This window comes from Pristiophorus japonicus, chromosome 6 (assembly GCF_044704955.1).
Source record: "Pristiophorus japonicus isolate sPriJap1 chromosome 6, sPriJap1.hap1, whole genome shotgun sequence".
Classification (NCBI taxonomy): Eukaryota; Metazoa; Chordata; class Chondrichthyes; family Pristiophoridae; genus Pristiophorus; species Pristiophorus japonicus.
The window spans coordinates 208,601,730-208,673,818 of record NC_091982.1 but is presented as its reverse complement, the minus strand read 5'-3'; the positions used below and the strand labels follow the sequence as shown (position 1 = coordinate 208,673,818).

The 72,089-nt window shown below is 43.9% G+C and overlaps 1 protein-coding gene across 1 annotated transcript; it reads left to right on the top strand.

Moving 5' to 3' along the window:
* Positions 1-34,905: 34,905 nt before the first annotated feature.
* On the top strand, positions 34,906-51,314 carry otol1b (otolin 1b; the record flags this gene model as incomplete). Its single annotated transcript, XM_070882330.1, has 5 exons — positions 34,906-35,260; positions 38,419-38,508; positions 38,720-38,791; positions 43,987-44,864; positions 51,306-51,314. Coding segments are annotated over exons 1-5 (1,404 nt in total), but the record flags the coding sequence as incomplete, so codon positions are not given.
* Positions 51,315-72,089: the final 20,775 nt, after the last annotated feature.

The following is a 72,089-nucleotide window of genomic DNA, read 5'->3' as shown; positions in this document are numbered from 1 at the left end:
GTCATTCAGAAGTAGATTGTAGAATGGTTGTCAATTTGGTTGCTGACAACCTTTCGTTTCGTGGGCCTCGTGCTCGGTCAGTTCTTGATGAGTTCTGGTAGTTTCCTTCACTATTCCATTTCTTCACTGTAGAGGAAGCAGGCTGCTTGTGTCTGTGTCTGTGTTCCCGTCTGTGTCCTTCTTCGAGTCTGTGTTCTACTAGTTTTTCCTTGTAAAACTGGGGGATAGATATATCCCAAAAAAAGGCCCCGTTATCTCCCATCAAATCTCTTGGGCTCTGTTTAAACTGTTCTGTCCATTGATTTTCAAATGTCTCCTTTGTCAGCAGTAACTCGATTAGGGTGTGAGAATGTGTTATCACTGGTTTTGCATTGTTTTAGGATTGTCCAGTTTTTCTGACCATGATTTCCATTGTGCTTGATTGGGTAATTCGATTATCTCTTAGGGGGTGAATAGCCTGGGATTCTTAATTCACGAACTTGCTTCAGAGGTTGGCCCCACCTCCTGTATTTGGTAACTCTTTTTCGCAGCCAAAATGTTGTAGAATCTTAAAATTGATATGCTCCTTCCCATAGATGTTTAGGGGATCTCAAGCTTCTGTAATTTAGGTCCATTTTGAATTCCCTTTCCTATGAGTCCAAACACTGGGGTAGGGGGGCGGGGGGGGGGGGTGGGGGTGGTCTCCATGAATGCATCCTCTTTTATCCCTCACAGGCTTCGTCTGCCCCTTTAAACTCATTTTAAAAGCCCAGAAAGGGATTTTTCTCCCCTGCAGGGGAAAGGTACCTGGAATCTTTGCGAGATATTGGTAAATTCGACACAGAGACTGATACAACACTTAACCAGCAGATGTAATCATGATTATTATGATTATTATCATTCTTTACCTGAAGACATACACCATGACTGTAGGCTTTGAGTAAAACATTCCCGGTAAAAGTGCAAGACCTCACATCTGCTGATAGCTACTCATCAATGTTACAAATCAAATTATATAAATACATAAGTACATGTAAATCAATATAATATTTACTCTTGCGGATCCCACAAGGTCGTTCCATCGTTTGTGGCATTGTTTGCCCTCACGCACCTCGTTGGTCTCTGACGAGACCGCCTCTGCTATCTCGGTCCATATCCTCTGGTATGCCTTTGGGGTGGGCTTCCTACACCTTCCCTGTGTCAAATCACCCCAGCGTGACTCGACCTCCTGCAGGAGGGAGGCATTTGCCTCATCTGAGAACTTCCTGGCCCTATTTGCGGCCTTTGATGTGCTCCTCTTCCAGCTCACTGCTCTCTCCAATGTCAGTCTCCACAGCGTGCTGTGATGCCTCCTCCTCTTCCTCCATTATAGGCCAAATTCGGTCAAATTAGTGGCTGGTAACAGCTAATTTTTGTTTACCTACTTGCTGTGAAGCTCTAAAGTCTCCCTCCTTCCTCCCAAAGCAGCCACACCATACCCAGGCACGCCTTCAGTCCCTCTGAGCTCCCTCTCTCTCTGTCTCCTCTTCTGCACATGTCATGGTGATCCTTGACCTCCAGAATCACAGGAATTGGGTGTTGCCATGCTGTTGCTAATGACGGCCACACTTTATGGCAGAAGGTCAAAAAAATTTAGAGCTAACGCCCATTTCATATCACTTACCGTAACGCCCATTTTCAAAAATGTAAACTAGGTGTTTTGAGAATGGGCGAGAAGCCGGCGATCTGAAAATCCTTTTTTATTGCCCAGGCCGGAAATAACGCCCATTTTTTGGCACTAAGCACAAAAGTGGAGGCTCTAGCCCTAGAAGTTTGGGTGGTGCACACTGATCCATTAATTTCTACTATCAGGATGTGAATTTAATCAGACTGATCGGATGAAAGTATCATCATCATCATCATCATAGGCCATCGTTGAAGTGAGGATGATTTGCTTCCACGCCAAAAAGGGATGAGTTCACAGGTGTTTCTATGAAGGATTTAATATTCCAGATCCTGAATTACAGCCTGAAGGGTGAAAGATGCCGTGCGTGGATTTTTTTTAACGTATGGTGGCCGTTGCACACCAGCCACCACACAGGCTTGACAGAACTAGGTCTTGGTCCAGTGGCAAGTATTACCCAAGACTAACTGGAGACCAGCTCTGCTGCACAGACCGAGCACGCACACATATCGCAGTGTGGGCTGGCCCGTGCTGCCCCTGGGCCCTCGCCTCTTCTGGGCTGCAGATTCATGCCTTTCCTGGGACCTGGTCAATTACCTCTTGCTGTGCCTGCCAGCACTGCAATCAGCGACCAGGCTTTGTAGCCATCACCCTCCTGCAGCAGCATGTGCGGTTTCCTGCAGTGGTATGCTGCCGCACGTTGTTCCCTCCAATGGCCCCAGCCTGCTGATGGTCTGAAAGTATGACTGTCAGCTGTAACTGCATTGTGTAAAATTACTAGTGGGTCTGAGTGCACATCACAACATTGCCCATTGGAACAATGTGGTAATCTCATCCAGAGTAAATGGTGTGAAAAAAATATACTGATGAAGTTAAGTTTACTTTTATGAGGTATATTGTTGAAGGGGAGCATCTTAGCTCCTAATCTTTGATTCCTGTGTCTGACTTGAGAGTGCCTGATGCTGACAGTGGTTAGCCAAAATGGTAAAGTGTTTCATTCCCCAGCATTGTTTTCAACTCAATGAGCACAGAAAATATAATACTTAAATAATGTTCTTAAATTCTATGTTTATCCCATCTAACCATGTTTTGTTACCTTGTAGAAATGCTCTATATTTTTATAGCAATTCTGCCAGTGCTGGCTTGGAGAATACATGCCCAGAATGGAACCACCCCTGCAAACATTGATTCCAACACAACTTTTACACCAATGGAACTAGGCGATTTTGAATCTGATGGAACCGAGTCTCCAGACCTAACAACACCTGCTTCCCCAGATCCTGAGACTACTTCATCTGATTTATTTACAACTACTGATACTGGATTTCAAGAGAATGAAGCAAGCATCCGAATTACCATACCACCATCACCACAAGTTACTATCCTTGCAAATAATGAAAATACTGAAGCTGAAATAACTGCTTTTATGGAGTTAGATATGAATGGTAATGCTATGAATCCTCATGAAAGAACTGTTTTTTGTGCCTAGATTAAGAAACACAGGCCAGTTCTTTCTATGATAGAGGCCACATATGTCATTGAGAATTCCAACATACTGGTATCAAAAATTACTACTCACTGAATTACTATGCTCTCTCTGAATCCTATTCCTAATGCATTTAAACCCATTCCTGTACCAGTAAAATTACAAGGCTAATAACCCAACACTGAATTAGTACTTCTGCAATATTGCAGGACTGGTTGAGCCTACGGGCCGAAGGGCAGTAAAAGGGAACCAGTTCTCTTATGTTACAACTTCTCTGAGACCACTGTAAACAAATTCATCCTCAAGACAAAACCATTGTTGCTCTATTACAGTAACTCATCAATCTCCTCTGATGTTGTACACACCAATTCAGGATCAAGTGCAGTATTCAGGTCAAGCATGGTTAGAATAACTACATCCAGGCAGGAAGGGGGAGGAGGCAGATGGAAGGATAGTGGAGTGGAGGGGATAGGAGAGGGGAGACAGGGAGAGTGAGAGGATGATGGAGGGTGGGAAAAGAGATTGGTAAAAAAGTAAAGGAGATGTTACAGGAGGGATAATGAGTGTTAAGGAATGGATAGGTAGCAAGTGTACCTGGGAGGATTTTCTTCTCAGTGGCAGAGGGTGCATTGGGAAGGGTCCAATTTTTCACACTAGATGGAGGGCTGGGGGGGGGGGGGGGGAGGAGGGGAAGGGGAAGTGGATGGGAAGAGGTAATATGAAGAGAAAAATATATTTCGGGGTGGAAATTGGTCATGGCCCATTTTCAGGTCCATAACTGATGGTGCACACACCTCGATCGGGAGGTTCAAGGCTGGGCTTAAATTAGGCTTCGGGCCTCATTTCAATAATTTAGGGAGTTTTCAGTGCCTGTCGAGCGTCCAAAGGCAGCTTACCTATTTGAAGCAGATGAATTTTGGGCCACTTGCCTCACTGACAGCAGCCTCAGGCAAGTCCTGGAGCCAGACCTGGACGGTGGGGCAGGGGATAAGACAATGGCTGTTGTCATTTGTTGGATGTGATTTGTTGGATGTGATTAATCGTCAACCACATGACTGGTCCGTTGTAACCATGCAAAATAATAATAAAGGCAAGGTGAATCCTGCATACATACATACATTCAATCATTCATTCATGCATTCAGACTTATTCTGCATCCCAAAAAATGAATGCAGTAGGGTCCAACTTCTACGGTTAATTAAACTTCTATATTATTAATTTATATTGAATAATAAAAACTCCAGTTTACTGTTTGATTATTGGCCGAGTTTTATCATTTCATGTAAAAATTCTGTTTGTGATGTTTTTATTCGAATTGACTTGCACTGTGATAAGTTAAATATGAGCATCTATCTCATGACTGCCTGTTTTGTATTTTACTGTAGGGAGTCAAGTAAATCTGTAATTTGTAACTCTATTGTAAAGATCTTGATATTTCAATATATTCATCAAAAGACTGGATTAAAAAAAAGTTTGCTATGTATATTGTTCTCAGGTTTGTCTGACATTATCAATGAAAATGATATTCTTGAGGCACCTAAACGGAAACAAGGACCAAAAGAAGATAGAGGATGTGCTGAAATAGGGCCTCCGGGTCTAAAAGACAATCCTGGTAACTGTTGTCCTTTGCGCTCAAAGGGAAAAAAGTGGGATTAAAGGAGGCGACAAAAATTCTGGAAGGAGACACAAATCATTTTCTGAAGGAAGACATTTCCGAGGTAAGCGTGGAACAGAAGATAACATTGGGCTTACTAGTTCTCCTGGAGAAATGGGTTCCCAGGGAGAAGGAGGAGAAAAAGGCTCTTCCGCAGAAAGATCAGACCTCCTACATCACCAGATCCAGAAGGGCCCCAGGAGTCTAGAGGAAAATCAAGTACTGAAGGAATAAATGGAACTGCTGGTCAACAAGGAGCTCAGGGTGAGACAAATGGAAGTGCAATTGTGACGGCTCAAGCATTTTCAGTTGGACTAATGGACCAGATCGAACTTTCACCGATTGGAACTCCTGTTCAATTTCGAAGGATTTTCTTCAATGAAGGACAATTGTACAATACAAGTTCGGGAAAATTTATTGCTGAGATCAGTGGCATCTACTCATTTACATACAATGTGTTAGTCTCGGTTAGATCGCTGAGAGTTGGCTTTTTTGTGAATGGTGTCAATATTCTTAATAATTTTGCTGTTCGGTTCAATGGAAACATTCATCAGGCTTCTGCATCTTTGATCTTGCGTCTCACAACCAGGGATGAAATCTGGCTTGGATTTGCTAACGGTGATGGAAGGAGACAACTGACACTCAGCAGTACGTCTACCTTTTCAGGATTTCTACTGCCCCTTTGATTAGTTCAGCACCCAATTAATATGTTTCTTAAAATATACATATTATAATGCAATTTGTAGTGAAGTATTATGTAATTTTTTAATTGGTCACTTTTGAACATTTCTTAAATGTCAAAACTGTCAAAACTATAATTTAGTTCATATACATTGAAATTTACAATGTCGTTCTTTCCATTTGTCCTGAAGAAACCACCATGAATATCATCAGAATAAAAATATCAGATTTGCATTGCATTTGAGATAAGGAATGATGCATATTTGTTTAGAGAAAAATAATCCGATTCTTCTTTATCTATCACACAGTTTGTCCGAGTCAATAATATTTCAAATGTGATTAATCTATTGAATCTTTGGATCAGTTACAATAATGAAAAAAAAATATTCTGCCCCATAATGATATAATCATGAAAACAAAACCTATATTTTAATTTATTTTACTAGGGTTTATTATGGTTGTAAATCAGTGAAAACACTGACTGCTCAAGCATTTTCAGTTGGACTAATGGATCATGTTAAAATTTCACTGATTGGCATTCCAATTCAATGCCAAAGGATTTTCTTCATTGAAGAGCAGTTGTATAATACAAGTTCAGGAGCATTATACCTGAGATTAGTGGCATCTACCCATTTACATTCAATAGATGTTCTGAAATTAGCCTTCAAGAGAACAGCTTTAGTTTTGCTACATTCAGCAAACACAAAAACATTGCACATTGTAGGTTTAATTAAGAAAATATCAATAAATATGATTAGGAACTATAAAAGATATCAATTGCTATAAACACATCATAAATGAGGTATTAGTAGCATTGCTCCCCCATAAATTTGCTCAGGGACATTTTTAGATAATTGGGCTCATCACGATCATAGGCAGTCCCTCAAATTCAAGGAAGATTTGCTTGCATTCTAAAAGTGAGTTCTCAGGTGACTGTACAGTCCAATGCGGGAATTATAGTCTCTGTCACAGGTGGGGCAGACAGTGGTTGAAGGAAAGGGTGGGTGGGGAGCCTAGTGTGCTGCATGCTCCTTCCGCTGCCTGCGCTTGATTTCCACATGCTCTTGGTGGCGAGTCTCGAGGTGCTCAACGCCCTCCCGGATGCTCTTCCTCCATCGAGGGCGGTCTTGGGCAAGAGATTCCCAGGTGCCAATGGAGATGTTGCACGTTATCAAGGAGGCTTTGAGGGTGTCCTTAAAATGTTTCCTCTGCCCACCTGGGGCTCACTTTCCATGTCAGAGCTCCGAGAACACTCTCTTCCTCAGGCGACCGAAGGCTGCGCTGGCACACTGGACATCGTCATCGATGTCTGCCCTTGCTGATAGTAGGCTCCCGAGGTATGCAAAATGGTCCACGTTGTCCAAGACCCTGCCATGGATTTTGATGTAGTGCTGTGTGATGGGGTCAGGTTGGTGGAGGACCATTGTCTTATGGATGTTTAGTGTAAGGCCCATGCTTTCGTACGCCTCGGTGATGGCTTGCAGTTCGGCATCTGTGTGTGTGCAGACGCAAGCATTGTCCACGTACTGTAGTTCGATGACAGAGGACGGGATGACCTTGGATCTAGCCTGGAGGTGGCGAAGGTTCACCAGCTTCCCATTGGTTCTATAGTTTAGTTGCACTCCAGCGGGGAGCTTGTTGAGAGTGAGGTGAAGCATTGCAGCCAGGAAGATCGAGAAAAGCGTTGGTGCAATGACGCAGCCCTGTTTGACCCCGGTCCGGATATGGATTGGGTCTGTGTTGGATCCGGTGGTCTGGATCACAGCTTGCATGTCATCGTGGAGCAGGAGGAGGATGGTGGCAAACCTTTGGGGGCAGCCAAAACGGAGAAGGACGCACCCATAGTCCCTCACGGTTGACAGTGTCAAAAGCCTTTGTGAGGTCAAAGAAGACCATGTACAAGGGTTGGTGCTGTTCCCTGCATTTCTCTTGTAGTTGTCGCATGGTGAAGATCGTGTCTGTTGTACCCCTTAGTGGACGGAATCCGCATTGTGACTCTGGGAGGAGCTCTTCAGACACAGGGAGAATCCTACAATTGGGCTCAACCATTGATACCATTGACTGTCACTGGCTTATCCAAATGCCCAGGGTTTGAGTGGGCTCAGGACTTAAATTTGGTTAAAATTAAAATCACAAGTCAAATTTTCAAATGTTCACTTGCTTTCAGTTAACATTTTAGTTCCAACTAAATAGTTAAAGATTCTGGAACTTTCATTTTGAATTGGTGTGGATGTGTAATGACTGTTGGTTGCGTTTGTTGGATGTGATTAATCGCTGCCAAACATGTTACTGATGAGTCGGTTGTGACCATGCAAAATAACCATAAAGCCAGGGGGAATCCTACATACATTAATTCAGTCATTCATTCATGCATACAGGCCCATTCTGCACCCCCAAAAATAGCCACAGCAGGATCCAATTTCTATCCTTTAAACTTTTATGTTATAATTTATATCCCTAATAAAATTTACTCCAATTTACTATTAGACAATGAAAAAATTAGACAAGAAAAAATACCATCTGTGTCCATTTTTCATTCTGCTTACCTGCAGCATTTCAGCAGTGGCTCAGTGGTAGCACTCTAGCCTTGGATTCATCAGATTGGGGGTGCAAGTCCCATTTGAGCAGATAATCTAGGCTGACACTTTTGTGCAGTGCTGAGGAAGTGCTGCACTGTCGGCGGTGCCGTCTTTTGGATGAGATGAGATGAGAGTCCTTCGCTGCGATTACGCCACCCATGGTGAGTCCGGAGCAGTCGTAGTAGACAGCGGCCTCAAAACCCGCTCTTGTCTTCATCCCACCTCCTCCAAGTGATTTTGCCCTGATTGGGCTTGTCAAGCCCACCCTGCGAGGTTCCTGGCCAATTAAAAGGATGCCGGTCTGATGTGGTCATCTGATGACATGTCATCAGCCGGTTTCCTTAAAGGGGCCGTGTCCATGTTCATTTTGATAGTTGTGCTGTCAGTGTTCTACAGCATTGAGGTGCTGCAAACTCTGACAAGCCCTGTACAAAGCTGCATGGCTGCACCCAAGCTCTCCCATCATTCCCTCCAGATGCATATGAAGGGCATCACAGCATGCAGGGAGGTTCTCTTCCCTTCCAATGGGCAGAAGAAACCTCCCCAGGAGATCAATGCAGCCTGGTTGCACATTGCAAAGGAGGGCACAAGCCGGAATGTCGTCAGGAGGAACAGACTGCAGTGGCGCAAACATTTCAATGATCTCAGTGGAGCACAAAACATTACTGCAAAGCCATACTCAACCTCATCCTCCTGTACCACTCATCACATCCCCATCACTCTGCTTTCCCTACCCTACTCTTGCATCTCCATACTCAAACCAACTTACCTTACACCTCCACCCATCCCTCGCTATTTACATTGTCACTTCCCCATCTCACTAGCCACACTTCACACTTACCCTCATCCTTGTCCAATCATTCAAACTAACAACACACAAGGGTAGACACTTGGGTGCTTCAGTGAATGTTCATGTTAAGGTTACTGTTAATGTGGTGTAAAGCATTGAAATCTTCGTTTTCGCCACTTTGTCCGCTTTGACAGATTTGTGTGCACCTTTGAAAATATCTTAGTAAGTTGCAGTGAATGATGCGACATAACGCTCCTCCCTCCCCCTGCCCCCCCTCCCCCCCACACACACAATGGTGATGACTGTGAAGGGAATGGCTTGGATATTGTCGGGATGCTTTATGGTGCTGGTGTGGGTGGTGCCAACTTGGCGTATCATGTGGCAGCCAGGGTGTACAATGTTAAGTGAAGTAAATCTGGACATGGTGAGGCCATTGCCAGTGCCCCAGGCAGCAATATGGCCGGGTGATGATGCCGTGTGTCCAGTGCAGCATCAGTTGATTGCGGAGAAGGTTAATGTTGTTGTTGGTACTGCTAGTGTACCTGGTGATGAGGGTGTTGGAGCTGATCGTGTTGGGAATCTGAGGACCAAGGTGAGATTTTTTTCAAGGGCACCGATGTTGATGGAATAGATGGTAGGTGAGGTTAAGATGACAGAAGCAATGTGGAGAGGTTGTTTCAAGAGCTGACACTAGATAGAGAGTTTGCATAAAGGTCAATCTATCTTCGAAGTGCAGTAAACAACTGCTTCTAACCTTGGAAAGTGAATCCCTATGAAATGGGAGCTTTCATAGACCACTTGCAGCCGTCAGGTTAGTGAATCATTCGATGCTGACTCAACATCCGACCTACTCACCTGACGTGATAACCGCGCACCGGGAAACTTGTTAAAAATCTAGTAAAATGGTAAGTAAAAGGTAAAATATTGTTTAACTACTTTTTAACAAGCTTTTAACTATCTAAATTTGCTGACCCACTGCTTGGTGTTGAGTCTGTTCAGGAATGACAGACCTGACACTTGGGAAACTGACAAGGAGATGCGTTTACAGCGGGATACCGACGCGCTGTCAATCTTTTTGATTTTGATAGTGGACCTGCCTCCAAATCCGCACTCTGAGCACCGGAAAAATTTTGGCCCATGTCTGCCTTCTCAGGTGGACATAAATGATTCAACAACAGTATTCAAAGAAGAACATGTTATTTCCCCTAGTGTCCTTAACAATAGTTATCTCTTAACTAACACCTAAAATGGTCTGCTCATTTATTTCATTGCTCTTTGTGAGAGCTCGCTGTGTGCAAATTGGCTGCATGTTAACATTACAACAGTGACTACATTTCAAAAGTGCTTTATTGGTTTTAGGTGATGAACGTGGCTATATAAATGCAAGTCTTTCTTTTATACCCAAAACACTATTAGGTAGTACTCTCATGGGAAATGCAATGTTAAGTGACAACATGACCTGTAACAATTATCTATCATGTAATGCTAGATTATCATTTCCCCACAAATCATTCAGTGCTCCCATATCCTGTCATCATTTGCTTCCTATGGCTGTCAGCAGAAAGGCGGACAACGCTTGCGTCTGTGCACATTAAGTGGCTGAACTCCAGGATATAGTCAATGTATTCACTGAAGCATATGAAAGCATGGGCCTTACACTTAACATCCGTAAGACTAAGGTCCTCCACCAGCCTGTCACCGCCGCACAGCACTGCCCTTCAATCATTAAGATCCACGGTGCGGCCCTGGACAACATGGACTATTTCCCATATCTCGGGAGCCTCTTATCAACAAAGGCAGACATTGATGCGGAGATTCAGCATTGCCTCCAGTGTGCCAGTGCAGCCTTCGGCCATCTGAGGAAAAGAGTATTTGAAGACCACACCCTCAAATCTACCACCAAACTCATGGTCTACAGGGCTGTAGTAATACCCACCCTCCTGTATGGATTTGAGGCATGGACGATGTATAGAAGGCACCTCAAGTCACTGGAGATATATCACCAACGATGTCTCTGCAAGATCCTGCAAATCACCTGGGAGGACAGGCGCACCAACATCAGTGTCCTTGACCAGGCTAAAATCCCCAGTATTGAAGCACTGACCACACTCAATCAGCTTCGCTGGGCAGGCCACATAGTTCGCATGCCAGATACGAGATTCCATAAGCAAATGCTTTATGCGGAGCTCCTTCATGGTAAATGAGCCAAGGAGGTCAGTGGAAACATTATAAGGACACCCTCAAAGCCTCCCTGGTGAAGTGCGACATCACCACTGACATCTGGGAGACCCTGGCCGCAGACCGCCTGAGGTGGAGAAAGTACATCTGGGAGGGCATTGAGCTCTTCGAGTCTCAACACAAAGAGCATGAAGAGGCCAAGCGCAGGCAGCGGAAGGAGCACACGGCAAACCAGCCGCACCACCCCTTCCCTCGATGAATGTCTGTCCCACCTGTAACAAGGTCTGTGGCTCTCATATCGGAGTGTTCAGCCATCAAAGAATTCACTTTGGGAATGGAAGTCCTCCTCGATTCCGAGGGACTGCCTATGATGATGAGGCCTGTAAATAATGCACATTGATGAATGTGTGAATGAAAAATGGAACCAGCACCCCTATGTCTTAAACACTTTTCTCCCCTGACTCAGACATCAGCCAGTAATCTGCAAGCTGCTTTTCCTGCCTGTTCCATTTTGTGAATGAAGAGTTTTGTGCAGGCAATCTTGTGCCCTTTGTCAATGTGTCATTTTCTCTGTGTTCTTTAAGTTAATTGTAAGGAAGTTTCCATTGCTGACAATAAATGTCTCGAGGAGGATACATGGAGCACACTTATTTCTCAACTTTGTAAGTTGCAGATTGTAGAATGGTGTGGTAGCATATCAGCAATGCATCATCTAATACAGAGTTTGGTGCATCACTTAGCTTCCCAACAAACTGGTCAAATGACTGGTCACCTGAAATTCTCTATATAGTGAGTTCAGTCTTGGAAGAATCGACCTTTCACAGATTTTCATTGAAAAAAAGCTTCGCAGCAGGTCAGCTGTTTGCTCTGTCAATAGGAAATGGTAATTGACTCGAGTATTGGCCTAAAAGTGGAGATAAAATGTATTGTGCAATCATTTTAAAAAATATTGTGTATTACACACCTTAATTCTTGTCCCCATTCTTGGCTAGAAGGAGAAAGCAACAGTAAAATGTTATAAGTTAATATCTACATGGAACCATCGCTTTTTAAGTGTTCAGTCCATCATACTTCAAATTATATGTTGAAAAGCAATAATTTCATGTTGGTTTCTTCTGAGTTAGAGCTAGCAATTTACAAACACCTTCTAATCTGCAAACTTCCAGCATCTATAGCAGTAAAACTGATTGAGCTCAAGGTGGCCTACATTTAAGCTTTGGGGCAGAAAAGGACAGGCCTATTAAACACAGCTACACTTTAACAGCAGAGTTCTCATTGTGCAGTACATGGTATATTCGTCACATTATGAAACGATGTATTTTGAGCATTGCAGTTCTAATGATACGAAAATGATTGGAATCCAGATAATCCCCTATTTCTCCCATTACCCTATTCAGATTAGATCCGAGATAGCCCTTGACTATGTTGACTCGTCAACATCCGAGTGAGGAAGTAATCTTGCATTATATCTGACAACGTGCCTCATAAGTTTTTCTCTCTGCTGTTTCCCGTCAGTACCTCGGTAATTAACATCTCATGGATCTGTAAAGACACTTCCTTGTCTGTCCTCTCCTGTTCAAATCTATCAACAACCCCAAATTACCTTTCTTCCAGTTGCTATCCATGTCCTCAATCCCGGATGCCATGCTTCCTTGCCCTCTTCGCTTATTATCATGTAGGCTCAGTATTCTGGCATTTTAATGCCTTGGTGTAATCAACTCATTCTGAAAGCTTGTTTAAAATAGCATAAAAAAGGTAGGTTTTATCCTCTTCTTTTTCGGCCAATAGTTTGCCCCCCCCCCCCCACCACAAGCCCCCGAACATTTAACAATACCTGTGCTTCATTTCTAATTTCAGAGGAGTGCATCCTATACATCTCTCTCTTCGTTACATTACTGCTATCTACCGCATCAACGTTGACTAATTATTATTAGTGTCCACTTTAAAGGCAGTTTTCATGTTTATTGCAACTAAATTGACACTGGCAGGTCTATTTTTACAAAAGAGTCTTAACAGTTTTTTGTCGAGAGAAAAGGCATCAACTCATACCATTTTTTCTGCCTGGGTTGAATCCAGAGGTAAGCACGTTCGCCAATGGAAGAGTTGTGCACTCTGATCTGAACTCCCAAAGCGGTGTTATTCAGAATAAAATTAGCGTTCTCTTATTTATAAAGCTTAACAATAATAATGAAAAACTTCCAACACAATAAGTAATTGTCAAAACCTTGATGATTGTGTGCAGCTTTTTAAATTAACCGTTATAAGACACACCCTCTTAAAATATTTCTTGTAATAAATAGAATATTTAGATAATTCGGGTTCTATTTAAAAAGAAGCCTTTTTGAAGTATTGTACTCTAGCTCATCGCTGTTACGTTGACATTTTTGCATATGCATGCAGCTGATCTTCGAATCTCCATTATTCCACATCTTAAAGAAAACATGACGTTAATAGCCCAGTGAAAAGTAAATATTGCGCAAACCATTACATACAAGGCCACGTGTCGGCCTTTGGAAAACTGCCATAATGCACAAGATTAATTAGACTTTAAAGACGAAATTTGTTATTAAGAAATTATATGCATCCAAAATATTTCAGGGTAAACTCACTGACGCAGAACATCTCGTTTACAGTGAGTCTGCAGTGAGTAAACAGTGGGGCACTGTCTGAGCTAAATGCCACACTTCAGCATTAACAATACAAATGCTATTAAAATGTAATTACATTGAACTTATTCCATTTATGCTCCAAGTAGATGTTAAAACAATAACAGACACATTTATACACACACCGGTTCTAGATGGTTTTGTTGCGTGTGCACTATTTGAAACCGAATCTGATACTTCATGTGCTGCAATGTGTTTCACTAGCATTTAATTAAGAAAACCTACGGTGCTATCAAAAAATCAATGCAGAACAAACAACGCGAGATAAATCCAACAGATTCATCTACTGCGGCTTTTGAACTTCCATTGATTTTGCATTTTCAAAGGAAGTTTTCATGATTCCATATTGCATTAAAGATGCCTCTTTAGGAGTTAGATTTTAATATCAATATTAACTCTTCACAATATTCTTAAAGACAAATTTGCAATCGCAGAGTAAACGTGTGAGATCGGCCTGAATGAGTTAACGATTTTGTCCGTGTTAAAGTGACTGGAATCTTTTCATTACAGTCGTCAACCCAGCCCGCAACTTTCAATCATATCACAAAATAACCTACTCGTTTAGTTTTTTCATGGGTGTCTGAAATCGTAATTTCGCAAAAACCCTGGGCAATTTTGTAATTTGCTTTGATCCTACAAAATGTAACTTTTGAAATCGATATTTGAAAAGTCAAACATTGGGAAGATGTTGGTAGAGTGTGATAAACAGAACGAAGAGATTTTGATTACATGGTATGTTTCTCAAATAATGTATTGTACATTAATCGCCCGAAGCTTGCATCAGAAGTACTGGTAACAGTTAGATGGCGGTGTTATGCAGTCAGAAATATAATTTAAAAGTGCACCTGAACACTTTGGTTGAGCATTTTTTTTAGATTTTTAGTAATTTTCATGCCTACAAATATATACCTTAAAATGAAATCTAGCGTGTGTTTTTCAAACTAAATTATATAGGAAGTAATGAAACCGTTCAATCAGATTTTTGTTAAAACCTCATTCATACGGCACAATAAACACTCATTGAATTGCAAAAATACGTCAGTGGAAAATAAGGCTAGTTTCTGCCGAATCATTGGAGTTTGTATAGGGAGAAAGTTCAGAAGAAATCAGCCAATCGCCTGCGCCCACAAATACTTCACAGATTGCCATTGGTTCTGGGCTAAAAGTAACAGTAAATAAATCAGTTAATAGAAGACATGTATTTCATTTGGTCGAATTGTCCTGGATGATTGGAATAAATGGTAAAGAAAACGTTACAGCAGGTATGCCAGTAAGTGTATTGGTGCGAGCTTTAGTACTTTTGCCACCAATGGTAGATTTAGCACTGGAAGACCAATCTTAGCATGCATTCTTTCAAAATTGATATACTCTAGCTTTTAAAGTATATTCTTTAGCGATGTAATAGCAAGAACCTTTGGTTTCCAGACAGTGCAGACATTCAAAAATCAACGTAATTATAAATTACGTAATTTACTTTTAACATTATCACTGGGAGGAGTTTATGTAAAATATAATCCTAAATCTTAAAAAAAATTTACGCATTTTGCGCAGATACAATGTTGAGGTATAATATTGCCATTCTAGTTTTCCGTCGGTACTTTTGAATATGGGAAACGAGTTATAACTCCAGAGCCAAATAGAGAAGTGTCGATATTATCGATCACACCATTGACAGGGTTGTAAAGCTTCCTGTAATGTTATTTTCCTTTTACTCTTTGCTATAGTTTTCCTGCGTCGTTCAGTTAATCTGTGGGCATTTCAAAAATATAAAACAGCGGTAATGATCACAAATCTAGGACTTTTACCAAATGTGAAAGTTTCCACTTGTTTTCTTATGAACATGGTTGTAGTATTATAGTTAACATTAATAAACCTCAGGTTTTTAACAATTGAACAACGTTAAACTGTACTCGGAAGTGATAAGAATCACTAAACTCTATTGTTGTGCATAAAAGAGGCATCAGACGTTCTGTTTCAGTGACTTTACAGAACCAACAGAGCAGAGTTACAACATACTTGGGTTACATTTGTAACAAAGACTTGAGTTATTGGGTAACTGTTGGTTTTTGGTTACCCTGATGGATGGAAAAATAACCCTTTGTCATTAAAATATTGCATTAGCATGGATATACAGTACCCAAGTGCTCAAAACAACAGTGACTCTGTTTATGCCTTCTAAATGCAATTTATACAAGTGGAACCGAGAACTGTTCAGTGATACTCCAGTTAGATTATTGTTTTCAAATACCCCTAAAAGTACTCTATTGCAAGAACCATGACCAAAACCCAATGATCAAAGGAAAATGGCAAAGATTTAGTTTCCCCATTTTCACTTGTGAATAGGAAGACCAATGAAAGTTAATGGTCATGACTTGCTTTTTGAAATGGTTGACTATATTGTTACTCTGTGCTTTTTCTGTACTGTTCTCACATAAAACTGACACCATTGTTAATGATCTAAATTATAATTTGAATGAAGCAACCATCAGCAAATAATGTTGACCAAGTTTAAATCTGTAAAACCTTAACTCATTGCAGTTAATCTTCTTCTTTGTTTTCTAAAGATGATTCCAGTAACTTTACTTCAGGTAATGGAGTTGGACCAGGATGCTACAGTTACACTACACATACTAATTTGCCTTTCAGTATGCATGGGTTACCCAGACTAGATTAGCACGCCCTAATCTGTATTGTCACTCAGATTTTTTGAACTCTTAAGCAATTCCAAAGCCTGTGCCAGGCCTGAGGATGTGCACATACAATGGAAATTAGTATGATGACATACACACACTTGTGGGCGTTGCATTCATACATTTAAAATAATTGGCGGGAGGTTTAGAAGAGATATATGGGGACATTTCTTCACCCATAAGGTCGGGGGGGAGGGGGGGGGGTCTGGAATTCACTGCCTGAAAGGGTGGTAGAGGCAGAAACCCTCACTGCATTAAAAAAATATTTGGATGTGCACTTAAAATGCTGTAATCTACAGGGCTACGGACCAAGAGCTAGAAAGTGGGATTAGGCTGAATAGCTCTTGGTCGGCTGGTGTGGACACAATGGGCCGAAATGGCCTCCTTCCATGCTGTAAATTTCTATGATGCTGTGATCATACCAAGAGCATGCATTGAAAGCAGAAGTGGAACTTCTGGTGAACATAGGCTTTAGATACCAAAGAAGATACAATATATTTCTGAGTTGTAGTCATTTGCAGCATTTATCCAATGTCCTGCTGTATACCCAAACTCCATGGAGCATAGTTCCATTGCTACCTGTAAATCTGTATTCTATAGGCCACCTACTAGTGGGAAAAATATGGAGAAGAAAATTTGCAGAGAAATTACGGAGAGATGCAAGAACTATAGAGTAGTGATAATGGTGGACTTCAACTACCCTAATATAGCCTGGAATAGTAATAGTGTAAAGGGCAGAGAGGGGGAAGAATTTCTGAAGTGTGTTCAAGAGAACTTTCTTGATCAGTATGTTTCCAGCCCAATGAGGTAGGAGGCATTGCTGGATCCGGTTCTGGAGAATGAGGTAGGTCAAGTGGAGCAAGTGTCAGTAGGTGAACATTTAGGGAACAGCAACTAAAGTCAGAGCTTCCTGGATGATGAAAGTGATAGAGTGTAAGATGAAGCAGAAAAAGAGCGCATATGATAGATGTCAGGCCGATATGAATACATATGAGAATCAGGTAAAAGGAAAGGGAGCAATCTAGAGTAAAAGTACTTAATTGGAGGAAGGAAAATTTCAGAAAGATAACAGATCTGGCCCGGGTAAATTGGAATCAAAGATTGGCAGGCAAAACTGCAGTGGAACAATGGGCTGCCTTTAAGAGGAAATAGTTTGAGTACAGTTGAGGTACTTTCCCACTAGGGGGAAAGGTAGGGCAACTAAAGTCAGAGCTCGCTGGATGATGAAGAAGATAGAAAGTAAGATGAAGCAGAGAAAGTGTACGTATGACAGATGTCAGGCCGAGAATACATCTGAGAATCAGGCTAAATATAGAAAGTTCAGAGGAGAAGTGAAAAAGAAAATAAGAGGGGCAAAGAGAGGGTTTGAGAATAGAATGGCAGTAAACATAAAAGGTAATCCAAAAGTCCGCTGTAGGCATATTAATAGTAAATGGGTAGTGAGAGGAGGGTCGCAGCTGATTAGGGATCAAAAAGGAGACCCTCGCATGGAGGCAGAGGATTTGGATGAGGAGCTAAATGAGATCTTTGCATCTGTCTTCACCAAGGAAGAAGATGCTGCCATAGACATAGTGAAGGAGGAGGTAGAGGAGATACTGGATGGGATCAAAATTGATAAAGCGGAGGTACTAGAAAGGCTGGCAGTATTAAAATAGATAATTCACAAGGACCAGATGGGTTGCATCCTAGGACACATAAAGAAGAAGAAGGAAGAAATCACAGCCATAATCTTCCAATCCTTCTTAGGTAGGTGATGCCAGAGGACTGGAGAATTGTAAATGTTACACCCTTGTTCAAAAAAGGGTGTAAAGATAAATCCAGCAACTACAGGCCAGTCAGTTTAACTTCGGCAGTGGGGAAGCTTTTAGAAACAATAATTAGGGACAAAATTAATGGTCATTGTGTGGATTAATTAAGGATAGCCAGCATGGATTTGTTAAAGGCAATTCATGTTTAACCAACTTGGTTGAATTTTTTGATAAAGTAACAGAGAGGGTTGATGAGGGCAATGTAGTTGACGTTGTGTACATGGTTATCAAAAGGCGTTCGACCAAGTGTCACATAATAGGCTTGCCAGCAAAGTTGAAGCTCATGGAATAAAAGGGACAGTTGCAGCATGGATATAAAATTGGCTGAGTGAGAAGAAACAGAGAGTAGAGGTGAAAGGTTGTTTTTCAGACCGGAGGAAGATATACAGTGGTGTTACTCAGGGGTCGTTCTCGAACCACTGCTTTTCTTGATACATATTAATGACTTAGATGTGGGTGTACAGGGCACAATTTCAAAATTTGCAAATGACACAAAACTTGAGTGAACAGTGAGGAGGATAGTGATAGACTTCTAGAGAACATAGACAGGCTGGTAGAATGGGCTGACACTTGGCATAGAAACATAGAAACATAGAAGATAGGTGCAGGAGTAGGCCATTCGGCCCTTCGAGCCTGTACCACCATTCAATAAGATCATGGCTGATCATTCCTTCAGTGCCGCTTTCCTGCTTTCTCTCCGTACCCCTTGATCCTCTTAGCCGTAAGGGCCATATCAAACTCCCACTTGAATTTATCCAATGAACTGGCATCAACAACTCGCTGCGGCAGGGAATTCCACAGGTTAACAACTCTCTGATTGAAGAGGTTTCTCCTCATCTCAGTCCTAAATTGCCTACCCCTTATCCTAAGACTGTGTCCCCTGGTTCTGGACTTCCCCAACATTAGGAACATTCTACCCGCATCTAACCTGTCACGTCTCGTCAGAATCTTATATGTTTCTATGAGATACCGCCTCATCCTTCTAAACTTCAATACATAAAGGCCCAGTTGATCCAGTCTCTCCTCATATGTCAGTCCGGCCATCCCTGGAATCAGTCTGGTGAACCTTCGCTGCATTCCCTCAATAGCAAGAACGCCCTTCCTCAGATTAGGAGACCAAAACTGAATACAATATTCCAGGTGAGGCCTCACCAAAGCCATGTACAACTGTAGTAAGACCTCCCTGCTCCTATACTCAAATCCCCTAGCTATGAAGGCCAACATACCATTTGCCTTCTTCACCGCGTGCTGTACCTGCATGCTTACTTTCAATGACTGATGAACCATGACACCCAGGTCTCGTTGCACCTCCCCTTTTCCGAATCTGCCGCCATTCTGATAATATTCTGCCTTAGTGCTTTTGCCCCCAAAGTGGATAACCTCACATTTATCCATATTATACTGCATCTGCCGTGCATTTGCCCACTCAACTAACCTGTCCAAGTCACCCTGCAGCCTCCTAGCATCCCCCTCACAGCTCACACCGCCACCCAGTTTAGTGTCATCTGCAAACTTGGAGATATTACACTCAATTCCTTCATCCAAATCATTGATGTATATTGTAAAGAGCTGGGGTTCCAGCACTGAGGCCTGCAGCATTCCACTAGTCACTGCCTGCCATTCTGAAAAGGACCTATTTATCCCGACTGTCTACTTCCTGTCTGCCAACCAGTTCTCTATCCACGTCAGTACATTACCCCCAATACCATGTGCTTTGATTTTGCACACCCATCTCTTGTGTGGGACCTTGTCAAAAGCCTTTTGAAAGTCCAAATACACCGCATCCACTGGTTCTCCCTTGTCCACTCTACTAGTTACATCCTCAAAAGATTCCAGAAGATTTGTCAAGCATGATTTCCCCTTCATAAATCCATGTTGACTTGGACCGATCCTGTCACTGCTTTCCAAATGCGCTGCTATTTCACCATTAATAATTGATTCCAACATTTTCCCCACTACCGATGTCAGGCTAACCGGTCTATCATTACCCGCTTTCTCTCTCCCTCCCTATTTAAAAAGTGGTGTTACATTAGCTACCCTCCAGTCCATAGGAACTGATCCAGAGTCGATAGATTGTTGGAAAATGATCACCAATGCATCCACTATTTCTAGGGCCACTTCCTTAAGTACTCTGGGATGCAGACTATCAGACCCCTTGGATGTATCGGACTTCAGTCCCATCAATTTCGCGAATACAATTTCCCGCCTAATAAGGATATCCTTCAGTTCCTCCTTCTCACTAGACCCTCGGTCCCCTAGTACTTCTGGAAGGTTATTTGTGTCTTCTTTCGTGAAGACAGAACCAAAGTATTTGTTCAATTGGTCTGCCATTTCTTTGTTCCCCATTATAAATTCACTCGAATCTGACTGCAAGGGACCTATGTTTGTCTTCACTAATCTTTTTCTCTTCACATATCTATAGAAGCTTTTGCAGTCAGTTTTTATGTTCCCTGTAAGCTTCTTCTCGTACTCTATTTTCCCCCTCTTAATTAAACCCTTTGCCCTCCTCTGCTGAATTATAAATTTCTCCCAGTCCTCCAGTTTGTTGCTTTTTCTGGCCAATTTATATGCCTCTCCTTGGATTTAACACTATCCTTAATTTCCCTTGTTAGCCACGGTTGAGCCACCTTCCCCGTTTTATTTTTACTCCAGACAGGGATGTACAATTGTTGAAGTTCATCCATGTGATCTTTAAATGTTTGCCATTGCCTATCCACCATCAACCCTTTAAGTATAATTCGCCAGTCTATTCGAGCCAATTCACGCCTCAAACCATCGAAGTTACCTTTCCTTAATTTCAGGATCCTAGTTTCTGAATTAACTGTGTCACTCTCCATCTTAATAATGAATTCTACCATGTTATGGTCACTCTTCCCCAAGGGGCCTCGCACAACAAGATTGCTAATTAGTCCTTTCTCATTACACATCACCCAGTCTAAGATGGTCAGCTCCCTCGTTGGTTCCTCGACATACTGGTCTAGAAAACCATCCCTAATACACTCCAGGAAATCCTCCTCCACCACATTGCTACCAGTTTGGTTAGCCCAATCAATATGTAGATTAAAGTCACCCATGATAACTGCTGTACCTTTATTGCATGCATCCCTAATTTCTTGTTTGATGCTGTTCCCAACCTTAGTACTACTATTTGGTGGTCTGTACACAACTCTCACTAATGGTTTCTGCCCCTTGGTATTCCGTAGCTCCACCCATACCGATTCCACATCATCCAAGCTAATGTCCTTTCTTACTATTGCATTAATTTCCTCTTTAACCAGCAATGCCACCCTGCCTCCTTTTCCTTTCTGTCTATCCTTCCTGAATGTTGAATACCCCTGGATGTTGAGTCCCCAGCCTTGGTCACCCTGGAGCCATGTCTCCGTGATGCCAATTACATCATACCCGTTAACTGTTTTCTGCACAGTTAATTCATCCACCTTATTCTGAATACTCCTTGCATTGAGGCACGGAGCCTTCAGGCTTGTCTTTCTAACACTCTTTGCACCTTTAGAATTTTGGTGTAATGTGTCCCTTTTTGCTTTTTGCCTTAGGTTTCTCTGCCCTCCACTTTTACTTTTCTTCTTTCTATCTTTTGCTTCTGCCCCCTTCTACTTCCCTCTGTCTCCCTGCATAGGTTCCCATCCCCCTGCTGTAGTAGTTTAACTCCTCCCAAACAGCACTAGCAAACACTCCCCCCAGGACATTGGTTCTGGTCCTGCCCAGGTGCAGACCGTCCGGTTTGTACTGGTCCCACCTCCCCCCGAAACCAGTTCCAATGTCCCAGGAATTTGAATCCCTCCCTGCTGCACCACTGCTCAAGCCACGTATTCATCTGAGCTATTCCTGCGATTCCTACTCTGACCTACACGTGGCACTGGTAGCAATCCTGAGATTACTGCATTTGAGGTCCTACTTTTTAATTTAGCTCCTAGCTCCCTAAATTCGTCTTGTAGGACCTCATCCCATTTTTTACCTATATCATTGGTACCTATATGCACCACGACAACTGGCTGTTCACCCTACCTTTTCAGAATGCCCTGCACCCGCTCCGAGATATCCTTGACCCTTGCACCAGGGAGGCAACATACCGTCCTGGAGTCTCAGTTGCAGCCGTAGAAACGTCTTATCTATTCCCCGTACAATTGAATCCCCTATCACTATAGCTCTCCCACTCTTTTTCCTGCCCTCCTGTGCAGCAGAGCCACCCACGGTGCCATGAATTTGGCTGCTGCTGCCCTCCCCTGATGAGTCATCCCCCTCAACAGTACCCAAAGCGTGTATCTGTTTTGCAGGGGGATGACCGCAGGGGACCCCTGCACTACCTTCCTTGCACTGCTCTTCCTGTTAGTTATCCATTCCCTATCTGGCTGTGTATCCTTTGCCTGCGGTAAAACCAACTCACTAAACGTGCTATTCATGTCATTCTAAGCATCGTGGATACTCCAGAGTGAATCCACCCGCAGCTCCATTGCTGCAATGTGGTACGTCAGGATCTGCAGGCAGATGCACTTCCTGCACATGTAGTCATCAGGGACACTGGAAGAGTCCCTGACTTCCCACATAGTACAGGAGGAGCATAACACGTGTACGAGCTGTCCTGCCATGACTTAACCCTTAGATAAACTTAAATTGGTAACAACAATGCTAAGTGTTACTTACTGATAAAAGACAAAGAAAAACTACTCACCAATCACCAGCCAATCACTTACCCCCTTGGCTGTGACGTCACCTTTCGATTTCTTTCTACTTCTTTTTTACCCTCTCACCCTGCTGCAGCTGCACCAGCTGTGCCTTTATAGGCCTCCGCCGATCCCCGGACTCCCCGCTGCTCGCACTCCTGCCTCTGACGACTGCTGTGCCTTTATAGGCCTCCGCCGATCCCCGGACTCCCCGCTGCTCGCACTCTCGCCTCCAATGACTGCTGTGTCTTTATAGGCCTCCGCCAATCCCTGGACTCCCCGCTGCTCGCACTCCCGCCTCCGATGACTGCTGTGTCTTTATAGGCCTCCGCCGATCCCTGGACTCCCCGCTGCTCGCACTCTCGCCTCCGATGACTGCTGTGCCTCTATAGGACTCCGCCTATCTCCGGACTCCCCGCTGCTCGCTGCTGGCAAAAGAAATTCAATGCAGAAAAGTGCAAGTGACACATTTTGGTTGAAAGAATGAAGAGAGGAAATATAAACTAGAGGGTACAATCCTAAGGGGTGCATGAACAGAGAGGTATATGTGCACAAATCGTTGAAGTTGGCAGGGCAAGCTGAGAAAGCAGTTAAAAAAGCTTACGGGATCCTGGGCTTCTCGATTAGAGGTATAGAGTACAAATGTGTGGAAATTATAATGAACCTGTTTAAAACACTGGTTCGGCCTCAACTGGAGTATTGTGTCCAATTCTGGACACCACACTTTAGGAAGGATGTGAAGGCCTGAGAGAGAGTGCAGCAAAGATTTATGGGAATGATTCCAGGGATAAGGGACTTCAGTTACATGGATAGACTGGAGAAACTGGGGTTGTTCTCCTTAGAACAGAGAAGAGTGAGAGGAGATTTGATAGATGTTTTCAAAATCGTGAGGCGTCTAGACAGAGTAGATAGAGAGAAACTGTTCCTATTGGCAGAAGGGTTGAGAACCAGAGGATACAGATTTAAGGTGATTGGCAAAAGAACCAAATGTGACATGAAGAAAAACATTTTTATGCAGCAAGTGTTTAGGATCTTGAATACAGTGCCTGAAAGGATGGTGGAGGCAGACTCAATCGTGGCTTTCAAAAGGGAGTTGGATAAGTTATCTGAAGGAAAACAATTTGCAGGGCTACGGGGAAAGGGCGGGGGAGTGTAAGTGGGATGGGGAGCTGAGGTGCTCTTGCAGAGATCTGGCACGGGCTTGACGGGCCAAATGGCCTCCTTCCATGCTGTAACCATCTATGATTCTATGAATATGTATTCTGAAAGATGGGTATGAAGTTTTCAATTTCTGCTACGGATTCAGATTGCTTTTGCAGTGTCATTACAGCCTACTAATCACAGCAGAAAGGTACCTATTTGATTCTACTTTCATTAATAGTTCTTTGTGAAAAACAAGACTGCTTCCACAATTTCAAAATAATAGTTAAATCACAGATAGGAATACATGTGAAGAAAATTTCTTGCTCCCCAATAACTGGTCAATGGACAATTAGACATATATAGAAATCTGATGTACTAATGTTGCTGTAGTTGGTAACACTTTTGCAACTTGAATCAGAAGGTTGTGGGTTGAATTCCCATCCCAGGACTCAAGCACATAATTGGGGATGTCATTTCAGTGCAATAAAAAGGGTGCCCTGTCAGAAGTGGGATTCTGCAGATGAAGCTTTCATTTAAGATTGTGTCTCTCTGATCCAGTGGTTCAGGTGGACATTAAATATCCCATTCTACTATTCAGAAGAAGCACAGGGAATTCTTCTGGTGTTCTGACCAACGCTTTCCCTCAACCAACACCACCAATGTTAGATTGACAAATCATTCATCTCATTACTGTTTGTGAAACCTCATGAGTGCTTTTTCACAATATAGTAATTGCAAAATGTACTTAATTTTATGTGAAGCACTTTAAAATATTTTTTCTCACTTTCTTGCATATTATCTTGTTCCATTTTCAAACATTGCTTATTAGGAATATGTACAAATCATTCTAAACTATTTTTCAAAGAACTCCGAACCTTGTTTCAAGATTGTTGTAGCTCACTAAGGCTGCAGTTATCCTGTAACCTTTGCATCAATGCAAAGTGGTTCTGGGTCTGCATTAATGCGAATGTCAAAGTATAACTCTGAAGCCACGTTCCACCCCGACTCTGGATGGCATCAAAGTCAAGCAGTATGAGAACCCGCTCCACTGGACCTCGTGGGCACCTTATAAACTTAATTTTTTTAATGACACAAGTGGATCTTTTGTGGCATTATTCTTGGTAAGTCAGATGATATGGTGTTTTGTGTTACACAACGTCATTCACAATGTATCATCCTGCTATTAAGGGACAGCTGTGAATGCCTGGCTTGTTCCTTACAGGCCACAAAGTTAAATTGCTGATCTTGAGGTCAATTAAATGTTATTGCCATTGCTGAGGGACGAGGCAGGTGCTCTTAAGTTTCCATGCTTTATATCAGAAGAATTTAGCATGAAGTGACTGCGTTTCTTTTTTAACAATTTTATTTTGACATTTTGAAATGTGTTGGAATCAAACCTTTATAGGCAGATACACTTTCCCGCACTCTCCTAGCATTAACAAAAAGCCAGCAGATAGCAGAACAATGTACAAGTATGCCCGCATGGAGTTCTCTCCTGGCAAGCAAAGTGCAATTTTGATCTTAATCTGCTTTGCACTGTATGGATTAAGTCATGGCAGGAGAGCCCAGACCCGTGTCATGCTGCTCCTGTGCTATGTGGGAAGTCAAGGATGCTGGAGCATCCGCGATGCTGAGGATGTCATGAATAGCACGTTTAGTGAGTTGGTCACACCGCAGGTAAAGGTTACTCAGAAAGATAGAGAATGGGTGACCATCAGGCAGAGCAATGGAAGGAAGATAGTGCAGGGGTCCCTGCGGTCATCCCCCTCCAAAACAGATACAGCGCCTTAGGTGCTGTTGGGGGGGATGACTCATCAGGGGAGGGCAGCAGCAGCCAAGTTTGTGCCACCATGGGTGGCTCTGCAGCACAGGAGGGCAGGAACAAGAGTGGGAGAGCGATAGTGGTAGGGGATTCTATTGTAAGGGGAATAGATAGACGTTTCTGTGGCCGCAATTGATACTCCAGGATGATATGTAGCCTCCCTGGTGCAAGGCTCAATGATGTCTCAGAGCGGTTGCAGGAATTTTGGAGCGGGAGGGTCAACAGCCAGTTGCCGTGGTGCATATAGGTACCAACGATATAGGTAAAAAATGGAATGAGGTCCTACAAGCTGAAATTAGGGAGCTAGGAGTTAAATTAAAAAGCAGGATCTCAAAGGTAGTAATCTTAGGATTGCTACCAGTGCCACATGTTAGTCAGCGTAGAAATAGCAGGATAGCTAAGATGAATAAGTGGCTTGAAGAGTGGTGCAGAAGGGGGGGATTCAAATTCCTGGGACATTGGAACTGTCATGTATCTCACATTGCTGTATATAACTGTATCTTACCATGCTATACATGGCTGTAACTGGATATGACCTGTAACGATAAGCATACCTTACCACCAGGGGTGCACTTGCAGGAGACACTCCATACCTGTCCCACTGAGGTATATAAAGGGAGGTCTCAGGCAAGTGCAGCACTGGAGAGCTGGAATTAAAGGTGCAGGTCCTGAGTGACCTTGAATTCAGCATGTGTCTCATGTAAGTCAGTACATTAGAGTCAGGACTTAACAGTGGCGACGAGTTATGGGATCACAGAATCCACAGAATGGCTACCAACAGCTCAGATGAGAAATACCATGCTGGAGACAATTAGGATGATTTTATAGAAAGGCTCCAGCAAAGCTTTGTGACCAAAGACTGGCTGGGCGACAATAAGGCAGACAAGAGAAGAGCCCGTCTCTTGACCAGCTGTGGCTCGAAAACATACGCTTTAATGAAAGACCTGCTGGCACCAGAGAAACCAGCAAGCAAGTCATTTGAGGAGTTGAGCACACTGGTGAGAGACCACCTGAAGCCAGCGAGCAGCCTACACATGGCCAGACACAGGTTCTATAACTACAGACGCTGTGTAGGTCAAAGCATACCCGACTTCGTGACGGAACTTTGGAGGCTGGCTAGTTCATGTGAGTTCCCTGATGAACTAAGGAGAGAAGTACTGAGAGACTTTTTTATTGAAGGAATAGGCCACGCAGGCATATACCAAAAGCTTATAGAGACTAAGAACTTGACTCTAGAGGCAGCAGCACTGGTCGCACAGACGTTCTTGGCAGGCGAAGAAGAAACGAGGCTGATCTATACTTCGGGTACGACAACCAACGAGGCATCAAAACAAGGGGTTCACATTGTGAAACAAACCGCTACCCCCACACACAGACAAAGGCAGGAGAGCAGGCCTTCAACAACAGACAGTGGTGCCAGAAGCCATCAAAATCAAGGGCCACATGAACGGCCGATCACACCTCATCAACCCACAATGCGAGCAATCAACAACAGATTGAGAGAAGCTCAAAGGAGATCAGCCAGACGCAACTCATCCTTCAGAAACAATGGAAATGGTCTGTGTTGGAGATGTGGGGGAAGGCACTCAACCAGGGTGTGTTGATTTCAGCATGCCGTTTGCAGAAACTGCAACTACACAGGGCATCTGGCTCGCATGTGCAGAAAAACAGCAGCTCGTCTGGTATATGAATCGGAAGGGTCGGAAAGCGGACCAGAAGACGGTTGGAACAGTGCAAGGGACGCCGAGGTACAGCGGGTTAACACGATCAATGTCCACTGTTCTTACACTAAGACGCCTCCAATTATGATGAGGGTTCTACTCAATGGGATATCCGTCAACATGGAACTGGACACGGGGGCCAGTCAATCCCTTATGGGCGTTCAACAATTTGAACAGCTGTGGCCGCACAAAAGCAACAGACCAAAACTCACAAAGATCGACACCGAACTAAGGACCTATACTAATGAAATCGTCCCAGTCCTTGGCAACGTCATGCTCTCAGTCACACACAAAGGGATGGTGCACCGACTTTCCCTGTGGATTGTCCCCGGGGATCTCCCAGCCCTGTTGGGGAGAAGCTGGCTAGTAGAACTTAATTGGAAATGGGATGATGTTCATGCCATATCGTCAGAGGAACGGACCTCCTGCTCAACAGTTCTCAGCCATTTTGAACATCTCTTTCAGCCAGATGTGGGCACCTTCAAAGGGGCTAAAGTTAGAATCTACATCACACAGAATGCCAGACTGGTCCATCACAAGGCTAGAGCTGTGCCTTATGTGATGAGGGAAAAGATTGAAAACGAACTGGAGGCTTCTGCGGGAAGACATCATTTCTTCCATTGAATTCAGCGACTGGGAAAGCCCCATCATCCCCGTCATGAAGCCTGATGGATCCGTGCGAATCTGTGGGGATTACAAGTCTACCATAAACAGAGTCTCCCTACAGGACCAATACCCGCTGCCCAGAGCGGAGGACCTATTTGCCACGTTGGCTGGAGGAAAACTTTTCTCGAAACTTGACCTCACATCTGCGTATATGACGCAAGAACTGACCGAAGAGTCTAAGCTACTCACCATCATCAACACACATCGAGGCCTTTTTGTGTACAATCAATGTCCATTCGGCATCAGGTCGGCAGCTGCTATATTCCAACGCAACATGGAGAGTCTGCTCAAGTCCATCCTGGGGACGGTTGTGTTTCAAGATGACATACTCATCACGGGCAGGGACACCGACTCTCATCTCCGCAATCTTGAGGAAGTACTAAGTCGATTGGATCTGGTAGGCCTAAGAGTTAAGAAATCCAAGTGTCTGTTTCTCGCGCCTGAGGTTGAATTTTTGGGCAGAAGGATTGCCACTGATGGAATCTGCCCAACCGAATCTGAAACCAAAGCGATTCGCCTGGCACCCAGGCCCCGGAATGTCTCGGAACTGCGCGCCTTTCTCGGGCTACTCAATTACTTTGGGAACTTTATGCAGAACTTGAGCACGCTGCTGGAGCCTCTCCATATGCTGCTCAGAAAGTGGTGTGATTGGTTTTGGGGGGACGCCCAAGAACGCGCCTTCAATAAGGCACGCAACCTTCTATGTTCCAAGAGTGTTTTAGCCTTTTTTGACCCAGGTAAAAAGTTAGTCCTTATGTGTGATGTGTCAGCGTACGGGGTCGGGTGTGTTTTACAGCACGTCAATGATGCGGGTAAATTTCAGACCGTTACTTATGCCTCCAGGTCACTTTCGCGGGCGGAGCGCGGGTACGGTATGGTTGAGAAGGAGGCGTTCGTGTGCGTGTACGGTGTCAAAAAGATGCACCAATACCTTTTCGGGGCCAAGTTTGCATTAGAAACTGACCACAAACCCCTCAGGTCCCTACTCTCCGAGTGCAAGGCAATCAACACCTACGCCTCGGCGCGCATTCAGCGGTGGGCACTCATGTTGGCGGCTTACGACTACACAATAAGGCACAGACCAGGCACAGACAACTGTGCCGACATGCTTAGCAGGCTACCCCTGGCGACCACAGAAGGGTCCGACGAACAGGACTGTGAGATGGTCATGCCAATCAATGCCTTTGAATCCACAGGTTCGCCCATGACGGCTCGCCAAATCATAACCTGGACGACCAGCGACCCCACGTTATCTCTAGTTAAAAGATGCGTTTTAACCGGTGACTGGGCAAAGGCTCGCGATGCTTGCCCCGAGGAAGTCAAACCCTTCCATAGGCGCATGCATGAACTCTCACTACAGGTAGACTGCCTGATGTGGGGCAGCCGAGTAGTTATGCCCTTACGAGGCAGGGAGGCGTTTGTCCGGGAGCTCCATCGCAAGCACCCGGGGATCATCCATTTGAAGGCCATAGCCAGATCTCATGTCTGGTGGCCTGGCATTGACGCGGACTTGGAGCTCTGCATCCATCGGTGCACCATTTGTGCCCAACTCAGTAATGCCCCCAAGGAGGCCACCCTAAGCCCCTGGCCCTGGCCCACCAAACCGTGGTCGCGGGTGCATGTAGACTATGCGGGCCCATTCATGCGCAAAATGTTCCTCGTAGTCGTTGATGCATTTTCAAAATGGATCGAGTGCACCATTTTAAACTCGAACACCACCTCCAACACTGTGGAGAGCCTTAGAACCATGTTTACAACGCACGGCATTCCTGACATATTGGTCAGTGATAATGGTCCGTGCTTCACCAGCGCAGAATTTCACGATTTTATAGTTGACCACGGTATTAATCACGTTAAGACGGCACCTTTCAAGCCGGCCTCCAATAGCCAGGTGGAGCGAGCAGTGCAGATCATTAAACAAGGCATGCTCAGAATCCAAGGTCCCATGCTGCAGAGCCGCCTGTCGCGACTGCTGCTGGCATACAGATCTCGTCTGCATTCATTTCCCCCACGCAATTATTGATGAAATGAACCTTAAAGACCAGGCTCTCGTTAATCCTCCCAGACATGCATGAAATTGTTGAGGCTAAGCGTCAAAAGCTAACTGAGTACCATGACCGAAATTCGAGGGGGAGATGGAATGAGATAGGGGACAAAGTGTTTGTGCTAAACTATGGCCGGGGTCCCAAATGGCTTGCAGGGACAGTAACAGACAAAGAGGGAAACAGCCTACTGGTTGTACAAATGGACAATGGCCAAACCTGCTGGAGGCATGTAGACCAAGTAAAAAGTAGATTCACTGATAACACTGAAGAACCAGAGGCAGACTACAATGTGGAACTCACACCACACTTGGTGGACAGACAGGTGGAACAACCTGAGGAATGGGCAGTCTCAACAGACAGCCCAGGCGATATACCAGCAATCACACCGAACGAAAAACAGGCACCAAGGCAAACAACTGAACCACAACTAAGACGCTCCACGCGAGAGCGCAGACCACCTGAGCGACTGAATCTATAAAGGCAATAAGACTTTGTGGGAGGGTGATGTCATGGATCTCACATTACTGTATATAACCGTATCTTACCATGCTATACATGACTGTAACTGGATATGACCTGTAACAATAAGCATACCTTACCACCAGGGGTGCACTTGCAGGAGACATTCCACACCTGTCCCACTGAGGTATATAAAGGGATGTCTCAGGCAAATGCAGCAGTGGAGAGCTGGAATTAAAGGTGCAGGTCCTGAGTGACCTTGACTTCAGCATGTGTCTCGTGTAAGTCAGTACATTAGAGTTAGGACTGAACAAGAACCGGTTCTGGGGGAGGTGGGACCAGTACAAACCAGTCTGCACCTGGGCAGGACCGGAACCAATGTCCTTGGGGGAGTGTTTGCTCTTGCTGTTGGGGAGGAGTTAAACTAATATGGCAGGGGAATGGGAACCTATGCAGGGAGACAGAGGAAAGTAAAATGGGGGCAGAAGCAAAAGATAGAAAGAAGAAAAGTAAAAGTGGTGGGCAGAGAGACCCAGGGCAAAAATCAAAAAGGGCCACATTACAGCAAAATTCTAAAGGGACTAAGTGTGTTAAAAAGACAAGCCTGAAGGCTCTGTGCCTCAATGCGAGGAGCATTCGTAATAAGGTGGATGAATTAACTGCGCAGGCAGCTATTAACGAATATGATATAATTGGGATCACGGAGACCAACGCTGACCAAGGCTGGGAACTCAACATCCAGGGATATTCAACATTCAGGAAGCATAGACTGAAAGGAAAAGGAGGTGGGGTAGTGTTGCTGGTTACAGAGGAAATTAAGCAATAGTAAGGCAGGACATTAGCTTGGATGATGTGGAATCTGTATGGGTAGAGCTGTGGAAGACCAAAGGGCAGAAAATGCTAGTGGGAGTTGTGTACAGACCACCAAACAGTAGTAATGAGGTTGGGGACAGCATCAAACAAGAAATTAGTGATGCGTGAATAAAGGTACAGCAGTTATCATGGCTGACTTTAATCTACATAAAGATTGGGCTAACCAAACTGGTAGTAATACGGTGGAGGAGTATTTCCTGGAGTGTATTCGAGATGGTTTTCTAGACCAATATGTTGAGGAACCAACTAGATGGCAGGCCATCCTAGACTGAGTGATGTGTAATGAGAAAGGACAAATTAGCAATCTTGTTGTGCGAGGTCCTTTGGGGAAGAGTGACCATAATATGGTAGAATTCTTTATTCGATGGAGAGTGACACAGTTAATTCAGAGACTCGGGTCCTGAGCTTAAGGAAAGGTAACTTCGATGGTATGAGACATGAATTGGCTAGAATAGACTGGCGAATGATACTTAAAGGGTTGACGGTGGATAGGCAAACATTTAAAGATCACATGGATGAACTTCAACAATTGTACATTCCTTTCTGGAGTAAAAATAAAACGGGGACGGTGGCTCAACCATGGCTAACAAGGGAAATTAAGGATAGTATTAAATCCAAGGAAGAGGCATATGAATTGGTCAGAAAACGCAGCAAAGCTGAGGACTGGGAGAAATTTAGAATTCAGCAGAGGAGGACAAAGAGTTTAATTAGGAGGGGGGAAATAGAGTACGAGAGGAAGCTTGCTGGGAACATAAAAACTGATTGCAAAAGCTTCTATAGATATGTGAAGAGAAAAAGATTAGTGAAGACAAATGTAGGTTCCTTGCAGTCAGAATCAGGTGAATTTATAATAGGGAACAAAGAAATGGCAGACCAATTGAACAAATACTTTGGTTCTGGCTTCATGAAGGAAGACACAAATAACCTTCCAGAAATACTAGGGGACTGAGGGTCTAGTGAGAAGGAGGGAAATGAAGGAAATCCTTATTAGTCAGGAAATTGTGTTAGGGAAATTGATGGGATTGAAAGCCGATAAATCCCTGGGGCCTGATAGTCTGCATCCCAGCGTTCTTAAGGAAGTGGCCCTAGAAATAGTGGATGCATTGATGATCATTTTCCAACAGTCTTTCGACTCTGGATCAGTTCCTATGGACTGGAGGGTAGCTAATGTAACACCACTTTTTTAAAAAGGAGGGAGAGAGAAAATGGGTAATTATAAATCGGTTAACCTGACATCAGTAGTGGGAAAAATGTTGGAATCAATTATTAAAGATGAAATAGCAGCGCATTTGGAAAGCAGTGACAGGATCGGTCGAAATCGGCATGGATTTATGAGAGGGAAATCATGCTTGACAAATCTTTTGAGGATGTAACAAGTAGAGTGGACAAGGGAGAACCAGTGGATGTGGTGTATTTGGACTTTCAAAAGCCTTTTGACAAGGTCCCACACCAGAGATTGGTGAGCAAAATTATAGCACATGGTATTGCGGGTAATATATTGACATGGATAGAGAACTGATTGGCAGACAGGAAGCAGAGAGTCGGGATAAACGGGTCCTTTTCAGAATGGCAGGCAGTGACTAATGGGGTGCTGCAGGGCTCAGTGCTGGGACCCCAGCTAGTTACAATATACATCAATGATTTAGATGAAGGAATTGAGTGTAATATCTCCAAGTTTGCAGATGACACTAAGCTGGGTGGCGGTGTGAGCTGTGAGGAGGATGCTAAGAGGCTGCAGCATGACTTGGACAGGTTAGGTGAGTGGGGTAAATGCATGGCAGATGCAGTATAATGTGGATAAATGTGAGGTTATCCACTTTGATGGCAAAAACATGAAGGCAGAATATTATCTGAATGGCGGCAGATTAGGAAAAGGCGAGGTGCAACGAGATCTGGGTGTCATAGTACATCAGTCATTGAAAGTTGGCATACAGGTACAGTAGGCGGTGAAGAAGGCAAATGGCATGTTGGCCTTCATAGCTAGGAGATTTGAGTATAGGAGCAGGGAGGTCTTACTGCAGTTGTACAGGGCTTAGTGAGGCCTCACCTGGAATATTGTGTTCAATTTTGGTCTCCTAATCTGAGGAAGGACGTTCTTGCTATTGAGGGAGTGCAGCGAAGGTTCACCAGACTGCTTCCCGGGATGGCAGGACTGACATATGAGGAGAGACTGGATCGACTGGGCTTCACTGGAGTTTAGAAGAATGATAGGGGATCTCATAGAAACATATAAAATTCTGACGGGACTGGACAGGTTAAATGCAGGAAGAATGTTCCCGATGTTGGGGAGGTCCAGAACCGGGGTCACAATCTAAGGATAAGGGGTAAGCCATTTTGGGCCGATACGAGGAGAAACGTCTTCACTCAGAATGTTGTTAATCTGTAGAATTCTCTACCGCAGAGAGTTGTTGATGCCAGTTGATTAGATATATTCAAGAGAGAGTTAGATATGGCCCTTGCGGCTAAAGGGATCAGCAGGTATGGAGAGAAAGCAGGAAATGGGTACTGAGGCGAATGATCAGCCATGATCTTATTGAATGGGTGGTGCAGGCTCGAAGGGCTGAATGGCCTACTCCTGCACCTATTTTCTATGTTTCTATGTATAGCTCTAAGTTTCAGATTGGTAATGCAGTATAGCTGTAACTTAAATTTATTGCATCTTATCGAGATCTTGAGATAACATGATATAATATAGTATGGTGGTTGATTGTATCAGATTATTTTATATAAAATATGAAATTTGTTTATATATATAGAAAATAGAACTTCTGGGTAGATTTTAGAATTTTTAAAAACAAACTTAACAGGATCCAGGACTTGCACACATGGTTAAAGTGGTCTTCATCACTCTTGTAATTTGGAAAAATATGGTCATTTTTCTCTAAACAAATTTATTTTGGTGGCACAACTGCACTTTTGTCCATCGTTCAATTATGGCCACTTTTAAACATGGCTCCCAATGAATGCTTTCTTTGTGCATTCTGATTATGAATAGGCTCACATGGTTCTGGACTATGATCACATCGACATATCTGTACTGAGCACCATCAAATTTGTGACCGAAACTCTGAACCTGGCATCAGTCACAGAAAGGTGATGGATGCGTTGCAGAACTCCACAGGTGGTATTACGATGATACTGAACTTTTGAACATCACAGTTGCATATTCTGTAGATATTTAACCTTTTTATGTTCAAAGTTCTTCTAACAATGCAAACAAATGTGGAATATAATATGATGCCTGACATGGAACTTGTATTTCTTTTAGTCTCTTGTTTCCATGTACTGTTAAAATATTGACTCAATCCTTTTCAGCTGCAAGGATGTTTAGCCTTCCATGGCACACAAAGCTCCTTCTATTGTTCCTCTTCATAGCACAAATAGCAGCAAAAACTACGCCATCGCCAAAAGCTGAGTTTAAGAAAGACAAGGTTTTTACAGGAGCTTTATTTCCAACCTCGACGGAACCTCCAGACGAACTTGATACTGATAATTCATCTGAAAGTTCCACGTTGAAGTCAACATCTCTACGTTTATTTGATACCTTCCCAACTGTGCCTCCCTTTGAAGATAATGGAAATTTTACTATTGATTCAGAAGAGTTCCTTTTTAACTGTTGTGACTGCTGCCCCCCAGTACCAGGACAAAAGGGTGAACAGGGAGAGCCGGGCGAAGCAGGTAAAGATGATACAATTGCAGAAATTCACATTTCTTCCTGTGCATCCTTTTTAGAACCAGTGTGTATATCGCCATTAACATGGCCACTATTATTAACTTCTGCAAAAGCTGCTGTAGCTCTGAAGGAACAATTTGAAAACATATTGAGGGCAATAATCCAAGCCTTTTGGTGCCAATAGCACTGCATTGCTTTGGTTGCCAGTGTTCCAAATTATGGGATGCTAAGGTCTGCTAAGCATCCAGTGCACAGGCCGCCTGATAAAGCAGTCTGCAAGCAGCTGTGGTGCTGAGATCCTGCCTATTGTCATTATATTCTTACATTTAATCAAACTATCCAGTAATGCACTTAGCGTATGTGAACAGTGGTCCAGACAGAGGACACTCATGAAGGATGTAATGCAGGGATGCTTGCTCCAATATTTTTGGGCCATGTTTTGGGCAGATTGATTTGCTGCCAATAGCTGCTTTGTTTTTCTGCAGCAGTTCCAAAGTTCTTTGCTGTTTTCCTGTTGACATGTTAATATATTTATCTTTATGAATGCTTTGTAACAATTCAGCTTACTTGTAGCTTCTAAGGTTGGACCCCAGCTGCCTCTGTGCCTTCCTGAGCATTCTGCAATTTTTAAACTATTTCTCCTGAAGGGCAACTAATTGGCCTTTTTATGAATTGCTTGCACTGGATAGCAGACTTTTTGCCCCATGAAACTCCCATTACTTCAGGCACTAAGTGCCAAGAGTGTCAAATATATATTTGAATTAATGAGGTCAGCAGAAAGCAATGCAGGCATGCACGGTGCCTAAAGAACAGCTGTCCCAGCACTATTGTGCCTAGACAGTACTATTAGCCCCATATAGTACTAATAAGAGACAAATATTCTATTCATTTTTACTGTTAGGTTTGTAATGGAGCAACATTCAACACTGATACCTGATCATGTGCGATTTTCTTGGTTTATATCCATGGTTTTATTCGGCAATATCTTTTAATGCAAAATAAAAGATGAGACCGTTTAATCAATTATTTTGGCAACTTAAAAGTGCAACTGGAAATACAAATCCTTTTCTGAATTTGATTGAATTTTTATACCCAGGCAGATGAAAGATATCTGTGCTTTTTCCACTTTGTCACCTAGTGTCAAACACTTCCAAGACAGTTAAAGCACAAGTTAGATGTAGACTGAATCTGTGTTTACTCTCCTCAATGTCAGAACAGCATCATCTACTGCAGTGAGAATTTTCCCACCTCGAAACTACCCATCTTTTTTGATCTCTTTACTGTGCTGCATTGCAGGCACTGACCCAATTTCAAAAAATGTACTGTCACTGGAACTAGTGGTCTGATATGAATAGAGCAGCATAGTCACTACAATGTAACTGCAACCAATGTCAACTCTAACAATGCTCACCCCAGAATATCAAACCATACACTTAAGTTTATGACCTCTTGAGTACATGTATGTGTGTGTTAATATGCTCAAACATGAATCTGGAAAGGTTCTGTGTCTATGAAAGTCACCTCCCTCTTTGAAGAGGTGTGACCAGTACCATAATGCATATTATGCTCACTGCTGCAAAACATATCATTATCACATAAGAATTGGCGGTATCAAGAAAACATGAGTGACACTGTCAGCTTGGTGCTATTTTTTAAATTCAAGGCAAGACCAGGATTTATTGTCCACCCCTAGAACAGAATTGTGGTAAACTTTGTACTGTGGACTTACATCTACGAAGAATTAGGTTGAATCTGCCCAGACTACTTTTAAATAGGATTCCTACAGCAAGCAGAGAAAAAAGTAATTTTTATTCCTGGAATCTTGTTGGACACAAACAGAGATACTAGAGATAAATCACAATATCTTAAGTCAGTCTGCAACCCAGTCCTACTACATGTAGTTATATATTTGTGACTGCAGTTATAACATTTATACAGAAGCTTGTTGTTACAGTGTAATATGAAATACAGCTGCATGAATATATTTTAAAATTGGCTGGTCTTATGTATGAACTACAAGTAATATAACCCACAGTTAAAACTTGTATTTATGTAGAAAAGATTTTACAATGTGTTTTCAAATGTATAAAAAATTGTAAAACTCAAGTTGTGATCTTCAAACAGTATGAAAGTGGAAGTGCAATTAAACGCAACTGGCAAAGGCAGCTGAAGAACCAAGTTGCAGTCAGTTAAGAGTTATTCCAAATTGAAAATGTCATCTTTACGTTTTTCACAACGATACCATATTCGTGTTCAATATGAAAGAATATCCCAGAAAAATCAAAGCAATAAGCAGTTATCAGATATATTTCTCATGTATTGATTGTGTACATCCTATTAGGAATTGGTCTGTTCTTAAATTTTAACAGTATGATTTATATAACTAAAATAAAAATAAAAACACTCAAAATAGTTGCATCGAACTATAAAAATTGTGATAACATTCCCAAAATTTTAATTTAAGTATTTTTTTTCCTAGTTTAACAATGCTCACTGGCTTGATTGTTTCTAATGTGCAGGGAACAGGGTTGGTGTCATTAGGACTACCCATAATGTTAGATACTCACAAAGTACATTTTTAAATAATTTGAGGGTTGTCCAGTATGCTTATTGGTTCAGGATCTATTTCAATTTGGCAAGGCAGTGATTTGTCACATTAATGTTTCTTCTGGAGTAAATAAAGTGGCTAAATATACTTCTGAATATCTTGATCATGCCAACATAAATCAAACTATCACAGCTGTGGCCTACTTTAGAAACACTAATTTTAAGGTAAAAAAATGAGGTTTTGCATTTTATTTTAAAGCACAGTTGAATTTTCCCAAATTGTAACTTTCAGGATACTGCTGTTTGAGTTTTGGTGTGTTTTGTGTTCACTACATGTAAATTATCAACAGTCATTCAGTTTTGTAAAAAGCACGTTTCATATATTTTGGAATTTATTTCTCCACATGTTCCACTGAACAATTTGAGGCATGTAAGTGGTGTAAGACCATACACAAGGGAGCATGTCCTAGCCAACACTGTCATCTGATAATTATATTTGATACAGTATGGCTTGATAAAATTCTCTGCTTAATCTGTTTACAGATAGCATGGAGATACTTGAACATGAATTTAATCACATGACAATTCAATATTTATTGTTTTTCATCCTTTATAGGGCTTGCAGGTGAAAAAGGAGACATGGGGATAGCAGGTCTACCTGGGTCCCCAGGACTAGCTGGTATAAAGGGCACGGAAGGAGAAAGAGGTAAACTAGATATATGTTTCCTAGGCACATGATTTGATCAATTCACCCTTTAAAGAGGGAATCAATATTAATGAATGTTTCATATTGACAAATCATAAATTGTTAACGCTATTTTGTCTTATATTATTGTTGAACTTTTGTTACATGGTTGAATTTCTAAAACTTGATACTTAATGTGTATGTTTTAAAACACATAATTTTTGCTGTTCAGGACCAAAAGGGGACCGTGGTCTAGATGGATTCGATGGACTTCCAGGATTTATTGGAAAACCAGGGGAAAAAGGTATGGTAAAGTAAATGTTACAGGATTTTTAATGGATCCAATCACAAGACTAGCTTATATAGTCTAATAATATGCAGAATTAGGTTGTAAAATATCAAATAATATCAGTGGCCATAAAACATTGTAATTAGAGGCATTTTGATTGTTATATACGGCAGCACAATAAATCTGTAAAAAGGTTATTTACTATATTTGTCTTGTTATTTATTTATATTTTGCCATTGACAAAATGCATTTTTTATGAATAATTTTGGAATCTTCATCTTCTCCTAATTGCAAGCAAAACATTCAATTCACAGTTAAAAATCTTATAAATGTAAGTAATAAATAATACAGAAGTAAGACAAAGAAGCTTACAAGTTTAATTTTGTTCATTTAGTGTCTGTTTATCCATGGTTCCATGTTCTGGCATTTCCCCCAAACAGTAATCTTCGCAGGCTGCTTTGTTGTGCATTTACCTGATCTAATGGCTGCTAACATACTTAAATACCTACTGGTGAAGAACCATGCGCTGAACAGTAGACTTGAAATTTCAGCCTTCAGAGCTCAGGCTTTTGGGGATCTCTGTCCTGCACCCGGAGCTTTCTGTAGGCACTCTTCTCAGCTGTGTCCTTGTTTGGCTCTGCTTCTCAACCTCAGCTACTTTTGTGCACTTGTCTTACTCCCTTACACTTTCACACTCAGCCGATCACCATACAAATAAACTGAAGCCTGCTCTTAATCTTGTTCCCAGGGTCTTGCCCTACTCTTCTCACTGAGACTCTTAGTGGATTCCTCACACTGGCTTGTGTCTCACTTTTTTACACTCGGCCTGCTCGTTATCCTCTTTGGTTCCTATTCAACATTTTCTCCCAACTAATGTCTCTCTGTACTCCCTCTTGCACCTTCTTAGTTATTAAGGTCACCACACTCCTTGGTTTATTCTAGTTTCTGAATATAATTCCTACAGTTTCGTAGTTACTTACTCTCCTGAGCTCCTGAACTCCTGAACCCACTTCTGCTGTTCAGTTTCTATTCCTGCCCTCACTTTTCTCGCTTTCTGTGGTCTGTTCCCTTTTTTGAAATGCTTCCCGTGCAATGCTCCTTCTGTCTTCCTGTGATCCACAATGCACATTAGCCTCTGCCTAGCTGATTCCATGAACAGACTTTTCTCTTTCCTGCTTTTATTAAAAAGATGCATCCCAGCAGCTCGTGCTGCCTTCTGGATTCTATTTCTGTAGACCTGCTTGGAACTGCTGTCACAAATTGATTAATTTATGGCACTTAACAAGTCAAGTCACTGTTTTCTTTGCATCCCTTCATTGTTTTCTATATTTCTCCCAGTCTTCTGAATTACCACTTTTCTTGGCATTTCTGTAAGTCACTTCCTTTAGCTTTATACTGAATCTTACCTCACATGTTGACTATGGTTGCTTGACTGTACATGTGAAAGTTTTGCTCTTTTGGGGTATGCATTGGTATTATATTGTATTAAATACTTCTTTGAATACCTCACACTGCTTTTCTAAGGCTGCTGATCCTGGTACACTGTGACAGGGATCTGCATAACTTGCCACAGCCATTGTATAACCTCCTCCCACATGGACTCTCTGATAGAGTTGAGAATCCCATTAGGAGTCGGTTGAATTGTTTATTACATCAGACAAAAAGTCTACCTATTACATCACATGGAGAAAATGTTAGGAGCACAACACTGGCAGACTGACTTCAGCAAGATAGCTGGGCACATCATCTTTCCAGTATTTTGTTCTTGACTTTTACTCCATTTGAGTATCAAACAAATCCACAGTGATCCTTTTGGCTTCATGTGTAAGATGAGTCAACAGAAAAGAAATCACACATAACACAGATCTTGGAGTAGCATTTAACAACATTTAAGTGATGCTTAATATGTTTTATAAGAATTTGTTTATCAGTAAAGAGGAGTGAAAGCACCACTTCTGGAGGTTCACACACCATGGTCACGATTTTGTCTAATGAGGTGGGTCCTGGGTGGCCGGGTCTGTAGCCAGGTCTCGGCGTGCTGCCTGCTCCATCCCGCTCTCTACAAGTGATTTTACCTTGATTGAGCTTGTTAAGACTGCCCAGTGAGGTTCCCGGCCAATTAAAAGGAAGCAGGTCTGATGACAGCATTTGATGATGCATCATCAGCAGATTTCCTTAAAGAGACCATGTCCACATTGATTTTGATAGTTGTGCTGTCAGTGTTCTGCAGTATTGAGGTACTGCAAACACTGACAGACATTGCACAAAGATGCATGGCTCTCCCATGACTCCCTCCATATGCTTAGTACACAGGGAGGTTCTCTTCCCTTCCAATGGGAGGAAGAGACCTCCCCAGGAGACCAATGTAGCCTTGTTGCACAGGGTGGCACAAGCAGGGATATCATCATGAGGACCTGGCTGCAGTGGTGCAAGCCTTTCAATGATCTCAGTAGATCACGAAATGTTACTGCAAATTCACACTCAACCTCATCCTGCTGTGCCACTCATCAGATACCATCATTCTGCCTTCCCTACCATACTACTGCACATCCTTACAGCAACTTACTTTGCACCTCCAGCCATCCCTCTCTATCGACATCATTACTTCCCCATCTCACTAGCCACCCCTCACACTCACCCTTATCCTAGTCTAATCATAGCAATTAACAACACACAAGTGTTAGCACTTGGGTGTTATCGCCAATGTTCATGTAAAGTTTTTGTTAATGTGTTGTCAAACATTGAAATCTTTATTTTGAACACTTTGCGTTCTTGGACAGATTTGTGTGCACCTTTGGAAGTGGCTTAGTGAGTTGTAGTGAATGGTCAGACATAACGGTACCCCTCTGCAATGGTGATGAATGTGAAAGGAATGGCTTAGGCATTGCAGGGATGCTTTATGGTGCTGGTGTGGGGTACTGCCAACCTGGCACATCATGTGGCAGCTAGGGTGTACAGCATCAAGTGAAATAAATCTGTCTATGGTGAGGCTGTCCCTGGCCTCCCGGGCGGTAATGTGGTCAGGTGTTGATGCCCTGTGTACTGTGCAGTAATTGCGGAGAAGGTTGGTGTTGTTGTTGGTGATGCTGGTGTGTCTAATGATGTTGGTGGTGGGGCTGATCATGGTGGGATTCTGAGGATCAAGGTGAGATTTTTTTCAAGGGCACCGATGCTGATGGAATAGTTGGCAGGTAAGGTTGAGATGACAGAAGCAATCTGTCAATTGTGAGTGAGGTTGTTCCAATGCATTGACACTGGATAGAGAAGTTTGCTCCAAACATTTGCAAGCTGCATGAAGCTCAATCTGGCTTCAAAATGCAGTGAGCAACAGCTTCTAACCTTGCAAAGTGAACAGCTATGAAATTGAAGCTTTTATAGATCGTTTGCACCTGTCAAGTTAGTAAATCATCCCATGCTGGCACAATGCCTAGCCTCCTTACCTGATGTGATCCCTGAGCAGCGGTGAAGTCATCGGCAAGCATTAAAAATATAAAGGTGAGCTTAAAATAGTTTTTAAGTGCTTGTTAACAAGTTCTTAATAATCTAAATTGCTTCCCCCGTCACTTGTTGTCAGGTCTGTTCAGTGTGGAGGTAGGTTGTCAGCGGGCTCCCGATCCGTTGTCAATCTTTACAAATTTGATAGCTGACCTGCCTCCGATCCTGTCCTTTCAGCGGCAGTAAAATTCCAGCCCATATCACAATGTCTGTCTTCAGATTCTAACACTACATGGATTCAAACTATTTATGTAGGGATATATTTATTAATGGTTTATGTGAACAGTGATGCATTTCAGAGCATGTACATGTAATAATGAGTGACATATTTGGCTTCGACATAGGTATTTAAGCAATTCACTTTAATTATTTAACATCATTAATCTATACAGGTTAGTCTACTTAAAGGATGAAGAAAATCACCTAAATTCAGCTACTGATATAAGTAACTGAAGTGTGCTGAAGGAAGTCACAGTATTCATGCAGCAAAACTTGATTTGACAATAAACTCAGATTATATAAGAATCAGTTCCTTCTGTAACTGTACATTTACCAGTTATACAATTGCTGGTTAGAGGTATCCTGAAAGCAGACATTCTGTGTAGGTCTCAGATCCGACCCACCTCCCCACCCCGACACACACACACACACACACACATACGCCATTCAACAACATTAAGTTCTACTTCAGTGGCATCATGTAAGGGGATAGCAATTGTGCAGGACTCCTTATTTACGATGCAGTTTTTGAAGCATAAAAAGAGTAACCAAAGGGGATTGAAAGATACTAGATGAAATGTGCAATTTTCTTTCTTTAGAACATTTAGGATTACAGGACAATTTAGCAGACTATACATTTTGTTTGAGATCGTATGAGCATAGTTAATGTCTATAGAGATTATTTCATTGATTAACTTTGCAAAAGCTGTAAGTGCTCTGCCAACTTGAAAATGCTCCAGAATGATTAACCTAAAGGGAATTTTAGCATCAATAATAAAAGTTTTCAAAGATTTTGAAGGTTTGCATGGTGCGTAGGCCAAAATGACATATTAACCGAGAAAGGCTAACAATATGCAATGGTACTTTCCATACATTCCAGAGATTCTTTTAGGAAAAGTTAAAACTCAAGAAACTGGAGACTAAACAGCAGCCAAAAAAAGGCTGCAATTTATTTGGCAAAAAGCCACCTTAAGCAAAGTATAGGAGACTATTGTAATAGAGAACATTTTAACAACATTTGGTTCAGTGTAAGCTTATTTTATATTGCTAATTTGCATTTAAGTGCTCCTTCCTGCCTAATATTACTTCAGGATATGATCTATAGTTTGATTGCTGATTTTCTGTTTGAATTTTTTCCACTTAATTATATTTCACAGACCTCAAATTACATTTTTGACATGTATACAAATGCACATCATTGATCATCCTTTTTGTACCATATACACATAAAGTAAATAAAAAAAATAAAATTAGAGCAAATTAATATGAATAAATATACATGACAAGACGTGTAATTAAATAGCTTATTCCTGCTCCTTTACTTCAACTTAAATGATGTGCTTAGTCTAATACCAAATGCATTTTTTTTGTTTATAATTGAGGTAAAATTATTCTTCTTGAAGTGTGTTTCTGAATGATCATTATTATCATATCATATGCAAATAAATTGTGAATAATCAGAAAATGTGCTTAACTTCTGTTGTCTTTATTTTCAGGTGAGCAAGGAGCAAAAGGCGATAAAGGGAATATTGGTTTTCCAGGATTTAAAGGAGATAAAGGAGATAAAGGAGGTCCCTGTGAAAACGGCACCAAAGGAGATAAGGGGGAGCAGGGGGATGTGGGCAAAATGGGGTTAACTGGAGAAAAAGGTGAGAAAGGTGAGAGAGGAGATGTAGGAGAAAAAGGAGAATGTGGGGACATTGGTGAGAAGGGTGATCGTGGAGATTCGGGGGTAGAAGGTGAAAAAGGTGACAAAGGAGAAAAAGGTGAGCCAGGGAACGATGGTATTAAAGGAAATGATGGATTGAGTGGGGCAAAGGGAAATGAAGGACAAAAAGGAGACAAGGGGGATCGAGGACTACAGGGATCAAAAGGCATTGTAGGACCAAAAGGAAGAGATGGTGGTAGAGGTCTGCGTGGGCGAAAGGGTAATCGTGGACTAAGGGGTTTGCCAGGAGACAAAGGTGAAGAAACAAAGGTTACACCATCTGCATTTAGTGTGGGATTATTGCCTAATAAGTCCTTCCCTCCAGTTGGTACCCCAATAAAGTTTGAAAAAAGTTTCTACAATGACCAAAATGTCTACAATCCAGAAACTGGAAAATTCCGTTGTAGTATTGGAGGTGTTTATTTGTTTTCATACCATTTGACTGTGAGAAGTAGACCTATAAGAGTTAGTCTGGTAAAAAATGGTACTCGGACCCTGAAGAGTAGAGATGCAATTTTCGGTCAAGATATAGATCAGGCAAGTGGCATGGTTATTCTTAAATTAAAACCCAATGATGAAATCTGGTTGATGATAACTCGAGACTGGAATGGGATTTTTGCCAGCAATGATGATGATAGTACATTTACAGGGTTCCTTTTGTATCCAGCTTAGGCTTTTTAATATATATATATATACACACACTTCTGTCATATTGTAACCATTCTGGAGCTCCTTTTGAATGTACTGTTGGTTTTAGATCTAGGCCTTGCTGGGTCAATAAATGAAATAGCCAATATTTGAAATAATCATAAAAAGTGAATTTAATTTTGTTGATTTTTGTTTGAAATAAACTTTACATTGTACTGAGTACATTATATTAGTTCATTAAACCAATAAAGTCCGTGACAATATGGCATTTATTTGGTTTTCTTTATTGTAATTTTGTACTGTTAAATTTTCAAGAGTAACAGACTATTTAACAAAAATTAGATAAATCTTTAGGGCTGAATTTTGGTGAAAAACCGCCACCTCTGGATTACCACCGAAAAAAACCGCTAGGATTTTTAAATTAAGATCAGCGGAATTTTGATCAACACTTTTTAAAAAATCCACCCGCCGTGCAAAATTGGTGTTCCACGTGAATTTTCGGCTGATAACACATCCTGGACAAATTCAGTGGTATTCTAGAAAAATTTGGACCAAGGCTGCGAGTTGGTCCTAGGAGGGGGGAGAAACACAAAAAATAGTTTTCAACAAAACAAAAAATAAAAAATAGGAAAACATTCACAGGACCCTTCTGCATTGAATCGCTGCAAAAGTATTAAAAATAACTTTAACTTACCTTTTTTTGCAGGGTTTCATTTTACCGCCGATCGAACTGCTGCTTCCACTGGTTTCTCCCTGACATTTTTTTTCTCCTCACCTACGGGTCACCACTACCACCAAAATTGGGCGGAAGTGTTTTTTTAGTGTTGCACGCCAGCGGTTTGCTCCCCAGCGGCATTTCGAAACTGCAGTGGTACATTTTGATCAAAATTGCAACGGGTGGTATTTCGGCAAAAAATATGAATGCCATCCAAAAACCCAGCAGAAATGATGACCAAAATCCACCCCTATAGTTCTTGTATTTGGTGTGAAGAAAAGGGGGATGAAATTGTCCATTTTTACAACAACATTAGTGCTTTTGGCCATGTGCGCTGACCCCTTGCACCCCACAGGGTAACTTGCCCCACGGGCGGTGAGGATGGTGCTGACCGATGTCACCACCAGCTTTGTGGGTCACGAAGCTGGCGGACATCCGCTGCCGGGGCGCCCCTTAAAGGGGATGCCGTTTGCGCTTGGGCAGCCATATTTTTCTGTCGGCTGACTTTTCTGTTGGCCTGTAAGTGGTGGCCCGCGCCTTGACCGGGCTGCCATCATGCAGCACAGCACTCCATTATGGGTGACAGGCTGTTGGCCCGGTCAAGGGCGTCCCTGATGGCCCAGTGGCGGCCGCCAAAGGGACTGCAGAGAGCGTAGCTGCCCTTCCCTTTAATTGAAGGGGAGTGGCGTTCTGCCATGTCAGCATTTTACGGAGCATCCACTGATGTTGCTGGCGGGGCGCTGGACTCTGGAGCACGCTGGACCCTACCGCTCCGGGAGCGCCCCACCACGGACGCAGAGCGGTCAGGGAGGAAGAGCCGAATTCCATGGCGGGGGTGGAACTTCCGGGCCAGGCAACAAAATGTCCCAGCCCCGGAAGGGTACTGCCTTCAAATGGGGCACGGGGCAATTTTGCCCTGAAAATGTTAAAATAATAAAGTAGTACAGTGCTAATGCTATAATATTGATACATGGAACTATCTAGGCAGATTTCTTGGGGACTGTTCTGTGGACAATACATTGTTCATTATGATAAATGCTTTGTTTCGCAATTCATTTTATCAATAGTGGCTTTTAACAAATTCAAATTCAATTTGAAAGAGTATGACCCAATATCTGCCTCTAACCATATTAAAGCTTTTGGGTTATTGAAATCTTTATTCTTAGTGTGTTTCTCACCGACGAGACTCTGGGGATAATTTTCAACATATCGCAAAAGCGTAAAACTAATGTTCATTGAAGTTAATGAAAAAGAAAATTGAGCGGTTTCTAGAACAGTGACCCGATCCACAATACAAGTTTTATGCTACAAAAGTGAGTTTATACAAAGGAAGCACGGAACATCTTTGTATGGTTTTATGTAACAGTGAATTTGCAGTTCATGCAGTAGAGAATGCCCTCGCATCAATGAAAATATATAAAGATGAAGAACTGTTCAACAGGGTTATTTGGTTTAGAAGTTCGACACAAATTTGAAAGAACCCTGGTTGCTTAAAAAATAAGAGAAGCTAGAACTGCATCCTGTGCATAACTGCTACTATAGTCCAAGCCATTATAAAAGTATAACCAAAAAAGAGAATAGAAATTTGGTTTAGATGGTGGCGCAGAACGAGTGGTCTGGGAACTGTCGCCCATGAGACGCAGCACCTGATATTCAGCTACATTGACTGCAATGGAATGGAGCACCAGACGCTGTGTATAATGAGTGGCCAATCCCATACTGCCCATTTTGCGCAACTGCCCAAACCGAATTTCTAGACCTAGCTTCCAAATCTTGCCTGTTAAATGATCTCTTGCCTGAGCGGTCCACCACAGCCACAGGCTACAGTATGGGGCAAGAGCCTTCTACTTCCCTTTTTGAATAAAATGTTGAAGCTCCCATCCACTGCTTCAGACCTGACTGGAAAGTTAAGGGGGCCAAAATTAAGAAGACTTCAGATGGAACTGATTTCAGTCTCATTTATAATCCAAAAACAAGCACAGACAGGACATACTGGACACTATAATTGGCCTTTATTATTTCCCAAGGAAGCTACAACCGAACTTTTAGATGCCTGCAAACAGATCTGTAAACCACTTTCATGACAGGCATAGCTCTGTCCATAGTTGTCAGATAATCATTGCCTTGAATTTCGATGTTAATAATGGCCCAGAATTTATGTTGGGTAATGAAGGTGAACTGACAGCGTTCGCCATCATTACCTCTCTGAAACTGACTGCAGCGTCAGGATTTAGCGCATGCACTGTGGACACCGCTCCCCATCCTCTCATAGCTGGCAATCAATGTAATCGGTGAAATCAGCGAAACTGATGAAACCTTGAGCGTTTCCGTGGTAATATCGCTGTTAAATACCCCTTTAAATGTTAAGCCTTGTTGAAATAGGTGTAATTGGGGTTTTAACAGCATATTGACTGGTACACAAATATTCTGGTCCTGAAAAATTAATTTTTATATTTGTGGAGTCTCAAATGTCTCCATTATGATAAAAATTTTAATTAAAAAAAAAAAGTTTGTTCATGATATTTCAGCTTCTACATTATCCCCATGTGAGAGTCCCAATCTTTATTTCACTCTCTGTAACATTTTTAAAAGTCCAGATAAAAGCAGCTTCTCATTTCCTGGTTCGCTGTCTGAGAATTCAGCAATGTGATTGGCTGCTCAGACAGTTTGTTGATGTCACAGCATATTGCACTAGGGAATTCCACTACAGAGCACTGCAACCAATTATGCATGCAAAAAAGCAAGCTTCTTGCCATAGAGATTGCGAGATCCCTGTGCGCAGCTTTCTTCAGGGCCAGCGGCGACACCTTTGCTTCACCTCTGACTGCAAATTACGGACCAATGAGTTCTACCAGGCAACAACAGGTGATGTCCGGCAAAATCATTCAAACGCTAATGCACAGTTATAACATATGGATGATAGTTGCTTGAGCCAGGAAAATCATCTATTCCCTATGGAAAATGCTCAGCAATATGAATATGCCCCGCAGAGATGGGAATCTCCAAAGTACAGGACATTATTGATGGTCTGCATGTGGCCTTATAACTTCCTGCCTCAATGCTGCTCCATTCACCTTAGTGCCTGCTGCCCTGCCAATTTCCATGATTCAATCATTTTATGGTCATCCATGGCAGCATCATTATTTCAAGAGTCAAAAAGACTGGATGGATGGCCACTGGGAAACCAAGGCTATCCACTGCAGTTATAATTACTTACCCCATTGGGACATCCAAGGACAAATCCTGATGAGTGGTATAATGAGGTGCACACCTCATGTCTCTGACACAAATTTCCCCTGAAAAGGGGCCTTGTCATAGAGCAGTGAGAAGACAGACAGCAACAGCCTTTGGCAGAAGACAGCTCTGACCAGGAGGCAGGAGACTTGGCTGCAAACTGAACTGAGCACTCAGCATGAATCATTAGCCAGATATTGCATTTAATTAAGTGTCCTAATCCAATGCACAAAAGTCATCGACATATGTGATGTATAGCCTTGCCAAATGAAGTATCGCCACCAGCCTTATGTCAACTATGAATACAACAGCATTTCCTCCCAACTACTTTAACCTGCCTCATGATAAAATAACTGTCGGGACACATTTCAGTATCAGTCATTCCAACTTTTATTTAGTCTTGCAGTGTGTGATGCAGGTGTGATCAGTGAGTTTTCCTGTTAGTAAATATGTACTTCCTAACCCCATGCTCCTTTCAAGTGTTTCTCTAGTGAGAGGAAGTCGTGAAGTATTAATGTACGCATCAAGATCATCCACCAGATCCTTGTGCTAGCTACATATGCCTGTATGCTCTGTGATGCATCTGTAATCATTTTTGCAGAATGGCTTAGTGGCTTTGCCCTAAGAGACATTTGCATTATCCATGCCAGCACTTGCTAATCTCCTGCTGCTTGGCGTTCCCTTAGAATGGTCAAAGATCTGTGTGGCAGCAGATTGTTAGATAGCATTGGTGTTTCTGAAACCTTCCATTACCTGGTTATCCAAAATTGTGGCTGCGATTTCAGCCACCGAAGCAGGCACAGTGTGCCAAGGCAGGTGGCAGATTGCGACCCCGCTCACGGCTCCATCCCGCTCTGTGAGAAGAATTTTCTGTTGATGGGGTTTGTTAGGCATGCCCTGTGAGGTTCCCGGCTAATTTAAAGGAAGCGGGTCTGATGATGGTCATTTGATGATGCGTCATCAGCTAGTTTTGTTAAAGGGGCCATGGCCACATTCATTTTGACAGTTGTGCTGTCAATGTTCTATGCATATGGAGGGAGTCACAGCACGCAGGAAGGTTTTCTTCTCTTCCAATGGGCAGACTGCCAGGACACCAACGCAGACTGCTTGCACATTGTACAGGAGGGCACAAGCAGGGATGTAGTCAGGAGGACCTGGCAGCAGTGGTGTAAACCTTTCAATGATCTCAGTAGATAATGATGCATTACTGCAAAGCCACACTCAACCTCATCCTGCTGTGCCACTCATCACATCCCCATCACTCTGCCTTCCCTACCCTACTCCTGCACATCCTTACACCAACATACCTTGCATCTCTCCCCATCCCTCTCTATCGACATCATCACATCCCCATCTCACTAGCCAACACTCACACTCACCATCATCCTTGTCCAGTCATACCAACTAACAGCATACAAGGGTAGGCACTTGGGTGTTTTTGCCAATGTTCATGTAAAGTTTCTGTTACTGTGTTGCCAATCATTGAAATCTTTATTTTCAACACTTTGCCTTCTTGGACAGATTTGTGTGCACCTTTGGAAGTGGCTTAGTGAGTTGCAGTGAATGGTAAGTATAGTGTATCTGTAAAGCATGCACTCCCATGTTCCGCCACCAGGGAGTGCATCCCTTGGGAGCACTGTATACAAGCCGGCGCCGAAGGCCTGTTCCTCACTCTGGAGTGTCTTAATAAAGACTGAGGTCACTGTTACTTTAACCTCCCTGTGTGCAGTCTCATCTGTGTTAGGAACACAATAACTGGCGACGAGTATATGAATCCAACGCAAATATGCAGCAAATTGTGGGCATCCTGGAGAAGTTCTCTGAGGGTGAAGACTGGGAAGCCTATGTTGAATGGCTAGACCAGTATTTGTAGCCAACGAGCTGGACGGAGAAGGAAACACTGCAAAAAGGAGAGCGGTCCTCCTCACGGTCTGCAGGGCACTGACCTACAGCCTCATGAAGAATCTTCTGGCTCCGGTGAAACCCACAGATAAGTCGTATGAGGAGCTGAGTACACTGGTTCGGGAGCATCTTAAACTGAGGGAGAGCGTGCTGAAGGCAAGGTATCGGTTCTACACGTGCCAGCGATTTGAAGGTCAGGAAATGGCGAGCTACGTCGCTGAGCTAAGGTGACTTGCAGGACAATGTGAATTTGATTGCTACCTGGAGCAAATGCTCAGAGATTTTTTTGTACTGGGCATTGGCCATGAGACCATCCGATGAAAGTTTTTGACTGTAGAGACACCGACCCTCAGTAAGGCCATTGTGATAGCACAGGCGTTTATGTCCACCAGTGATAACACCAAACAAATCTCTCAGCACACAAGTGCTAGCAATGTTCATAAATTAACTGGAGCTGTGTTTGCAAGCAGAAATTTACAAGGGCAGAACCCACAAGTCTGCAACTGCCAGCAGGCCTCAGGTGGACGAATTAACTGTGCAGATAGCAGTTAACAGATATGATGTGGTTGGCATCATGGAGACATGGCTCCAGGGTGACCAAGGCTGAGAACTCAACATCCAAGGGTATTCAACATTTAGGAAGGATAGACAGAAAGGATGCGGGGTGGCATTGCTGGTTAAAGAGGAAATTAATGCAATTGTAAGGAAAGACATTAGCTTGGATGATGTGGAATCGGTATGGATGGAGCTACGGAATACCAAAGAGCAGAAAACGCGAGTGGGAGTTGTGTACAGATCTCCAAACAGTAGTAGTGATGTTGGGGAGGGCATCAAACAGGAAATTAGGGGTGCATGCAATAAAGGTGCAGCAGTTATCATGGGTGACTTTAATATGCATATAGATTGGGCGAACCAAACTGGAAAAAATACGGTGGAGGAGGATTTCCTGGAGTGCATAAGGGATGGTTTTCTAGACCAATATGTCGAGGAACCAACTAGCGGGGAGGCCATTTTAGACTGGGTGTTGTGCAATGAGAGAGGATTAATTAGCAATCTCGTTGTGCGAGGCCCCTTGGGGAACAGTGACCATAATATGTTGTAATTCTACATTAGGATGCAGAATGAAACAATTAATTCAGAGACCATGGTCCAGAACTTAAAGAAGGGTAACTTTGAAGGTATGAGGCGTGAATTGGCTAGGATAGATTGGCGAATGATACTTAAAGGGTTGACAGTGGATGGGCAATGGCAGACATTTAGAGACCGCATGGATGAACTACAACAATTTTACATCTCTGTCTGGCGTAAAAATAAAAAAGGCAAGGTGGCTCAACCGTGGCTATTAAGGGAAATAAGGGATAGTATTAAAGCCAAGGAAGTGGCATACAAATTGGCCAGAAATAGCAGCGAACCCCGGGACTGGGAGAAATTTAGAACTCAACAGAGGAGGACAAAGGGTTTGATTCGGGCAGGGAAAATAGAGTACGAGAGGAAGCTTGCAGGGAACATTAAAACGGACTGCAAAAGCTTCCATAGATATGTAAAGAGAAAAAGATTAGTAAAGACAAACGTAGGTCCCCTGCAGTCAGAATCAGTGGAAGTCATAACGGGGAACAAAGAGGTGGCAGACCAATTGAACAAGTACTTAGGTTCGGTATTCACTAAGGAGGACACAAACAACTTTCCGCATATAAAAGGGGTCAGAGGGTCTAGTAAGAAGGAGGAGCTGAGGGAAATCCTTATTAGTCGGGAAATTATATTGGGGAAATTGATGGGATTGAAGGCCGATAAATCCCCAGGCCCCGATGGTCTGCAGCCCAGAGTACTTGAGGAGGTGGCCTTGGAAATAGTGGATGCATTGACAGTCATTTTCCAACATTCCATAGACTCTGGATCAGTTCCTATGGAGTGGAGGGGAGCCAATGTAACCCCACTTTTTAAAAAAGGAGGGAGAGAGAAAACGGAATTATAGACCGGTCAGCCTGACATCGGTAGTGGGTAAAATGATGGAATCAATTATTAAGGATGTCATAGCAGCGCATTTGGAAAGAGGTGACATGATAGGTCCAAGTCAGCATGGATTTGTGAAAGAGAAATCATGCTTGACAAATCTTCTGGAATTTTTTGAGGATGTTTCCAGTAGAGTGGACAAGGGAGAACCAGTTGATGTGGTGTATTTGGACTTTCAGAAGGCCTTCGACAAGGTCCCACATAAGAGATTAATGTGCAAAGTTAAAGCACATGGGATTGGGGGTAGTGTGCTGACGTGGATTGAGAACTGGTTGGCAGACAGGAAGCAAAGAGTAGGAGTAAATGGGTACTTTTCAGAATGGCAGGCAATGACTAGTGGGGTACTGCAAGGTTCTGTGTTGGGGCCCCAGCTGTTTACATTATACATTAATGATATAGACGAGGGGATTAAATGTAGTATCTCCAAATTTGCGGATGACACTAAGTTGGGTGGCAGTGTGAGCTGCGAGGAGGATGCTATGAGGCTGCAGAGTGACTTGGATAGGTTAGGTGGGTGTGCAAATGCACGGCAGATGAAGTATAATGTGGACAAATGTGAGGTTATCCACTTTGGTGGTAAAAACAGAGAGACAGACTATTATCTGAATGGTGACAGATTAGGAAAAGGTGAGGTGCAACGAGACCTGGGTGTCATGGTACATCAGTCATTGAAGGTTGGCATGCAGGTACAGCAGGCACTTAAGAAAGCAAATGGCATGTTGGCCTTCATAGCGAGGGGATTTGAGCACAGGGGCAGGGAGGTGTTACTACAGTTGTACAGGGCCTTGGTGAGGCCACACCTGGAGTATTGTGTACAGTTTTGGTCTCCTAACTTGAGGAAGGACATTCTTGCTATTGAGGAAGTGCAGCGAAGGTTCACCAGACTGATTCCCGGGATGGCGGGACTGACATGTCAAGAAAGACTGGATCAACTGGGCTTGTATTCACTGGAGTTCAGAAGAATGAGAGGGGATCTCGTAGAAACGTTTAAAATTCTGACAGGTTTACACAGGTTAGATGCAGGAAGAATGTTCCCAATGTTGGGAATGTCCAGAACCAGGGGTCGCAGTCTAAGGATAAGGGGTAAGCCATTTAGGACCGAGATGAGGAGAAACTTCTTCACCCAGAGAGTGGTGAAACTGTGGAATTCGCTACCACAGAAAGTTGTTGAGGCCAATTCACTAAATATATTCAAAAAGGAGTTAGATGTAGTCCTTACTATTAGTGGGATCAAGGGGTATGGCGAGAAAGCAGGAATGGGGTACTGAAGTTGCATGTTCAGCCATGAACTCATTGAATGGTGGTGCAGACTCGAAGGGCCGAATGGCCGACTCCTGCACCTATTTTCTATGTTTCTATGTTTCTATCATCCAGATGACTCAGATTTCGCAACAAAGGATGAATGCAAGGCAATTCATACCTTGTTGGCGATGTTGAGGCTTCCATTCAGCCTATTCATGCTGCTTCAAAGGGTATGTTTGCAAGAGCTGTACAACAATGGGGCACTTCCAACGAGCTTGCAGACTAGCTGCACGTTCTGCAAAACCTGCTAACCACCAAGTGGCAGAGGAAGATCGATCCATGGTGGATCAAAGCAATTTTGAGCCTCAGAGAGAGGAGGTAGATGCTGAAGTACACGGGGTGCACACATTTTCGACGAAATGTCCACCTATAATGCTAAATGTAAAATTGAATGGCTTACCCGTAGCCATGGAACTGGACACTGGCTCTAACCAATCCATCATGAGTAAAAAGATGTTTGAGAGATTGTGGTGCAACAAGACACTCACTCCAGCCCTGAGCCCCATCCACACGAAACTGAGAACGTATACCAAAGATCTGATCACTGTCCTGGGCAGCGCCATGGTCAAGGTCACCTACGAGGGCACGGTGCATGAACTGCCACTCTGGATTGTTCCGGGCGATGGCTCCACACTGCTTGGAAGGAGCTGGCTGGGCAAAATCTGCTGGAACTGGGATGATATCCAAGCGCTATCACATGTCAATGAGGCCTCATGTACCAAGGTTCTTAACAAATTTCCTTCTCTTTTTGAGCCAGGCATTGGAAACTTTTCGGGGGCGAATGTGCGGATCCACTTTGTCCCAGAAGCACGACTCATTCACCACAAGGCGCGAGCGGTACCTCACATGATGAGGGAGAGAGTGGAAATCAAGCTGGACAGGCTGCAATGCGAGGGCATCATCTCCCCAGTGGAATTCAGCGAGTGGGCCAGCCCGATTGTTCCAGTACTCAAAAGTGATGGCACGGTCTGGATTTTCAGTTATAAAGTAACTATTAATCATTTCTTGCGACAGGACCAATACCCGCTACCTAAGGCAGATGACCTATTTGCGACGCTGGCAGGAGGCAAGACGTTCACCAAGCTCAACCTGACTTTGGCCTACATGACGCAGTAGCTGGAGGAGTCTTCGAAGGGCCTCACCTGCATCAACACGCACAAGGGACTGTTCATCTACAACAGATGCCCGTTTGGAATTTGGTCGGCTGCAGCGATCTTCCAGAGAAACATGGAGAGCCTACTCAAGTCGGTATCACGCAAGGTGGTTTTTCAGGGCGACATATTGGTCCCAGGTCGGGACACCGTCGAGCACCTACAAAACCTGGAGAAGGTCCTCCAGTGACTGGATCGCGAGGGCTGCAGCTGAAGAGGTCGAAATGCGTCTTCATGGCAACAGAAGTGGAGTTTTTGGGGAGAAAGATCATGGCGGACGGCATTTGGCCCACAGACGCCAAGACAGAGGCTATCAGGAATGCGCCCAGGCACAGAATGTCACGGAGCTGCGGTCGTTCCTGGGACTCCTCAACTATTTTGGTAACTTCCTACCGGGGTTAAGCATCCTCTCAGAGCCCCTACATGTGTTATTGCGTAAAGGTGAGAAGTGGGTATGGGGAAAAAAAACAAGTAATTGCTTTTGAGAAAGCCAGAAACATTTTATGTCCAACAAGCTGCTTGCATTGTATAACCCATGTAAAAGACTTATGCTAGTATGTGATGTGTTGTCGTACGGAATCAGGTGTATATTACAACAAGCTAACATTGCGGGGAAGTTGCAACCTGTCGCCTATGCCTCCAGGAGCATGTCTAAGGCCGAGAGGGTCTACAGCATGATTGAGAAACAGGCATTAGTGTGTGTGTGTGGGGTAAAGAAAATGGATCAGTACCTGATTGGCCTCAAATGTGAGCTGGAAACCGATCACAAGCCCCTCATATTCCTGTTCGCTAAAAACAAGGGGATAAACACTAATACCTCAGCCCGCATACAAAGGTGGACACTCGTGCTATCAGCGTATAATTATACCATCCGCCACAGGCCGGGCACCGAGAACTGTGCGGATGCTCTCAGTCGGCTACCATTACCCACCACGGGGGTGAAAATGGCGCAGCCTGCAAACTTGTTGATGGTGGCGCAGCCCGCAGACTTGTTGATGGTCATGGAAGCATTTGAAAATGATAAATCACCTATCACGGCCCGTCAGATTAAGACTTGGATCAGGCAAGATCCTTTGCTGTCCCTAGTAAAAAACTGTGTACTGCATGGGAGGTGGGCCAGCATCACCGTTGAAATGCAAGAGCTAATCAAGCTGTTCCAGCGACGAAAGGACGAGTTATCCATTTAGGCAGACTGCCTGTTGTGGGGTAACCACGTAGTGCTACCCAAAAAGGGCAGGGAGACGTTCATCTCGGATCTCCACAGCACATACCCCGGTATAGTAATGATGAAAGCGATAGCCAGATCACACGTGTGGTGGCCTCGTATCGACTCTGAATTAGAGTCCTGTGTACAGCAATGCAGCATGTGTGCTCAGTTGAGCAACGCGCCCAGAAAGGCACCACTAAGTTTGTGGTCCTGGCTCCAGACCATGATCGAGGATCCATGTCGACTATGCGGGCCCGTTTCTCGGTAAAATGTTCCTGGTGGTGGTGGATGTTTTTTCAAAATGAATTGAATGTGAAATAATGTCGGGAAGCACCGCCACCGCCACCATTGAAAGCCTGAGGGCCATGTTTGCCACCCACGGCCTGCCTGACATACTGGTCAGTTACAACTGGCCATGTTTCACTAGTGCCGCATTTAAAGAATTCATGACCCGCAATGGGATCAAACATGTCACCTCGGCCCCATTTAAACAAGCCTCCAATGGGCAGGCAAAGCGGGCAGTACAAACAATCAAACAGAGCCTTAAACGAGTCACAGAAGGCTCACTCTAAACCCGCCTGTCCTGAATACTGCTCAGCTACCGCACGAGACCCCACTCGCTCACAGGGGTGCCCCCGGCTGAGCTACTCATGAAAAGGACACTTAAAACCAGACTCTCGCTGGTTCACCCCAACCTGCATGATCAGGTAGAGAGCAGCTGGCAGCAACAAAATTGTAAACGATGGTCGTGTCACTGTGTCACGGGAAATTGATCTGAATGACCCTGTGTATGTGCTAAACTATGGACATGGTCCCAAGTGGATCGCAGGCACGGTGATAGCTAACGAAGGGAGTAGGGTGTTTGTCGTCAAACTGGACAATGGACAAATTTGCAGAAAGCACCTGGACCAAACGAGGCTGCGGTTCACAGACTGCCCTGAACAACCCACAGCAGACACCACCTTTTTCGAGCCCACAACACACAGCCTGGACCAGGAAATCGAACCCATCACACCCAACAGCCCAGCAAGGCCAGGATCACCCAGCAGCCCTGCAGGGCCAACAACACGCCAGCCCAGCGAGGGCACAGCCAACACACCAGAACAGACATTTGTACCGAGGCAGTCCACCAGGGAAAAAAAGGCTCCCGACCGCCTCACCTTGTAAATAGTTTTCACTTTGACTTTGGGTGGGGGGAGTGATGTTGTGTATCTGTAAAGCATGCACTTCCATGTTCCGCCACCAGGGAGTGCATCCCCTGAAGTCCCAAGGGATCCCAACATCCCTTGGGAGCACTGTATATAAGCCGGCCCCTAAGGCCTGTTCCTCACTCTGGAGTGTCTTAATAAAGACTGAAGTCTCTGTTACTTTAACCTCTCTGTGTGCAATCTCATCTCTGTGTTAGGAACACAATAGTAAGATATAAGGTTATCCCCTGCAATGGTGATGAGTGTGAAAGGAATGGCTTGCACATTGTATGAATGATTAATGGTGCTAGTGTGAAGTGGTGCCAACCTGGCACATCATGTGGCACCCAGGGCATGCAATAAACATGGCCATGGTGAGGCCATCCCTGGCCTCTTGGCAGCAATGTGGTCAGAAGCTGATGCCCTGTGTCCTGTGCGGCATCAGGTGATTGCAGAGCAGGTTGGTGTTGTTTTTGGTGATCTCGGTGTGCCTGGTGATGTTGTTGGGGCTGATCGTGGTGGGATTCTGAGGAACAAGGTGAGATTTTTTCGAGGGCACCGATGCTGTTGGAATAGATTGCAGCTGAAGTTGAGATGACAGAAACGATCTGTCAGTGGTAAGAGAGGTTGTTCCAAGGAGGTGGCAATGGATAGAGAGTTTACTCAAAACACTTCCAACGTGCATGAAGCTGAATAGTGTATTTCAAATCCTGAAGGATCCAGCTTCTGAGATTGGAAAGTGAACAGCTATGAAATGGTAGCTTTAATACCACTTTTGCAGCTGTCACCTATTCAGAATAATGGAGAGTAATCGAAATCCCGACCTGACGTGATTTCCAAGCACTGTGAAACTCATCAAAAAGCTGGAAAAATGGTAAGTACATGGTAAAATGTTGTTTAAGTATATTTTAATAAGCTCTTACCCACGTCTCTTGGTTCCCTGCCGCTGGTGTCGGGTCTGTAAAGAGCAGGCAGACCTGGCACTTGGGAAACTGACATGGAGACGGGTTGACAGCAGGATCCCGACATGCTGTCAATCTTTTATATTTGAAAGCGGACCCGCCTCCGAACCTGGCCATTGAGCGCCGGTAAAATTTTGGCCGGTGAGTGTAGATTAGATAGGTTGTCCAAAGTCTATAAAGCTTCAGTTATAGCATTTGCTAAGGAATCTATGGCTGGACCTTGAATAAGACAGGGTCTACTGCTGAGACCTTTGCAGCGACCATGCACTCCATGGTGTTCAGTTACAGTTCAGTAATCCACCAAAGCATAGATATGCATTTTGGACTTCATTGATCCACCCAAACTGTACAAGTTAATGTGAAAATGTATTTTACTCCTGCATTAACTACCATCTGAATGCAGATCTGATAGGATACCAATCCTGTTAAGTCCTGACTCTAATGTACTGACTTACATGAGTCACATGCTGAAGTCAAGGTCACTCAGGATCTGCGCCTTTATTTCCAGCTCTCCAGTGCTGCACTTGCCTGAGACCTCTCTTTATATACCTCAGTGGGACACGTATGGAGTGTCTCCTGCAAGTGCACCCCTGGTGGTAAGGTATGCTTATTGTTACAGATCATATCCAGTTACAGTCATGTATAGCATGGTAAGATACAGTTATATACAGTAATGTGAGATACATGACAAATCCCTTATGCATAAAGTTGACAGAGTGGACCGATCTTTCTTCTTCATCCCTGTCACTTCTATTTGCTCTCCTTACTTGTGGCTTTCACTCATCTGGCATCCCTTCCTCGATTCACTCATTTTCACACATTCTATATTCCCACTTTGAGGCAAATGATGAACTTGACTCAGCAGAGAAATAATTGACAAATCCCTTTCGAAGCTTTTTGCCAAATTTTTTGTAGTTGTCCACGTGATTCCTGCTCGAAAATGTAAGTAATTATTTTAACTATTAGACTAAAGGGGGCACTGTTAAATTTTGAATTTAACAGACAATTCTTTTTAACAAGGTTTCTTGCTCTTAACTAGACTAAATGAAGATTAAAATGTTATATTTTGGGGTTTACTTCCATACTACAAGCAGGCAAGGTGGCCAAATTAACAATAAGTGTTCAATATTCCTTGTTATAGAGAGGCAGCTACTCTTCTATAATGATATCATTTAGTATATTATATTTGAGATTGTTAGTTGGATTTGGTTCTAAAATAGCTGTTGTTATAGTTCAAGTTTCACCAGCTATACCATATTTCAAAACCCAGATTTACAATGAATTCCAAATAACTGAAACATTAAAATTTTGTTTTTTTTTAAATGGCAATCTGATTAGTGAATGATGACGGCATTTGGAAGATTTATTGAGGTATACAGTGTGAGATAGCATTTTTTTCCAAAGGGTCTTGTAAAGGAACCTTACAGTAGTGAATTGCTCATTTCATATCTGGCTCCATCAATTTTTATAAAGGATCATATACGGAAGTGTATAGATGGAGCACTTTTGCACAAGGACTAAAATCTATATACTGCACCTTTTCCTTAATCCAGGTCAATGGCAGATACAATAATACAAACAAATCAAGAATACAAATGCTTTAAATTGAAAAAAAAGTAGAAAAAACTGGAGACACAGAATAGCTCAGTCAGCGTTTGTGGAGCAAATAGATAAGCTAACATTTTAAGCACACAGCTTTCGTCAGAACTGCCTTTGTTGGTGGGATCGTGTAGATGGCAGAAATGGCAGAAAGTGATCTGGTGATGTACAGGCTGATGAGGTGAAAAGTGAGGACAAGGGAGATCATGTTACGATTGTGAGAGGAGAAGGATGGGTGACAACAGAAGTATGGGAAATGGGATGAATTAGGTTAGTGGTCCTGCCAATGACACCAGAGGAAAAAGGAAGACATTTCAGCAGTACTAGTGCAGAAGGTGGGTTCAGAGCAGGTGTGACAGAGATGGAGAAACTGACAGAAGGGATGGAGTCCTTACAGAAAACAAGGCGAGAAGAAGTGTAATCCAGGTAATAGTGGAAGTCCATGAGCTTGTAATAGATTTCTGTGGAAAGCCCATCACTCGGGTTAGAGAAAGAGAAATCCAGGAAGGGAGCGAAAGAGTCCGAGATGGATCAAGTAATGGTGAGGGTTGAGATTGGAAGCATAGTTATTGAAATTCTCAAGATCACAGCAAGAAAGTAGAGTGCCTAGTTTTAATTAATTTCTGTATTTCAAATTGTCTAATTATAACAAACGACAGATAGCCCTTAATTGAATTATTTCTTTCTTTGCCAGCAATGACTTTAATTCAATATTTCTGTGGTCTTACATAAAGACACTGACTATCATTTAACACAAAGAATACCACAGCCGTGAATCTTCATGTCTTTTTACTTACAGTATCTTCCTATAATACATCTGCACCCAGGTCATTCTTTAATCAATCATGCTGCCATCTCTTACTATTCATCCCAAAATGAAATCAGTTCAACATTTTTATACAAAGAATAGTTTAACTGATAAAAAATGTTGCACGAAAGCAATGTTGAAATCATTAAGGGACGAAATTGCCCCATCCCTTAAGGCCTGTTACCACCGGAACTCGGCGGCCACGCTGTGGAGTGGAGTGGCCGCTGACTTTTCGTGGAATGGCCGCGGATCGCCCAATTGCCCTACCGCAGTTTTCCAAGGTGTGCATCACCGCACTGCTTCTCCCCTACTTCCGTGGCGGTGATGGCCAGCACTCCTAAGTGCGTCATCACTGCGTGTACCGCCGAGGTCCCAAGCCAGAAGCCCCATTCCACTTTAAACGTCGTCCGACCGCTTGGTGGTGCCAAGAGTAGGTTTTTTGGAGTGGTGCATAATTCTTGATGCACACCGCTGGAGTGTCATAAAGGTGTATAGCTTTATGTTGATTTTGTGACGGCAACTTTTGCCCTTTGTTTCACTAACTGTGCAAGGATACAGTGCGCACTGCTTTGCGAGTGCTGGAGGCACCTTCCACCTGCAGAACAGGGAGGCCACTTTGAGGAGGCTGGGCTTGGGATGGGCTTTGAAATGGGGGCAGTGCTGGCAGGCCAACATCTCCTGCACATTGTGCGTGCCGAGGCACGGAGAAGAAAGCGACGCTAGGGGTAATGGCTGCAGAGGCAACAGGCAAGGGCCGCAGTTATCATTGCGGCCCACCATGGAGAGGGCCAGGGAGATGGTGACAAAGGGGAGGCATGAAAGGTGCCACAGGAAGGCTCTCAGCAAGGGCGTCCCCCAAGGAGGAGAGCTAGGTACGCCGACCCCCACACCAGATACTCGGCTGGCAGGCCAGGGGGCAGCCTGTAGTGGAGTCAGATGCTGGGCAGCAGCCTGTCGATGTGGTGGAGACAGCAGAGCAGGAGAGAGAAACCAATAAGCCATATAACAGAGCAAGACATCTACAGACATGGGGGCGCCAGGCCATATTGAGAAAGGGTCTTCCGTCATTAATTCTCATACAGGGATATGAATGATCAATGCCTGCGCAGACTAAGATTCTGGAAGGACGTCGTGACGGAGTTCTGCAATCTCCTGCAGATAGAATTGGAACCACAGACACGGGTGATGACAGCCCTGAGCGTGGCTTCCAATGTTACTATCGCCCTGAACTTTTATGCGACTGGGTCCTTCCAAGTTGCCACTGCGGACATCTGCAACATCTCTCAGTTTGTAGCCTACACATCAATGCGGGAAGTCACAGATGCTCTGTGGTTGCATGATCAGCCATGATCATATTGAATGGTGGTGCAGGCTCGAAGGGCTGAATGGCCGACTTTGCACCTATTTTCTATATTTCTATGTATAGGAGGAGGGCCGACTACATCTCATTCCCCATGACCAGGGACAAGCAGTTGGAGCGTCAGACTGCATTCCTGTGCATTGTGGGCTTCCCCAGGGTCCAGGGGTCATTGACTGCACCCATATTGGTCTCAGGGCACCCCAACAAGCTCCCAAGAAATTCAGAAACCTCTCCTTGTTTGCGGCCACAACAGCAAGATTATGCAAGTGGATGCCCGGTTTCCTGACAGCAGCCACGACTCTTTCATACTGCACCAGAGTGGTGTGCCACGCCTCTTCACCGGTCCCAATGAAGATTGTGGCTGGCTCCTTGGTGACAAGGGCTATGCGCTAAGCACTTGGCTCATGACTCCTCTGCGTAACCCTAGAACTACTGGGCAGCTCGCGTACAATGAGAGTCTGATGGCAACCAGGACCATCATCGAACACTAATGACATTCTCAAACAGAGGTTCCATTTCCTGGGCCACTCAGGGGGTGTGCTGCAGTACTCGCCTGAGCATGTCTCCATAGTCGTGGTGGTGTGCTGCATGCTCCACAACCTGCCCATCATGAGGGAGCAACCATTGGAGGATGAGGCAGCAGTGGCACCTGTGGAGGTGGAGGAGGTGCATGAGGAGGAGGAGGAGGAGGCACAGGAGGAGGAGCAGGATGCGGGTGGGCAGCCACGCATGAGGAGCCGTCGCCATCGTGACCCTGCAAGGGAAGCACAAAGCCGTTTCATAGCTGCGTGGTTCACATAACTCAATGCCCAGTTGAGCCTGCATCTGGCCATGTCCATGGGCCAACTGTGAGTCCTCTCACACATCATTCGAGCACAGTAAAATGAGAGACCTGATCACAAATTCTAAACACAAAATAAAGATTTATTAGAACCCAATCAATGGGTTTCAAAAACATTCATATAATTAATTGTCACCCTTGTGCAACTCCTGATTACCCCTCTCACGCAGGCCTACCCTTACACTACGCCGCAGTGTCTCCTCTGTGGCTGCTTCATAGCTTTGGGAAGGCTGTTGTTTGTCTGCAGAGGAAGCTACAGATGTCCTTCTCGGGAAGCCCTCGACCAGCTTTGGCTTTGGAAGGGCAGGCTGCAAATTGGGCTGCGTCCTCATTGTGCGCCTTCAGTCAGAAATGGCTGGGGCGAAGCCATGGTTGGCAGCAATTGTGGAGTGGCAGGTCTCGGCTCAGGGCCGCTGTGAACCAGAGAACCCACATCATTCCCCTGGTCTGAGGATTCAGCGTCACACCCCCTCCCCAGGGCAGCACCCCAACTCCCCCACCAAGCTGCTATAAAACAAGTTGGCGGAGTGGGGTGGCACCGTTAGGACCCCGGTCGACAGTGGTGGACCCAGCCGCAATGGCAGCAGTCAGATCTCGCATAGCCTCCAGCTGAGATTGCATGAGAGAAGCCATACTCTGGAAGCCATCAGCGATGACAGCAATCAGATGCTCCATGCCCTGTTACCCAGAGTGCTTGAGAGCATTCTGAGCTTCCAGGGCAGCGGTCATCCTGTTCAAAGTAGCAGAGCCAGGCTCGCTCCTTCGCGCTTGTGGTGCAATGGCAGCTGTCACCTCCGCCAAGAGATGTGTCATCGCAGCTGGATCCGCATGGTCACTCTGGGGCTTCACCATTGTCTGCACACTGACATGGTTGGGCTCCATGGTGTGCTCAGAGCTGTCCACAATTAGGGAGGCAGACTCCTCCACGCTCCTGACCATTTGGGCAACCCTTGCATTGCCACCAAGAGCTCCGATTGCATGGCCTTCACCCTTTGCTCATAAGCCCAAACATCGATGGGCTCGTCTGAGTCCTCAGCAGGACCTGGTTGTGCAGTCGCCCCTCGGAGAGATGGCACCCAAGGTTTCATTGACCACACACCATGCCGCAGGCCGCTAGGCCCCGGTGCTTCACCCAGTGCAGACCCCTCTCCTAAATCTATGTTACCCGACCGCGGACTCCCAGTATCTGAACTAGTGCGTGGGACTGTATGAAGCAGTAATGCACTGTTGCTGGAAGAGCTCTCCCCCTCTCCATCTCCCTCATCTGAGAGGCCACCAAGATCATCAAAGGTGTCAACTGTCTCCTCCTGACTGGCTGGCATTCATGTCAAGGTTCCCTGTGTCGCTCATGATGACACTGGGGGTATCATCTGGAATCATAAAAGGGAGAAGGGGTGCCGTGAGGCTGAGGTGCCGCATTGCACCACGCAGCAAGCAGCTTGCTCAGAAGCATAAGCAATAGCCAGGTAGGCCATTGCACTGTGAGGGAGAAATGGCATTGCACAAAGGCCTTCACTTACCCATGCTGCCCCCAGCATCATCGGAGCAACCAGCAGCCACAGGGAGACCAATGTGCGTACCCACTAGCCGCTGGACTCTCTCCTCAAGATCTGTGAGCTGCACATTTTGGGATTCACCCCCACCAGTGGCTTGATGGTTGGCACGGCTGTGCACCACCTTGGGCTGCAAAGCAACAAAGGGTTGGTAAATGGCAGCTTCAAAAGGCCTCGGCAATGAGTGCAAGTTTGGGTCGATTACATGCAGCTGTGAATGTCAGGTGCAAGGCATCCTCCATTGTGAGTGTGCACATATACAGGCCTAGCTACTACGTAGTGTTGGTGATAAAGAAGTAAAAGTGCAGGACAGTCTGGCAGATGTAATGTGAGGTGTTAGAGGAACATGTATTCACTTTCATCACTCGAATAAGGTCGGTTAGCCTCTTCCTGCATTGGCTCGGAGTCCGCTGGTGAATGGAGGTCCCTGAAAATTCCTCCGTAATCTCCCTCCAGGCTTCAGTGAAGACGGTTCAAGTAGGTCTCCCGCCATTTTCAGGGAAGAGTAGCTGCCTCCTTCCCTCCACAGCTTCCATTAGAGTCTCGAGCTCTGCGTCGCTGAAGCAGCTGGCCCTTCTCAAACCTCCCCTTGCAATCATCTCCTTGGATACAAGTCAGAATGAACTCAAGAGACAGCTGCAAAATCTGCCCCTTAAGAAACATAGACATAGAAACATAGAAAATAGGTGCAGGAGTAGGCCATTCGGCCCTTCGAGCCTGCACCACCATTCAATGAGTTCATGGCTGAACATACAACTTCAGTACCCCATTCCTGCTTTCTCGCCATACCCCTTGATCCCCCTAGTAATAAGGACTACATCTAACTCCTTTTTGAATATATTTAGTGAATTGGCCTCAACTACTTTCTGTGGTAGAGAATTCCACAGGTTCACCACTCTCTGGGTGAAGAAGTTTCTCCTCATCTCGGTCCTAAATGGCTTACCCCTTATCCTTAGACTGTGATCCCTGGTTCTGGACTTCCCCAACATTGGGAACATTCTTCCTGCATCTAACCTCTCTAAACCCGTCAGAATTTTAAACATTTTTATGAGATCCCCTCTCATTCTTCTGAACTCCAGTGAATACAAGCCCAGTTGATCCAGTCTTTCTTGATATGTCAGTCCCGCCATCCCGGGAATCAGTCTGGTGAACCTTCGCTGCACTCCCTCAATAGCAAGAATGTCCTTCCTCAAGTTAGGAGACTAAAACTGTACACAATACTCCAGGTTTGGCCTCACCAAGGCCCTGTACAACTGTAGTAACACCTCCCTGCCCCTGTACTTAAATCCCTTCGCTATGAAAGCCAACATGCCATTTGCTTTCTTAACCGCCTACTGTACCTACATGCCAACCTTCAATGACTGATGTACCATGATACCCAGGTCTCGTTGCATCTCCCCTTTTCCTAATCTGTCACCATTCAGATAATAGTCTGTCTCTCTGTTTTTACCATCAAAGTGGATAACCTCACATTTATCCACATTATACTTCATCTGCCATGCATTTGCCCACTCACCTAACCTATCCAAGTCACTCTGAAGCCTCATAGCATCTCACTGCCACCCAACTTAGTGTCATCCGCAAATTTGGAGGTACTACATTTAATCCCCTCGTCTAAATCATTAATGTACAATGTAAACAGCTGGGGCCCCAACACAGAACCTTGCGGTACCCCACTAGTCACTGCCTGCCATTCTGAAAAGTACCCATTTACTCCTACTTTTTGCTTCCTGTCTGCCAACCAGTTCTCAATCCACGTCAGCACATTACCGCCAATCCCATGTGCTTCAACTTTGCACATTAATCTCTTATGTGGGACCTTGTTGAAGGCCTACTGAAAGTCCAAATACACCACATCAACTGGTTCTCCCTTGTCCACTCTACTGGAAACATCCTCAAAAAATTCCAGAAGATTTGTCAAGCATGATTTCCCTTTCACAAATCCATGCTGACTTGGACCTATCATGTCACCTCTTTCCAAATGCGCTGCTATGATATCTTTAATAATTGATTCCATCATTTTACCCACTACCGATATCAGGCTGACCGGTCTATAATTCCCTGTTTTCTCTCTCCCTCCTTTTTTAAAAAGTGGGGTTACATTGGGTACCCTCCACTCCATAGGAACTGATCCAGAGTCTATGGAATGTTGGGAAATGACTGTCAATGCATCCGCTATTTCCAAGGCCACCTCTTTAAGTACTCTGGGATGCAATCCCATCAATTTCCCCAATACAATTTCCCGACTAATAAGGATTTCCTTCAGTTCCTCCTTCTTACTAGACCCTCTGACCCCTTTTATATCCGGAAGGTTGTTTGTGTCCTCCTTAGTGAATACCGAACCAAAGTACTTGTTCAATTGGTCTGGCATTTCTTTATTCCCCGTTATGATTTCCCCTGATTCTGACTGCAGGGGACCTACGTTTGTCTTTACTAACCTTTTTCTCTTTACATATCTATAGAAGCTTTTTCAGTCCATCTTAATGTTCCCTGCAATCTTCCTCTCATACTCTATTTTGCCTGCCCTAATCAAACCCTTTGTCCTCCTCTGCTGAGTTCTAAATTGCTGCTATTTCTGGGCAATTTGTATGCCACTTCCTTGGCTTTAATACTATCCCTGATTTCCCTTGATAGCCACGGTTGAGCCATCTTCCCTTTTTTATTTTTATGCCAGACAGGGATGTACAATTCTTGTAGTTCATCCATGCGGTCTCTAAATGTCTGCCATTGCCCATCCACTGTCAACCCCTTAAGTATCATTCGCCAATCTATCCTAGCCAATTCACGCCTCATACCTTCAAAGTTACCCTTCTTTAAGTTCTGGACCATGGTCTCTGAATTAACTGTTTCATTCTCCATCCTAATGTAGAATTCCACCATATTATGGTCACTCTTCCCCAAAGGGCCTCGCACAATGAAATTGCTAATTAATCCTCTCTCATTACACAACACCCAGTCTAAGATGGCCTCCCCCCGAGTTGGTTCCTCGACATATTAGTCTAGAAAATCATCCCTTATGCATTCCAGGAAATCCTCCTCCACCGTATTTTTTCCAGTTTGGTTAGCCCAATCTATATGCATATTAAAGTCACCCATGATAACTGCTGCACCTTTATTGCATGCACCCCTAATTGCCTGTTTAATGCCCTCCCCAACATCACTACTACTGTTTGGAGGTCTGTACACAATTCCCACTAACGTTTTTGCCCTTTGGTGTTCTGCAGCTCTACCCATATAGATTCCACATCATCCAAGCTAATGTCCTTCTGAACTATTGCATTAATCTCCTCTTTAACCAGAAATGCTACCCCACCTTCTTTTCCTTTTATTCTACCCTTCCTGAATGTTGAATACTCTTGGATGTTGAGTTCCCAGCCCTGATCATCCTGGAGCCACGTCTCTGTAATCCCAATCACATCATATCTATTAACATCTATTTGCACAGTTAATTCATCCACCTTATTAAGGATACTCCTTGCATTAAGACACAAAGCCTTCAGGCTTGTATATTAAACACCCTTTGTCCTTTTAGAATTATGATGTAGTGTGGCCCTTTTTGTTTCTTGCCTTTGTTTACTCAGTCTTCCACTATTGCTTTTTACCTTTCTACCATCTGTTTCTGACTCCATATTAATTCGCCCTGTCTCGCTGCATAGGTTCCCAATAACTGTTTTGGAGAAACCAAAAAATAAACATTAAATCAAGTGCTTCCCGATCTGCGGAACACTCCAGACACTTTCCAACTGCCCTTTTCTCGTTCTGTTTTTTTGGGGTTTTTTTGTTGTTTTTTTTTGCTTTTTTTTTGGCAGTAAAACCATAAATTTTACAAGTGCCCTCTATAAAAAGGGAGGAGGACAATAGAACCCGGCAATTAAAAAAAATTAAACTTTAAAACATATAAAATCAAATAAAAATTTGGTTGCCGGGGGTGACAATGCACTCCAGTCCCTCCGGCGCCCACCTCTCGCGGAGGGCGCGAGCGTACTTCATCTCTACGGACACCCTGACTCGGATGTAAGCATAGGTTCCCAACAACTCTTTTGGGGTAAACAAAATTAAACATTAAATCAAGTGCCCCCCGAACTGGGGGACACTCCAAACACTTTTCACGTGCCCTTTTTTTGTTTTTTGGGGTTTTTTTTTGGGCAGTAAAACCATAATTTACAAGTGGCCCCTATAAAAGGGGAGGGGGACACTAAAACCCGGCAATTAAAACAATAAAATAAATTAAACTTTAAAACATATAAAATCAAATAAAAATTTGGTTGCCGGGGGTAACGATGCACTCCAGTCCCTCCGGCGCCCACCTCTCGTGGAAGGCCGCGAGCATACCGGTGGACACCGCGTGCTCCATCTCTCGGGACACCCTGGCCCGGATGTAAGCATAGGTTCCCAACATCAAGAAGGCCAGGGAGCAGCTGCATCGTTACCATCATCGTCACCATAAATGTGAAGCTATAGGTAGCGAAAGCCATAAAGGGCAACTAAATTCAGGGTATTATAAATAGAGGCATAGAATGCAAGAGTAAAGAAGTAATGGTAAATTTATTCAAAACATTGATTAGGCCACAGTTAGAATACTTTGTGTGCAGTTTTTAGCACCGCATTATAGAAAGAATATTGGAGCCTATACTTATGAAGAGAGCGTTTACATACTGGGAATATTTCCAATGGAGTTGCAAAAGCTAAGAGGAGATTTAATACAGGTTTTACTTAAAATTATGAAAGGTTTTGATAGAGTAAATAGGGAAAGATTACCTCTTCTGGCTGGAGAGTCAAGCATAAGGGGCCTTCAAATTATCATTGATTGTGGAGGGAGGTTCGGATAAATGTATTAACGTTGAGGGTTGTTGGAACATAGAATTCTTTATCACAACAAATGGTTGAGGTAGAGACCCCTGCATCTTTTTAAAGGAAAAATTAGATAAAATTTGAAGCATAAGATATTACCAGACTATGAGGAAAGTGTGGGGCAATGGGAGTAGTTTTGGGTTGCTCCAGTAAACAGCAAGTACAAACATGATGGGCTAATTGGCCTCCTTCTGTAATCTAAATGTCCACGGCTTAATGCTACCTTTTGGACAACTAAGTAAACATAATCCTAAAAGCTGAAAATACGACAAAACCCTTTAAAGTTAATTTAGGAAAGATGATTTTCCAAAGACAGCTCAAGTGCGTCCCAATTGGTGATATCATTTTTCTGCAATGACAAGCTAATGAATAATTCACTCCACATATCACTTCAAACATGACACATTATAACTTCAAGGTATGTTATTTGCTTAACCTAGTGCAGCATTTAGAGCTATCCCTGATTTTGAGCCAATAATAGCAAAATTTAACGATGTGCCACAAATCTTATGTCTATTGGCATCTCCTCCTTTGAATGGAAAAAATAGACAAGTTGCCAAACGACTTCTGACACTTTTCAATACAATAACATCATCATCATTATAGGCAGTCCCTCAGAATCGAGGGAGACTTGCTTCCACTCTTAAAATGAATCCTCAGGTGGCTGAACAGTCCAATACGAGAACCACCATCCCTGTTATAGGTGGGACAGATAGTCATTGAGGGAAAGGGTGGGTGGGACAGGTTTGCCGTGTGCTCTTTCCGCTGCCTGCGCTTGATTTCTGCATGCTCTGGATGATGAAACTCGAGGTGCTCAGAGCACTCCCGGATGTACTTCCTTCCATTAGGGTGGTCTTTAGCAGGGACTCCCAGGTGTCAGTGGGGATGTTGCACTTTTTCAGGGAGGCTTTGAGGGTGTCCTTGTAATGTTTCCTCTGCCCACCTTTGGCTCATTTGCCGTGAAGGAGTTCGGAGTAGAGCGCTTGCTTTGGGAGTCTCGTGTCTGGCATGTGAACAATGTGGCCTGCCCAGCGGAGCTGATCAAGTGTGGCCAGTGCTTCAATGCTGGGGATGTTGGCCTGGTCGAGGACGCTAATCTTGATGCATCTGTCCTCCCAGGGGATTTGTAGGATCTTGTGGAGACATCATTGGTGGTATTTCTCCAGCGACTTGAGGTGTCTACTGTACATGGTCTATACCTCTGAGCCATACAGGAGGGTGGGTATTGCAGGTTCGACCTCCAAAATCCAGAGTTCCGGAATCCAGAATGTTCTGGAATCCAGACACCGGGCCGATCCGTGGCGGGGTCGTCCGTAAACCGGAAAATGTTCCAATATCCGGACTGCCCCCGATTCAGCGAACCGACTTCGCCCGCTCCCACTTCACGTGGCCTGACCTCGCCCTGGCCCGACTTCGCCCCGGCCCCCCCTCCCTCCCCTTTACTTGGCTGCCCGATCCCACCTACGTCGGGCCAGACAAGGAACTCCTCCACGGTGATGGGGCCCCACCCGAACATTTCCTCGGCGGCTTGGCCCCGTTCGACAACCTCATCGACAGGGCCGGTGACCCGAAAAGCTCCTCGGTGAGCACCCCACCTGTCATGTATCTTACATTATTATATATAACTGTATCCTAACATGCTATACATGACTGTAATAAGATTTGACCTGTAACCACCAGCATACCTTACCACCAGGGGTGCACTTGCAAGAGACAGGTATATAAGGACAGGTCTCAGGCAAGTGCAGCATTCTAGAGCTGTGAAATAAAGGTGCAAGTCCAGAGTGACCTTGACTTCACTACATGCCTCGTGTGAATCTGTACTGAGGGGACAGGACTTGACAGTGGCGACGAGTTACGGGATTACAGAATCCACAGAATGGCGAACAACGGATCAGATGAAAGTACAATGCGGGAGACAAATAGGAGGACTTTACAGAAAGGCTCCAGCAAAGCTTTGTAACCAAAGACTGGTTAGACGACGATAAGGCAGACAAGAGAAGAGCCCATCTGTTGACCAGCTGTGGCTCAAAAACATACGCTTTAATGAAGGATCTGCTGGCACCTGAGAAACCAGCAAGCAAGTCATTTGAAGAATTGAGCACACTGGTAAGAGACCACCTGAAGCCAGCGAGCAGCCTACAGATGTGTGGGCCAGAGCATACCCGACTTCGTGGCGGAACTTCGGAGGTTGGCTAGTTTATGTGAGTTCTCCGATGAACTGAGGAGAGAAATGTTGAGAGACTTTTTCATTCAAGGAATAGGCCACGCAGGCATATTCCAAAAGCTCATAGAGACCAAGAACCTGACCTTCGAGGCAGCAGCACTGGTTGCACAGGCATTCTTGGTCGGGGAAGAAGAAACGAGCAGGTACGACAACTAACGAAATATCGGAACAAGAAGTTCACAGCACTAAACAAGCTGCTGCCCCCACACACAGACAAAACTGGGAGAACAGGTTCTTGACAGCTGGCAGTGGCGCCAGAAGCCATCAAGGACCACAGGAATGGCCGTTCACACCTCATCAACCCACAATGTGACCAATCAACTACAAACTGAGA